The sequence below is a fragment of the Arvicanthis niloticus genome, unplaced genomic scaffold, assembly GCF_011762505.2.
Source record: "Arvicanthis niloticus isolate mArvNil1 unplaced genomic scaffold, mArvNil1.pat.X pat_scaffold_636_arrow_ctg1, whole genome shotgun sequence".
In the NCBI taxonomy this organism is placed as follows: domain Eukaryota; kingdom Metazoa; phylum Chordata; class Mammalia; order Rodentia; family Muridae; genus Arvicanthis; species Arvicanthis niloticus.
The window spans coordinates 1-64,090 of NW_023046252.1; the positions used below are offsets into that span (position 1 = coordinate 1).

The following is a 64,090-nucleotide window of genomic DNA, read 5'->3' on the forward strand; positions in this document are numbered from 1 at the left end:
AGACCAAGGTTGACCGGCAGGAAAACAGCCAACCTAGGAAGGCTCTTACCTGGCTTGTAGTACAGCTCTCTGGATCCTCTTCCCTTGCCTGGGCTTTTCTAGTTATTGTCTTCTTTGGTTTGGCAAAACTGAGGACAAAACTTCCCCACTGAGTTCTGTAAAAGAGACACAAGAAACAGAGCAGCTGTGAAAGAAAGGGGTCTCAGAAAGAGCAGTCCTAGGGATGGAACTGCCCCTGCATGCTAGGAAGCATTTTCCCACTCAGGTACAGACCGGCCTTATTTTTGCTTTTTCTTCAGACTAGGTCTATCTATGTAGCTGGCTGTCTTGGAGCTCACTACATAGTCCAGGCTGCCTCTACCTCCTGAGTTCTGGGACTAAAGGTATATGTCACCATGTCCAGCTCTTCCTTACTTTAAGGTTTCTCCCCATACCCCTGGATTTCTAGTTCTGAGATGAGATTTCATATAGATTAGGCTGGCCTTGATCTTGATATATAGCTGAAGGTGACTTTGAATTCCTTCAATTCCTGATCCTCCCATACTCTCCAACCTTACTTACCCTGTTTACTTACATTTATTTATTTATCTATTTATTTATTTATTTATTTATTTTATTGTTTTTTTGAGACAAAGGTTTCTCTGGGTAGCACTGACTGGCCTAGAATTAGCAGTTCTATAGACCAAGTTGTCCTTGAACTCACAGAGATCCTCCTGCCACTGTCTGCCGAGTGCTGGATTAAAGGTATATACTACTACTGCCTAGCTCCTTACCCTGTTTCTTGAGACAATGTCTTATTCTGTGGCCAAGACTAGTCTAGAATTCATTATGTAGTCCAGGCTGGCCTTGAACTCAGAGAGTCACCTGCCTCTGTTTCTTAAATTCTTGTAGTCTCACAAACACAGTTGTCTTCTATCCCTTTATGTCCCTGCAGCCCTGTGGGCAGTGAGGTGCCACTGGCCATGAACAGGATATAGAACTTAAAACAGGAGGCTCACCTGGGAAGGAGGCAGGGGGACCAGCTCTCTTGGTGATCCTGGGAGGTCAGAAGCAGCTCCTGTGTCCTCCACTGGGCAGCTGGGTGGAAAGAAGCCAAGGAGGACTCAAGTCCTTCCAGATGTCATTACATACTGTACATACTGAGACAAAGCAGGTCAGCAGTGCCGCTCTAGCAGTGGAGCCTAGTATGCAAGGCTAGGAGTTCTAGTCCCAGCACGCGCGCGTGCGCGCCACACACACACACACACACACACACACACAAAGGTAAGGAAAGGAGGGACGGTAGGAGGAAAAAGAAAATCCTAACCAGGCATGGTGGTGTATACTTGTAATCCCATACTCAGAAGGCAGAGGCAGGCAGATCTCTGTGAGTTCAAAGCCTGCCTAGTCTATATAGCAAGTTCCAGGCCAGCCAGGATTATGTTGTAAGACTGTGTCTCAAAGTAAATAAAATATCTTTTAGGTGCTGGGGTAATCCAGGAGAACACTGTCATGAGGGCTGGATTCCATCCCAGTCCTGAAAGTTGTACACTGCAGTCATTTGGGTAGCTTCTGGACACTGGCAAGCTTCCGCCCACATTTTAAGTTGTTGGTGTTTTATATTGGTTTTCTTTTCTGTGACATTTTCTGTATGTGTGGTATTTCTTAGTGAAACTTATATTAAAAAAAAAAAAATAGCTCAAGGATCCTGCCCCCAACTCCTCTGGTCTTTGTAGATGGTAGGCCACACAGCAGTGCCATCTCTACTGGCTAGCTAGAAATGAACAGAGGATTCCATTTCTGTGCCTTTTGGGGAGGAAGGATTAGGTGACATGTGGCTCACACAAGTCTGAGGAATCAACATTTGTGGCTTCACAGTGCCACTGTTAGCAAGATTGTTACGACCTGAAATTAGACAGACATACATACAGAGCAGCTGTGGTGGGTGAGCACACTCGGTTTTTTAATTCATTAAATGTGATCACCTCGGTTACAATGTCATCCCCAAAGATGTCAGCCACCAGTCATTGTTTCTCCTAGTTCCATTTTCCTTCCTTCCTTTTGGAGATAAGGTCTTACTGTGTAACCCAGCTGACCTCAAACTAACAGAAATCTACCTGCTCTAAGGCATATGTCACTATGACTGGCCAGTTTTTCTTATACATGTGTGTACATACATGTGGGTGCATGCATGTAGAATCCAAAGGACAACCTAAGGTGTCATCCTCAAAACACTGAGACAGTCTCTCACTGGCCTAGAGCTCACCGATTAGGCTAGACTGGATGGCCAATGAGCCCCATGGAACCACATCTCCTAGCTCCCCAGCCCTGGGACTACAAGAGGACACTACCACACTGAGACTTTTCACACAGGTTCTGCAGATAGAACTCAGGTCTTTGTGCTTGTGAAACAAGTTCCTTACCACCTGAGCTATCTATCTTCCCAACTTCTTTTAGTAGTGTGGTTGAGACTGAGACTGAATTGATGTTATCTGTGACCTTTCTCCAGGAAGAGAACCATGAGAAACAAGACCTGAGCCAGGGCCCCAGAAAGGGTTGTAGTAGTGGCTGGTCATCCTGGACCACTAGTCTTTTCCATGGGCTTGCTGTGAATGACTGAAGAGGGAGAATCCTGCTGGAGAGTTCTGAGCCACCTACCTGGAAGCTGTGGGTTGTGGTTCCCCACCACCTGGCTCTACAGAGGGAGCAGGTTCTGAGTTGTCTTCCAACTCTCTGGAGTGGAGTGAATGGACCATCGTGGAGCTCTGGGGGCTTCCATGGGAGTCTCTCAGCCGTGGTTTCTTAGAAGGTTTTGAGGGATGAAGGCTGTCCCCTAGTTTAGAGAGGGAAGTAAGGGCAGAGATGCAATCAAGCTCAGCATAGCTGCCAGCTTAGCACAACAGGACCACAGCTGGACTAGGTGAGTGGGTCTGTGATGAGGGCAAGGCCAGTTCTGATGCTCACCTAGTGATGGGAAAATGGGAGGGAGCCACACTCAAGATGCAGGGCCCATTTCCTTATGTGGCCCTACAATTAGATTCTTTTTCTTTTCTGTTGAGATGGGTGGGATCTTACCCTGTGGCTATGAACTTTCCATCCTGCTACCTCAGCTTCCAAAATACAGGAATGAACAGGTGACCTGAAGCTCACATGTGCTTCACCAACAGAACCAGTACCCTGGCTTGATCTATAGTTTGGCTATGACTGAGATAGAATAGTTTGCTTTTTTAATTTTATTTTATGTGAATGGGTATTTTATCTACATGTATGTCTGTGTCCATGTGTGGAACCTGCAGGGGCCAGAAGAGAGCATCAGATCCTCTGACACTGGAATTACAGACACTTGTGAACCCTATATGGGAGATGGAATTGAACCCAGGTGTGTACACACACACACACACACACAATTGAACAGGTGTGTACACACACACACACACAACACAACACACACACACACACACACACAGAAGAGCAGAGCATCCTCCAGCTCCTGAGATTAAATCTTGAAGCAGTTTGGCTCCAAGTCACATGGGACAAGTGGGACCAAGCCATCTTTCCCCTGGGAGAAGTGTGGCAAGTCTCAGATCAAATGGTGGTGCCATGTATGAGGTCCCCATAAGCCTCCACTTCCTACCATGGCTTTCCTTTTCACATGACAGTGGTTCTGCTGGCATCAGTTTCTGAGCATCAGTCATCTCTTGTCTCCCTACAACTGAGCTACATGTGAACAGAGTTCATTCTTTTCTTGCTTCCTCTGCTTTGCCTAGAGAAATGTACAGAACAGCACTGATGCTCAGTACTCCAAAGAGATAGCTAAATACACACGGAAGCCAGGTGTGGTGCACATTCCCTTAGTCCCACACTTGGGGAGACTGAGGTAGAAAGAATTTCAAGTTTGAGGCTATCTGGATCAAATGAGACCCCTGTTTCAAGAAACTAAGCTTCTAGAACATATCCTCACCAGGCATAGACAATGAAACCTGGAGTCCACAAGCTGCCCTGGACAACTGCAGAATATCTCTTGGAAAAAGTAGGGCCACAGGTACAGGAGGCCTCTTGGTCCCTTATGTCTTGTCATGCTCTTCTATGTCACTCAGGGCAACAAGGGATGTCCTTTACTGTCCTTGGCAGCCTAAAACTTATGAAGTATTTTCTTCCTTCACTTTAAGGAGTGATCCCCTTGCCTGGCCTTTCAAAGTAGCATATGCCACCACACCCTGTATTATGCATGCTATGTGTAGGCATGAATAAAATTCTCCCTGCCAGTACTGGAGAAAGAACGTAGAGAACATCACACAGACTCACAGACTATGTATGTGTGTATATATGTGTATGCAGGGCCTCACATAAGCTAAGTAGGCAAGAGGTCTACCAAGGAACTACTACTTTTTAAATTTTTTAAAATGATTTTTTTAAAGATTTATTTGTTTTATGTATGCGAGTACACTGTAGCTGTCTTCAGACACACCAGGAAGAGGGCATCAGATCCCATTACAGATGGTTGTGAGCCACCATGTGGTTGCTAGGAATTAAACTCGGGACCTCTGAAAGAGCAGTCAGTGCTCTTAACCAAGGAGCTATTTCTCCAGCCCCTTTTTAAATTTCTGAGGTAGGATCTTACACAAGTTGCCTAGGCTGACCTCGAACTCTGTAGCCCAGGCAAGATCTAGCTGTCAGTTTTTTTTCTTTAGACTTCTCACTTAGAGAGTGCAGCCCTGTGCCACCAGCCCTGGCTTGAATATCCATTTTCTGAAGGAAGGATACTTACTTACACAGAAACCATCAATCATGACCGAGCTCTCAGATCTAGCCCCCATTCTAAGCCTGTGTTCAAAGAACACAGCAAGTGTACATTCTATTAAGTCACACGCGCACACTCCTAAGATCTGGTGTTTTATAAGGAGATTAGAGGCAAAATGCTTCCATGATGCCACTCTTCTTCATTTCCTCAGACAAGGTCTGTTTCTGTAGTCCAGGCTGGCCCTGAGCTGGTGCTCTTCTTACTTCAGTTTTCCCAGTGCAGGGATGATAAGGGCACCATCACACTAAAACCTGTGGTGCCATTTTCCAGGCAAGAAAGCTGTGGCCATGAACCAAGAACAAAATTTGGTTCAGCTCCAGTGCTTACGCGTTTGAGAGTCTTTTGTCCATTCACAGAGTGCCTACTATATGTTGGGGCTTCTTCTAGGCAAGCAGAACAAAACAGAAGAACAACCCACAATATGAATGTAAGAGCCATCCTGATGGTGGTGGCACACGCCTTTAATCCCAGCACTTGGGAGGCAGAGGCAGGTGGATTTCTGAGTTCGAGGCCAGCCTGGTCTACAGAGTGAGTTCCAGGACAGCCAGGGCTACACGGAGAAACCCTGTCTCGGAAAAAAAAAAAAAAAAAAAAAAAAAAAACCAAACAAACAAACAAACAAAAAAGATGAATGTAAGAGCCAGGGACTGTGGCGTCCACCTGAGACCCGGCTCTGGAGAAAGGCAGATCCCTGGAGCATGTTGGCCCAACTGGTGAGCTCCAGGCCAGTGAGAGAGCCTGACTCAGAAAATAAAGTGGAGATGACTGAAGACGACACCTGACATGGACTTCTGGCCTCTGTATGCACAGGCACCCACAAATGCACATACACTACACCTACATGCACAGACATCAACACAGAACCATCCAACACTGCTAGGATGGAACTAAAGACCCGGGCCGTGTCAAGAAGGGCTGTGTTGCTAAGCTATGCCCCAACCTTCCAGCGTTTTCTTTTCTGCTCCTCTGTTGCTGTGCACCCGCTGAGCAGTCTCCATGACACACACTGACCTAAACCCTGTGGGTGCCCAGGGCTACTGGTGTCTCCCATCTTCTGCTCACACTCTCGCCAGGCCCTCCTCCCATAGGTGCCTGCTCTAAACAGCACTGTGGCCCAGGACATTCTCCAGGATGTTTGTGCTTCCACCTCTCACTCTGCCACAAAAGGCAAAAATAAATAGCTTTGCTTGGCTGGTTGGTTGCCTGAGATTGATCCCAAACACCGGCTTGCTTGGCTGATTCAATGGACATTTGTACCAAAATAAAAGGCGAAGCATCAGCAGCCGTGAACAGTACTGTCTATGATCAGTCTCCCAGAGGACTGATTCAAATGAAATACGGCAGAACCTCATGTTCCACACCAAAACAAAGGCCTGTTTTCACCTGCCAGAACCGTCTTCCTACTTGTGCACCCCATATGGGGAGACCACAGAAAGAAGTCCCTAGGGCTATGCAGTCCAAGGCCAAGAGAGGTAACCTGCCATGGTCCTCAGAACATGGTCCCAGCTATCCTCAGTTTCTCCTTGAAAGTGAGAGAAATCCCTGTGCCTCTAAGTAGCCTGGGCGCTCTGCACAGAACAAGTATGAGCTGTTGATCACTTCTGTCTCACTGAGGGAAAAGGAGTATGATTCCTACTTCCTCCTTCATGGTCAGGGTGGGGACATACCCTTAATACCACCAGAGGTAGGAGAGTCCTGCATATTGAGCACCAGTGAGCTACACAGTAAGATCTTGTCTCACGAATGAATGAATGAATGAATGAATGAATGAATAGTTCAGCCACCCCCAGGAAGGACAGCGCTTTTAAGTTTCAAGTTCCTTACCGTGTTACAGGAAAGCTGCAGTGCCTCATGTAACACTGGGTGTTTCAAGCTACTGCGGTCAGCAGGCCTGCAGTTGTAGCACAAACCCTCGTCTGACTGGACTACATAAAAGTGACGATAATAAACAAACCAGACCGACCAACCTACAAACAGCATAGGGTGCTGGTCTACAACTCTTCTGCTCTTTTCAAAGGGGGGCCTGGGTTGGGTTCCCAGCACCCATGTCAACTGCCTGTAATTCCAACTCCAGGGGATTCATTCTCTTTTGTATGCATGCTTTAAGTTTTGGTTTTTACCTAGGAAGCTTTCTTTTCTTTCTTTTGGGGGAGTGGGCAACAGGCACTTATGCAGCTAAGCTGGCCAGACTCACTGTGTAGCTGAGGATGATCTTGACCTTCTGACCCTTCTGCCTCCAGGTCCCCAGCGCTGAGGTCACAGCTGCCCACTGCCCCTCCTTGTTTATGTGGTACTGGAGCTAGAATACAGAGCTTCATGGGTTACACAAGCATTCTACCAAGTGAGCTGGGCTTGTTATTATTTTCAAATGATTTTTTTTTTTTTTTTTTTTTTGGTTTTTCGAGACAGGGTTTCTCTGTGTAGCCCTGGCTGTCCTGAACTCACTCTGTAGACCAGGCTGGCCTCGAACTCAGAAATCTGCCTGCCTCTGCCTCCCAAGTGCTGGGATTAAAGGCGTGTGCCACCACTGCCCGGCTCAAATGAAATTTTTATTATTATTTGATACCAAGGCCTTTCTTACATATACCAGACAAATGTTCCACCATTCAGCGATACTCCTGGGTTCTCAAGGGAAAAATTTTTACATTGTTTGTCAATCAGTGAGCCCATTGTGATATACTGGGAACTCCAAAACAGAACTGAAGCTGGGTGGAGGTGGTGATGGTGGTGCAAGCCTTTAATCCCAGTACTCAAGAGGCAGAGGCAGGTGGATCTCTGTGAGTTCTAAGTCAGCCTGGTCTACAGAGCAAGTTCCAGGACAACCAGGGCTACACAGTGAAATTCTGTATCAAAAACCAACCAACCAACCAACTAACAACAACAAACCAGAATTGGTAAATCAGGATTAGAGGTGTGTCCTTTTGGAGGTTTCAAAAGCCCATGTCAGGCTAGTCTCCATGTCTTTCTCTTCTCCCCTGCTCCCTGACACCTTCTCTGGGCCTGCTGCCTGTGGATAAGATGTAAGTTCTCAGCTACTGCTCAATGCCACAATGCCTTACTGTTGCTGTGCTCCCATCACGATGGACATGGACTCACTCTTTGGAACTGTGAGCTGGCCCCCAGTTACATGCTTCCTAAATTGCTTTGGCCATGGTGACCCCTCACAGCAATGGAACAGTGACTAAGACAGTTCCTTCTCCACCCACCTAGAGCTTGCCAAGTAAGCTAGGCTAGCTGACCATCAAGTTCCAAGGATCTACCTGTCTCTGCTCCTCCACCAATGCTGAGATTACAAGCATGTGTCACCACATCTTGCTTTTACATGAGCTGTGGGAACTGAACTCATGTCTTCATGGTCACAAGGTTACTTTATCAACTGAGCAATCCCTCATTCCCTAAAAAGTGAGTTCTATTTTATTGTTTGATTTAAAATGTTAATGTTTTATATTATGTCATAAATGTCATGGCACTTAATTATGGTGAATCCATTTACTAATTTTTTTAATGCGTAACCGATTATTAATTATAATAGAAGACATGAGAAGGGGTACAACCTCTCAAAATCCCCATGTCCTAGGCCACTCGGGCATCAAGGTCTCACTGAACCTTTGCTAAACCAGCTGGTGTGAGAAATGGTGGCCTCTCAAGGGAGCAGGGAAAGGAGACAGAGCCTGGGCTCCCTAAATTCACTCAGAATCCAGGGAGAGGAACAGAGGAGGAGTGCAAGTTCAGGGCGGCCGGGGGGGGGGGGCAGTAATGGGAAAACCACAGCACAACCAAGAAATGGTGAACCCCAAGTTTTTTAGTTTTAAGGGGGAAAATGCATCTTTCTCCAATAACCACATACACTATCGCCAAACAAAATCTCGGGCACACAAATTTTACCCATGTATATACACAGGTGATAAACAGCTTAGGACGTCAGGAACTAGGTGCATCCCCTGCCTCATGATAGGGCACAGAGATAATGGAGTGAGGTAGTAGCTGCTTGGTGGCAGTCTAGGTAGAGGGGACCTACAGACAGTAGTGGATTTTATTATTGTTTAGGTAGAGCAAGGTCAACAGGTCATGAGATAGCTACCCTTGGAGACACTATCAGTCATAGTTCACATGGGCAGGGAGCTACAGTGACACCCATGAACACACCAGAGTCAGTCAGAAGACAGACCAAGCGGTGCCTTTATCTGGCTTTTGTGCTAGGGGTAAATCACAGCGGTAGAGCACTTGCCTCAGAGCATGAGGACCTGGCTTCATCCCAGCGCTGCAGAACATAAAATAAACCAAGGTAGGCACATTTGCCTACTTGCAATTGCACTCACTTTTGCCTACTTGCACATTTGCCTACTTGCAATTGCACTCACTTACTTAATCGGGAACTGAGGTACAGACTGTTATCCACAATTATAGTGAACAGAGTCACATACCAAAATAATATGGCATTAGCCCTCAGCAGGAATCATCTCTGAGGTGGTTACATTTCTGAAAGCTAAAGTGGGAAAACCTTTTTGTCCCCTAGCCTTGGGACCAGAGGCTAGGGGAAATACTAGAAAGTTCATTTTTTTTCTGTAACCTTTCTCCATAATTTGTTATTCTTACTAGCCTGTACTAAAGTTTCACTATCTCTGAAGGTGCTCAAGGCTGTCCTATTAGTGCTTTGATGAGAAGCAGCAATTAAGAAGTGCTATGGAGAGCTAGGTGTGGCGGTGGTATTGTGGTCTCAGCTACTTAGACAGTTAAGGTAAGAGAGTCACCTGAGCCCAGGAGGAATTCAGGGTCAGTCTGAGCAAGATAATGTGTGGGAGGGAGTACATGTGTGCAGGCCAGAACACGATGCCCTACGTCCTTCTTCAGGAGCCTTCCACCTTGTGGAGTGTGTGTGTGTGTGTTTGTGTGTGTGTGTTCACCTGCATGTGTATGCCAGTGCTTTTGCCTGAGCCTAAGTGAACATGTGGAGTCAGAGGTCAATATTAGGCATCTTTCTTTATCTGTATCTTCTAAAAAAAATTTTGTTTGTATGGGTACTTTGCCTGCATGTATGTGTGTGCAGCATACGCTCACCCATTAGAGGCCAGAAGAGGGTGTGGAGCTGGAATTACAAAATGGTTGTGAGCTTCCATGTGGGTTCTAGGACATGAACTTGGGTCCTTTGAAAAAGCAGTTATTAATCTTAACCCCTAAACCATCTCTTCAGCCCTACATCTTGTTGAGATAAGATCTCTCACTGAACCTGGAGGTCCCTGTTGTGTTTAGATTAGCTGTCTCCACTCCCCATATCTCCAGTGCTGAGGTGCTGACAGGCACCACCACACCCAGCTTGTATGTGACTACTGGGAGTCCAAACTCAAGTTCTCATTTCACATAGCAAGCACTGAACTCACCCAGACATTTCCCCAGCCCCCTCCTTGTTTTATGAGGGTCTCTCACTGACCTGAATCTTGCCAAGTAGGCTAGACTTGTTTACCAGCAAGTCATTGGGATTACAAACAAGGGCCAACCATGCCTGGCATTTTAAACATGGTTCTGGCATTGGGGCTTGGGTCCTCATACATATTTGGAAAACACTTTACTGTCACCTCTGCAGCCCCATATGGAGATCCTATTTACAAAACAAACACCCGGGCTTGGTGCCACAGGCCTATCACCCTGGAACTTGGAAAGCTGAGGCAGGAGGATCACAAACTCAAAGGCAGCCTGGGGTACATTATGTCTTAGTTAGGATTTCTATTGTTGGGATAAAAACCTATAAAGCTATGAACAAAAGCAAGTCAAGGAAGAGTTATTCCACTTACACTTTTACATCATAGTTCATCATCAGAGAAAGTCAGGGCAGGAACTTCAGGAACTCTTAGTACTGGCTAGGGAAGAATGCTGCTTGCTGGTTTTTGCCCCACAGCTAACTGCTTTCTAATATAATTTAGGACTACTTGCCTCCAGACGGCATGCCCACAAGGAGCTGGACCCACCCACATCAGTCATTAATCAAGAAAATGTACTACAGACTTGCCTACAGGCAAATCTTTTGGATGCATTTTCCCAATTGGGAGTCCTTTTTCCCAAATGGAAACTGACATAAAACTAGTCAGCATACATGGCAAGAATCCCCTCCCCAACATAAAAAACAAAACAATGTCAACTTGGGTCAGAGGTGTAGTTTCATGGTAGAGTGTTTTATCGTGCAGGAAGCCCTGTGTTCCATGCCCAGTATCTCAAATAATTAAATATTTAAAAAGCCAAGTTGAGGCCAGGTGGTGATGAATCACACCTTTAATCCCAGCACTCTGGAGGCAGAGGCAGGTGTATCTCTGTGAGTTTGGGGCCTGATCTACAGGGCTAGTTCTAGGACAGCCGGGGCTATACAGAAACCCTGCCTGGATATAAATAAGTAAATGAATGAATGAGTGAATGAATGAATGAATAAATAAATAAATAAATAGCCAATTTGAATAAACCAAATACCTGAGTTCCGCTGCTTCTTCTTATTCATTTTATCTTTCCCTGAGAAGTCTGAAAACAACAAACAAACTCTCCAGTTGATGCCCGCACTGTATGTCCCCTGTACCCAGTGGTCTCCCTCCTCCACTGGGCCCATCTGGCAGCCTGATGAGGGGAGTCAGCTGGTCTCCAGCAGGACACTGGGTGGGACACCAGGTCATAGCCATCTTGGGACCATGGCCAGGTAGACGTGCACACCCTTTCCCTGTGTGAAGGATCGATCTTGCCCTCATGGTCTCTGCTCTAGTCTCTGGGTTGGAGACAACTGTTTCTCCCCCACCCCCGCATAAAGCTTAATTATCTGGGACGTGGGGTACTTGGGAGCTTTTGAGAGGTCTCTGGAGACCCACCAAAGTCACGGAAGGCTTTAGGAGGGCTACCTCGCGTCAGGAGTGGCTTCCGGCCAGTGTCTTCAGACTGTGGGACCCAAGGCAAGCCAGAACCAACCTGGGCTACAGTAGTAATGAAAGTTGCTCTGTCTTTAGTCGGGACGAGGTCAACTTGGATCTGATGGGGAATAAGTCGCCTAAGTCACTGGCGTGATGTTTTGAGAAAATGCCCACATAGGCAGTCACGGGGACCACGCGGCTAACTGGCGGTGGCGGTGGGAGACAGGAAGGCCTGACACTGTGGAGTCGACTCCTGGAGACTCGCGCCACAGAGGGACAACAAGAACACCCACAACCGAACTCACTCCACCACAAAGCCTGTCAGAATGAGGTGCGGCTGTGAGGAGCCACGGCCCTCAGGACGTCACGCTGCCGCGCCCTCACACCTGCAGCCCGCCGTCTCTTTCCTACGCACGCGCAGTACCGACTCCGCGCCTTACGCATGCTCCATCTTCCCTCCGCGCCACTTCACGCCAGGCGCGTGCGCAATCACGCAGTGGCTGCCGGGAATTGTAGTTTACTTACAGAGAGCCCGAGAATCCAGTGACCGCGCTCCCGAAGGCCAAGGCGGAAGCTGGGCAGCCCAAACTCGAGAATCCCGGGGGCCGGGCGCAGAGGTGGGACTCGGGGCTCAGGAAGAGCGCGAGCTCTAAGACCCGACTTCGGTGAAGCGGCAAGGCAAGGCAAAGGTGCGGGGGCTGGTAGTCCGGGCTTCGAGCCTGGAAGATGCACAAGAGGAATGGACCCCAGGCACCCCCGGGCCGAGGTGCTGTCACCGCCCGCCAGGTGAGTGTGTGCCCCTCTGCCACCTAGGGGTACCTGCCCACCCTTCCTCAGAGTCTCTCCCCACCTTTCCTCACACTCGCTGAGAGTGCCCCACCCCCAGAAAAGCCTGGTCTTCGCCACCAGGTGAACCCTGGTCGTCGCCCCGCCCCCGAGGTGAGGCTCGCTCCAGAGGAGTATGGCCTACTGGTCTGGGCCATCCAGCTTCTGGCTTCCCACCTCGGTTTCGGGGAACACCTGTTGCTGCAGCACTTCCAACCAGGAAGGGAAAGCAATCAGACCGGCTTTTCAGGCCTTTGCATCAACTGAGTCAGGCCACACGCTACATCCATTGTACAGATGAAGACACTGAGGATCAGGGAGGTGAAAACATCTAACCAAGGTCATAAGAATGAACAACCTGGCCAGACAGAAATGTCAATCCAGAGGTGTACAGGAAAACCTACAGGACTGTGGCCCAGCGCCATACTCCCAGATTAAGAGCCTGTGGAAGCTTGATTTGTCCTATCTTTGAACCAGGGATCCCAGGGCCTAGCGCTATGCTCAGGTTCCCTCCTGACTTTGGTACATTTGACTGAATATATTTGTAGCTCTGAGCCTCAGTTTTCCCACCTGTGGAATGGAAGCCTGAAGAGTCCTTACAAGACAGTTGTAAAGGCTGACTGAGATTATTTATGGAAAATGCTGGAACATAATGCTTAATCATTATTCCCAGTAGGTAAAGCCACGCATAATTACTAAGCCTTGGCCGATTTGGACCTACAGAAAGGGTAATTTCATGTAACTCATCATATTCTGTTGGTCATTAGCCAAAACAGAAGGGCAGGTCTACAGAAAAGACCCAGTTTCGGCTTTGCCGTCAGCATCATGACTTTCATTTTTAAATTTTTTTCCTTGCCATGCTGGGGATGGAACCCATGGCTTTGCACATGCCAGGGTTAGGGTTAGCACTTTAACACTGAGTGCACCTTCCATTCCTACACTGGTGCGTTCTTGGCAGGTTCTCTGCTGCTGAGGAGCCATGTGCTCAAAGGACAGTGTTGTCTGCCTCAGCCTCCTGGCCTTACTCTGAGAGATTTGGTCCCAGCAATCCGTATGGACTCTCTGGATCTGTCCTGACCACCCGGGGCTGAGTGGTACATGGAAGGTCTAATTGGACCATGTTTGTTCCCATAGCTTGGTCTGCTGGTTGACTTCTCCCCGGACGGCCTGATGATCCCAGAGGATGGGGTAAATGATGAGGAACTGGAGGCCGAATTCCTGGCTTTGGTGGGGGGTCAGCCCCAGGCCCTAGAGAAGCTGAAAGGCAAAGGTAAGAAATGCACAGCAGCATACTGGGGAAGGACTCTGAAACTTTCGCTGTGAGCAGTTCTTGGCTGGGTTGGACATGGGGCAAGAAAACAAAAGACCTACCTTCCTGGAGTCTAGGCTCTGGGTGACAGTGTTAGGGGCAGCTGCGGGTGGAGCTGTCTTTTCCAATCTGTCTCACATTTGGGGGGCAGGGTGTGCGTGCGTGCGTGTATGCTACATGTTTGCAGACACACATGGAAGCCAGCAGAGTATGTCAGATTCCCCAGAGCTGAAGTTCCAAGTAGTAACTTCATGTGGGTGCTGAGAACCAAGCTCAGGTCCTCTATAAGAGCAGTGTGTCCTCTTAACGATCAAGCCGTCTTCCCGGCTCCTTGGTTTTGCGCTTTATGTGAGTGACTTTTACTAGTCACAGAACTAGTTCTCTGCCCTAAGCAGAGAAATGCTTGGTATTTGAAAGCATAGATGGTAAGTGCATGGAAAGTAGCCTGTGTTAGGTCTGTTGGTCACCAGTTCATTGTGCACTAATAAACATACAGTAAATCTTTAGGTAGAAGCACACAGAAGGCAAGGTTGTAGGTTATTAGTTAATAAAACCATGACCAGAGAACCAGCAAGATGGCTCAGTGGCCAAAGAAGTCTGTGCCGAGCTGTCCTGGCCAGCAGGGCATTAAACAGGGGTGGGGGTGGGGAATCACCTGAAAGAGAAGATGGGGGACAGGCACACAAAGAGTCACGGCTTGTCTATAGGCTGATCAAACCATAATTTTTACTTTTTCACACGGGTTATATACACAAAAAGGCAGGATGTGGGGAAGGGGATGACACAGGAACGTAAGTGTTCAGGGGGAGTACAAATATTTTCCAGAACAGGGTATCAGCTAGGTGAAGCTTCAGGGGACAGGTCACTATGACTCCGCCTATGATTCACTTGTCCTTATCTAGGTTGGTACTATTCCACAAAGGTTACCTATCTACAGGGTCTATGACAACTTAGGCTTGGCAACTTTTCACCAAAGTTGCTTGTTTACAATATCTGTTTCAGTGTTTTTCCACAGAGACCCAAAGTCTGCTAAGACTTTGTATTAGCAGGCGTGTATGTCAGGCCTATGGCTGATTCTAGGCCTTTGGTGTATAAGCAGGGCTGCCCCTGACACAGCCTGACTACCCTGGGTTCAATCCCTGAGGTTCGCTTCATGAGACCTGTGTGGTTGAAGGAGAACTGACCCTAGAAAGTTGTCCTCTGACCTCTCTCTACAAGTGTGCTGTAGCACACAAATGTTCACCTATGCATGTGCACATACACAAATACTAAGTAAATGAAAAATACGGCCTTGGTTGTATTTCCCAGTTTTGACGATTCACCTCATATAGAACTTCACAGAATACCGTTTCCTTAAACACACACACACCGTGCCAACACGATGCCATGAACACAGACCCCTCTTGATTCATGCTTTGATTTTCTGTTTTCACCTACTCAGATCCAGTGTGGCGGTAATGAAATGGTGAACTTCCAGAGTCACTGATAAGCCAGATTTCACAATGTTCTGAGTGCCAGGATAGCCCTCCTACCCACTACAGCATGAGTCATCTTCCTGTCCAGAGTATCCATGCTGTATCTGCACACTAGAGCACACTGCTGTCGTCTGGCTTATCTGATGAAGCAGTACTGTAGCCTTTATTTTACGTGGTTATGGCCCCAGGCACAAGAGTGTGGACACAAAGAAGGTGCTGGGGCACAAGCCTGAGGAGGAAGGTGCTGTTATCTGTGGACGAGGCAGGGACAGCTGTATGCTTTGCTGCTCCAAGAATTTAGTTCACCTTTAGTTCTACCTGGGAGGAAGTGTTAAGTTATCTCTATCCTGAAGCCAAGGAGCTGGAGTAACTTGCTCAAGGTCATACAGTGAGACCGTTGCAGAGCTGAGGTTCCAGCGTGTGACGTGTGGCAGCAGAGCTGAGCCTAGATAAGGAAGAAATGTGTGCTCGGAGGGCGGGTTGGCAGATGGAGGATGGAAGATGATATCAGGAGAAAAGGGCTTCAGGACAGTGGGGTGCCACGGTGCTCAGGGAAGGGGATCTGTTCTCTTGCTTGCTATGCTGTTCTTTGGGGCCCTGGGAGGATCCTGCTCTAGCTGGAGCTTCTTTCTGCCTCCAGGTCCCCTGCCAATGGAAGCCATTGAGAAGATGGCCCGGCTCTGCATGAGAGACCTAGATGAGGACGAGGAGGGGACAGACGAGGATGATGTGGAGGCTGACGAGGACCTGCTGGTGAGCACAGGGCCAGGACAGGCTGTACCATGCCAGTGCCCTGTCCAGCAGCCTAAGCAGCCTCGACTTCCTACCCTGGCCATGTATCCCTGCAGGCAGAGCTAAATGAGGTCCTTGGAGAAGAAAAGAAGGCTGTGGAGCCCCTGACGCCTGTGGCCCAGGTATACCTTCCATAAGCCACTCGTACACACACAACCAGAGTTCAAGGGCCACCCTTCCCCTGTTCTACACGTGACCTTTGGCACAAGTGACATATTACCTCTGGACTGTGATATCTCTATCTTGTTGGGTGGGAAAGATTGGTCCAAGGGAAACCTGTCTTCATACTCTGAAGGGTTGGCTAGGGCAGCCTAAGTGGGTTCAACACCCAGATTGTCCCCCAACCCTCCTGTAGCCGAAGCCTTCAGGCCCCAACCCAGGAATAGAGGCCACACTGCAGGAGAGGCTAGCCCTCTACCAGTCTGCAGTGGAGAGTGCCAGGCAAGCTGGGGACAGTGCCAAGATGCGACGCTATGACCGGGGCCTCAAGGTAAGCAGGAAAAGGGCAGGGTGCTGGGACCCTCCCTGGACCCCAGGAGCACCCCAGGAGCACGGAGCACCGAGCTCACATGTGATCTCAGACTCACGTCACATCCTCTTTCAGACGCTGGAAAACCTGCTGGTCTCTGCAAAGAAAGGCAACACCATCAATGAAGCAGACATTCCACCACCTGTAGCCTCAGGGAAGGGACCAGCAGCAGTGCACAGCCATACCCTCACTGCTTCCCACCTGGCTCCTGTAAGCTCGCCAGCCCCAGAGTCCAGCATCACATTGGAGGCCCCATCTACCACTACACCAAACTCTGCTAAACCCCAGCTACCCCCAGGTAAATGGTGGATGATACAGGGTCTACGTGGGCTCTTCAGAGACCTTAAAATATGGGCTGTGCATACAATGGACTACTATTTAGCCATAAAAAGGAATTAACTTTTTATCATGTGCTCTAGCATGGAAGAACCATGAGGACATGATGTTTTTTTGGTTTGTTTGTTTGTTTTGTTTTTGTTTTTTTGTTTTTGTTTTTTGAGACCAAGTTTCTCTGTGAATAGCTCAGTTTGTCCTGGAAGTTACTCTGTAGACTAGGCTTGCCTCAGACTCACAGAGCTCCACCTGTCTCTGCCTACTGAGTGCTGGGATTAAAGGTGTGTGCCAGCACTGCCCGACTTTTTTATTTTTGTTTTTTTGTTGCTTGTTTTTATGAGGACATGATGTCCAGTGAAGAAGCTATAAGAAAGAGACACTAATTCCAGTCTTAGGAGGGAGGGTCCCAGGGCTGTCAGATCCATGAGGATAGAAAGTAGAATGGCAGGTGGCCTGCTGGGGAGATGACAGGATGTGAGCATTTAATAGAGGTGAAGTTTTAATCTGGGGAACTAAATTATCAGTGGTGAGGGAGGCGTCCCTGAGGCACGTAAAGGTGGACAGAGAGAGAGCCAGCTGCACAGAACCGTCAGTCATGTGACCTCCACATGCACAATAATAACAAAATTGTTTAAACCTTTTTTGAGACAGGGTCTCACTATGCAGCCCTGGCTGTTCTAGACTGCACTGTGTAGACCAGGCTGGCTGTGCATTCAGAGATCTCCCTGACTCCGAGAACTCAGAGTAAAGATAGGTCCTACCATCCCCACCCAACAGAAAACAACAGAAAAAAAAAAAGAAAAAGAAAAACACTGTTAAGTAAGTTTTATGTGTTTTACTGTAAATTACAAAATAAGAAATAGGGTTGGACATGCTGGCACGTGCCTTTAATCCCAGGACTTGGAAGGCAGAGCACTTTTGAGTTTCCAGGCCAGCCTGGTCTATATAGCAAACCAGGCCATATAATAAAATCGTGTCTCAAAAAAAAAGGAAGACAGAAAGAAGTACGGAGCCGGAGCTGGCTGGGGTTCTCAGCACTAGCTGCCCTTACAGAGGATACAGGCTTGATTTCCAGCACTCAGGTCAGGGTCAAAACCATCTGGAATTCCAGGCCCCCGGGGCACCAGGCACACAGTGCTGATCTATAGACACACCCACAGGTAAGTCATTCAGACACATAAAAATAGATAAATCTCTTTAGGGATTTGAAAATAAGAAGTAAATGTTGGGGCTAGAGAGTTGCTAGCAGTTACGAGCATTTATTACTCTTGAAGAGGACCCAGGTTAGGTTCCCAACTCCCACATGGTGGCTTGATTCCAGTGTCAAAGGAACTGATACCCTCTCTGGCCTCCAAGGCCACCAGGCAAGCAAAACACTCATGCACAATAAATCCAAAAATGTTTATTAAAGTAAATGTTGATGAGTTTCCAGTCATTTTTGAGTGGGTTTTTTTTTGTTTTGTTTTTGTTTTTCGAGACAAGGTTTCTCTGTGTAGCCCTGGCTGTCCTGGAACTCACTCTGTAGACCAGGATGGCCTCGAACTCAGAAATCCGCCTGCCTCTGCCTCCCAAGTGCTGGGATTAAAGGCGTGCGCCACCACCGCCCGGCTGAGTGTATATTTTTTAATTGGGAGCGAGGACTTATGTGCCATGGCACATGTCACAGTCGGAGGGTAGCCCTTGGGAGTCAGTTCTCACAGTCTATGTGGGCCCCAGAAATCAAACTCCGGCCCCCAGTGGTAGCAGGAGCTGCCTGCTGTACCTTCTGGTCAGAAGGATGACGTCAGGGCGTTACCTGGTGGCCATGCAGTTGCCAGGCTTGTGTGAGGTTTTTGTTCCGTCAGCTCCCCAGCCACACCAGTGCTACAAAGGAGAAATGCTGACATTGGTTATCGCTGTGATGCTGACATTGGTTATCGTTGTGATGCTGACGTTGGTTATCGTTGTGATGCTGACGTTGGTTATCGCTGTGATGCTGACGTTGGTTATCGCTGTGATGCTGACGTTGTTATCTCTGTGATGCTCATGCTGTAAGGTGCTGTGACCGACAGCCTCAGCTCCTCTTTAAATTTAAGATGAAAGCTGATAGATTGCAAGGGTACAAGTCCCCACTGGGCTTTCACGAATCCTGAAAAGGGACACTGTAGCGTCCCCGAACCTCCAGGCCTAGGAAAATGTCCCTCGTGCCACTTGGCAGAAAACATGCCTTGGAGCCTCAGCTTCCCGTCTATAGAATGGGCTCAGAGCTTGGCTGTGAGAATCAAATGGGCATTTGTGGAGCAAGCTTAGCCCAGGCTTCCTGTGTGCTGCTCTTCTTCCTAGATCCCTGCAGCCCCCTAGCCCGGTTGCAGAGCCTTCAGCATGAATACAAACTGGCTGCCCTCCGTGCCAAGCATCAGGATGACACTGCTACAGCCACCAGGCACTTGAGAGTGGCTAAGGTGGGTCTCGGCCCACACAGGGCCTGCTGTCAGAGAGAACCAGAGGCGGAGTGCAGGCTCCCTTCCTAGCTCCTCTAGACAGACAGCTGCTCCTGTTAGAGCCTTGGCCGCCATCCTCTGCCTACTATCAGTATCTCAGTATGGTAGACCATGGGTTGGTAGCCCCAGGGAGGGGACAGTCTTCTGCCATAGAGCAGGGTATAGAACGCCTTCTGGGGTCCTGGGAGCCCCCCTCTACCCATCTCATTCTTTCTCCAGAGCTTTGACCCTGTCTTGGAGGCCCTGAGCCGTGGGGAACTGGTGGACCTGTCCCGCCTGCCCCCTCCACCTGGTAAGGACCTGACCCATGCCCTTCCTACTCCTACTGTTGACTTTGCTGCTGCCCAAGGTAATCAAGCCCCTCACTGAACTGTACTCTGTCTCCAGACCAGCTGTCCCCAGAGGCCCCCTTGCCAGCAGCCCAACCTCCAACTCCTGCCTCAACACTCACCAGGCCAGGTAGGCTGCTGAGATCCTCTGAGGTGGGCAGACTGGGCCAGTACCGCATTTCCCTCGCCCCTTAACATGTTTCTCACCTCTTCTGGCCCAGAGGTTCCCCAACCCCCAAAGAACCTCCTGGAGGCTTTGGAGCAGCGAATGGAGCGTTATCACGTGGCTGCAGCCCAGGCCAAGGCCAAGGGTGACCAGCGGAAGGCACGCATGCACGAGCGAATTGTCAAGGTGTGTAGGGGGCCAGAGAAATGCTCCCAGGAGCTCTCTCAGGGCCTCCTGACACCTCTGTGCCCTGCAGCAATACCAAGACGCCATTCGAGCCCACAAGGCAGGCCGAGCTGTGGATGTGGCAGAGCTGCCAGTGCCCCCAGGTAGGTTGTACCTCTAGGTAGGCCCCACCCCAAGTATGCTTCCCCAGGTAAGTTCTGTCCTAGGGCAGCCTCTCCATCCCCCTCCTTCCACCTCTTGGCCTTTTGTTGGTCTGTTCCCGCTTACGGGTCTCTCATGCAGCCATGTTTGTGCACTCAGGAACTTTGCAGACTTCTTAACCAGAATGGAGTGAGTCATGACAGCACTGTTTGCGTCAGAGATACTGGAAAGTTCTCAGTCAGGAGGTTGTTTGGAGCTTGTTCTGTCTTCTGACTGTCCCTTTCCCTCCCTCCTCCATTCTGTTCACTCCTGCCAGGGCCTCCATAGAATAGAAACCTCGAAGTTCTCAGCTGCCCACATTTCCCCTCTGTACTGGGGGCCCCTCTCCCAGCTGAGGCCCCCTCAGTCTGTCAGGATCTGCCCAAGCCCCAGGTGCACAAGAGAAGCCAGCACCATGGCAATGAGCAGCAGCCTGGCGGCGCTCTGCAGCTCCTGCTCTCAGATCAGCTCAGACTCAGGGTGGGCTGGAGGGTCCAGAGCAGTGGTACGGCACTCCCCTAGCATGCACAAAGCTAGGCTCCAGCTTTGGTGTACAGATAGCAGTAGGATGTCATGACACATACCTGTAATCCCAGAACTTGGGAGGCTGAGGCAGAGGGACAGCATGCTCAAGGCCAACCTGAGCTACATAGTGAAGCTGTTCAGAAAACCAACAAAAAGAAAGGCCTGGAAATCCTTCGTGGGCGGAGGGGTCAATGGCCTCCGACAGTGGGGGCACTGACCAGGCCACTCTGCCGCCCAGGCTTCCCCCCAATTCAAGGCTTGGAGTCTGCAGAGCCTTCTCAGCAGAGCCTGGTGGGAGTCCTGGAAACTGCCATGAAGCTTGCCAACCATGATGAAGGTTCAGATGACGAAGAGGAGGAGACTCCTAAGAAGGTGCAAGGGGGTCAGGGCTGAGGTGGGGAGGGACAATGGGAGAACGACCTGGGAAGCCTGGCCAAAGCAGGAGTGACCAGCCTCGTACCATTGGCCTGCCACCTCTTGGCTGTGGGGCTCTGGTCCAGCTTTGTTGCTCCCTGGGCCTTAGTCCTTTCATCTGCAGAATGGGCAGAGCACAGGCTAGCCTCCCTGTACAGAGCTCTTGCAGAGAAGAAGTGGAAACAGGACCATAGAATGTTTAGTGCTTAGGATGAGGTAGGCATACCTCATACCTGTGGTCTCAGCCCTGGGGAGGCGGAGGCAGAAAGACCTGGAGTTGAGTGTCAGCTTTCACTACATTGTGAGTTTGAGGCCAGCCTGAACACACAAGACCTGTTGAAGGCAGAGATAGGTTCTTGGTTTGGGGTTCTGACACCTGGGAATGAGTCATTGTTGGCACTGGGGACGATCTGACCTTTCTCTATACCTCTGCAGCAGAACACCCCTGCCGCCTCCACAACCCAGCTCAAGTCCTCGCCCTCCAGGGCGCCTCCATCAGGACCAGCCCCAGCAGGCAAAGCTGCCCCCAAGGGCACCTCCACCAGGGGTAAGTACCTTACTCGCCCTGGCTACGAAGGCCAACCTGACCCCAGTGGGTTGGGCAGCCCTACTGAGGCTTTTTCATCTTTAGCCCAGCAGCAGCTGGCCTTCCTAGAGGGCCGTAAGAAGCAGCTCCTGCAGGCCGCCCTGCGAGCCAAGCAAAAGAATGACGTAGAGGGCGCCAAGATGCATCTGCGCCAGGCCAAAGGGCTAGAGCCCATGCTAGAAGCCTCTCGCAATGGACTGCCTGTGGACATTGCCAAGGTGAGGCCTCTGTACCTATGCGTACTGCCCGTGGTCCCCTTAGCAGCCATGTGACCTAGAATGTATTGGCTATCATTTATACTAAGCTGCTGTGACAACTAGGCCCTTGGAAAGACAACAGCTGAAAGGAGATTGTTGCTTCTTGCATGTCAGGACAGCCCGGGCTCTACAACACGGTGCCTGTGGGGCCCGCGATCCTTCCATGTTTGAGCTTTTCATCTTCTTAGGGTCTTGTCCTGGTCCACATGATCTAAATGGATCACTGACCCATTGCCTCACACCCATGGAAAGGGTGAAGCAAAAAGGACAGAGTGGCTTAAAGGAGTCATTGTAGGACCTGGGAACACCCTGACCTCTCTCTGTTCTTCTAAAGCAAACACTCCTGTCTCCAGAACCCATCCTTTTGCTTGACTCTCATTGGCTAAAGCTAGCCATGTGGCTAGCTGCAGAGTGTTCTGGGGCGGCAGTTTCTTGTGGGACCGATGCTGTGTGCCATCACTAGAGAAGAGACTCGAGTCTCTGGAAACAGTTAACAGAGTGTGCCACTTTGGGTAGGACTGTTCACTCCAAGCATTATTTTTGTCTTTGGAGACACAAAGTCATTCCCACCTCAAAGTCAAGCAGGATCATGGGACCCCTTGTATAACAGCAACATGACAGAAAATCTGTGTGGAGCACATACTGGGTCCTGGGGACATAATGTTGAGCAAAATAAAACAAATACCCCCACCTCTACAGGGCACACATTCTAGCTAGGGAGACCACAGTGACACGCTGGTAAATCCAGAAATTTGCTGTGGCCCATGGTCTTGATCTGCCTCCCTCCTTCTTTCCCTCTGTCCTTAGACACCCAGCCATGTCTAGCCGCAGGGCCTTTGCATACTCTTCTCCCCCTGGAGTGCTCCCCCAGTGCTCATTGGGATCACTCCCTCTTAAATCTGTACACAGGCAAGCCTTGGCTTCACTGTATCCCTGCTAGCCTCCGACTTTCAGTTCTGCTCTCTCTTATGTGCTGACATCACCATTGTATGCCACAGTGCTTGGCTGTCTGTTTGCTGCTGCATCTCCAGTCCCCAGCCACAGAGCAGGGCCTACACACATGTACAGGGCAGCACAGACAGGGGCTGGGGTGCCCAAAAGATGGTTTTGTTGTGTCGGTGTGAATTGAGGGGAGACCCCACACAGGAGATAGAGTAATGGGCAGGGACGATGACAGCCCCAGAGGAGCTGTTCTGGTGGGCCTGTAGGCCTGTGCCTACCAGCCTCATCCTCCACAGGTGCCACCTGCTCCTGTCAACAAGGACGATTTTGTGCTGGTGCAGCGGCCTGGCCCGGGCTTGTCTCAGGAGGCTGTGCGTCGCTATGGGGAGCTTACCAAGCTTCTGAGACAGCAACATGAAGTAAGGCCTCACCAATGACCCTGTCCCTGTCCCCTGTGCTGGCCTCCTGGCCTCTCTCTCACCCTCCACTTCTCTCCCTGCAGATGTGTCTAAACCACTCCACACAGTTCACCCACCTGGGCAACATTGCTGAAACCATTAAGTAAGTGCTGCCTCGCTGGGACCTGCACTGCCAGTCCCACTGGCCAGGGTCCTGAGCAGTGCCTTCTCAACAGGTTCGAGAAGCTGGCAGAAGACTGTAAGCGGAGCATGGACACCTTAAAACAAGCCTTCGCCCGTAGTCTGCCCACACCTGCAGCCCGCTTTGAGCAACGGACCTTCAGTGTCATCAAGTAGGACCCAAGCCCCTGGCTGGGGTGATGCTGGGAGGGAGTGACGCCCTGGAAGCTGTGGCAGGACTTGATTGTGACCAAGAGTGAATGGCTGGTGGGAACACAGGCATCTAAAGGCTCTAGGCGGGCACGAGCCGCTGTAGTGGCTAGGGCCCTTGCTGGCACTTGACAGATACCCAGAAAATAATAGTAAATGAAAGGAAGATGCTGTGGGCGGCTCAGCTGCTAGAATCCATGCCCACCAGTGCATGAGGTCCTGGGTCCCAGGACTTCATAAACCAGATCCCAGCCCCGAGGAAGTGGAGGCAGGAGGATCAGAAATTCAAGGCCAGCCTTCATACATGAGTTTGAGGCCAGCCCATGCTACATGAGACTTTGCCTCAAAAGTAAAGGATCCTCTAGCAACCAGAGTCCTGGCTGACACTTAGTAGGACTCCAAGAATATAGTGTAAAGAGCAAATGCTGCCAAGTACACAGTAGATTCTCAAAACTGGCAAGTAAGGGCCAGGGAAGTAAGTCAGCAAGGAAAGGGACATGTGTGTTCACGTACACACGGTACACACAGAAGCAGATAGAAGTAGGTACCATGTAAACATGTGAACACTGAACAGGGAGCCCAGTGGTCAGGCAAGGGAATGCCTGACTCTGCAGCCTGATGGTGAGATCTGGAGGGTCCCTACTCACTGAGGGAAGTGACAACTCCAGGCTGGGGCTGAGGTGCCTGCCTCTGTTTCCCCCTACTGAAAGGATCTTCCCAGACTTGAGCAACAACGACATGCTCCTGTTTATCGTGAAGGGCATCAACTTGCCCACACCCACAGGTGAGGAGGCAGCCCTGAAGAAAGGGTGGGCTGGTCTCTCTACCTAGGTCTGACCCTTGTCTACCCACAGGGCTGTCCCCCAGTGACTTGGATGCCTTCGTCCGCTTCGACTTCCCTTACCCTAATGTGGTAGGTACAGTCTTTAAGTGGGTGTGGACCAAGAAGCCAGGCAAGTGGAAGCCCACATCTGGCCTGTGTCCTGATCACTCCCGCCTCCTCCCTGATACAGGAAGAAGCTCAGAAAGACAAGACCAGTGTGATCAAAAACACAGACTCCCCTGGTGAGTCACCTTGTCTTCTGCAGAAGATAACCCAAAACTAGGGCCACAGTGGGAATCTACCTCAGAGGTATTCACTAGCATGCACAAGCCCTGGACTCCCAACCCCAGGCCCTCAAAAAAAAAAAAAAAGGACTGAGAGGAGAAGATGGGTCAGTGGGGTGAAGCAACTGCAGGGCAAGCAGAAGGGCGTGAATTTGAATCCCCGGATCTGACTTAGAACCAGCGCAGCAACATGGCTCTACAGTCCCATACTCCTGCAGTAAGGAGGAGACAGGAGAGCTTGTGGGCCACGTGAGGTGCATGGCAACCAGTGAGACCTTGTCTCAAACAAGGTGGAAAGTGGAGACTGACACCCGAGGTTGTGCTGTAACCCCCCTCATGAACATACATACAGAGCTTGCACACACAAAGTAAAAGCCAGTGCACACTCCTGCTCCCAGCTGCTTCCCTTCTTCCCTCCTTTCCTGCGTAGAGTTCAAGGAGCAGTTCAAACTCTGCATCAACCGTGGCCACCGTGGCTTCCGAAGGGCCATCCAGACCAAGGGCATCAAGTTCGAAGTGCTGCACAAGGGGTGAGCCAGGGATCATCACAGGTTCTGGGCTCCAGGGGAGTGGAGCAGTATGCTACCCATCACACCTTCCTCCACACAGGGGGCTCTTCAAGACGGACAGGGTGCTAGGTACAGCCCAGCTGAAGCTGGATATGTTAGAAACAGCTTGTGAAGTCCATGAGATCCTGGAGGTAAGCTGGCAAGCAAACTTTGAGTACTCTGGTGTGTTACTGGAGTCATCCCTGGCATCCCTCAGGGCCCCTGTTGAGGATGCCACCCTTGCCCATACCTACTCTCATTCCTACCTAGGTTTTGGATGGCCGCCGGCCCACAGGGGGGAGGCTTGAGGTGATGGTTCGCATCCGGGAGCCACTGACAGCCCAGCAGTTGGAGACTACAACTGAGAGGTGGCTGGTCATTGATCACATCCCAACAGCTGTGCCCACTGTGAGTCCCTGCCTCTCAGTCACCTCTGGGAGTAGGACTAGGGTCAGGGACTCGGTACTCATTGGACTGACTCTACCAAAACAGGTCACTGGGCCCAAAGCAAAGGTTCCTCTCATACCTGCGTCTTCAAGGGAAGCAGGCAACAGGTAAGTCTGGGCTGTGCCACACGGATGTCTGAGTTTCTTGTGTAGCCCCCATCACGTACCCCGGACCATCGCCCACCTGACTCAGAGCCGTGCTTGACACCCTTCTCTTGGGGGATTCAGTTTACAAGCCTCCATTTGATCTTTAAGACCTTTTGTGATCTGACCATTGTCAACATATCCAGCCTCCTGTCTTCACTCTTATCCTTTCTTCTGTCTCTGTCCCTCACTGATGTCCCCTGCCTCCCCTTACTGAGTGCCGGGTTGACAGGCAGACCCCAGAACCTCGGATATCAGGTCTACCCTTCCTGGTCTCCGGATGTCTTGAGGCCTGAGTTTCCCATGGCCCCACCCACCCTGTGCCTCTGCCCACTGACCCCTCCTTTGGATCCCCACCACTTCCTCTGTAGCCCCTCATCCCCTCTCTGCCCTGCAGATCAGCGCGGCCCCTGCATAGCCTTAGTGTGCTGGCCTTTGACCAAGAGCGGCTAGAAAGGAAGGTAGGTGCCTGCCCTGCTGGGCTCAGTGGGGTGGGCTGTAGGGTTGGGCTCCAGATTGGCTCACAGCCCCCTTTGTACCCTCCAGATCCTGGCCCTGAGGCAGGCACGCCGGCCTGTGCCTCCAGAAGTGGCCCAGCAGTACCAGGACGTAGTACAGCGTAGCCAGTGGCAGAGGGCACAGCTTGAGCAGGGTGGTGCTGCCTTCCGCAGGGGTAGGGGCAGAAATGGGGCTGGGAAGGGGGGGTGTATCTGGTGAGGGAGGGACTGTAAAAGTGTGTGTCTGGAGAGGGAGGGTCAAGAAGGGGCTGAAGAGAGGCCTGTCTGGTAAGAGGTGTGTACAGTGGGCAGGGAACGGAGAATCCCCATTGTATGGGTGATAGTAGTGGCCAAGCAGCTGCCTGGCCCTGACCCCCACTTCCACTTCTCAAGAGTACGCAAGCCATCTGGAGCGCCAGCTGCACTTCTACACAGAGGCTGCCCGGCGCCTTGGCTATGATGGAAGCAGGGTAAGCTGGACCTGTGTGGTGGTTACTGAGTTAGAGGGTCAGGGTCATCCTAGACTGTCAACCAATCACCTCTTCCCCTAGGAGGCTGCGAAGGAGGCATTGTACCGTCGGAACCTGGTGGAGAGCGAGGTAAGTGGCTACAGAGGTGGGGGTCATATGCGGGGGTTGGTTCCCTGACCCCTCGTGTCTCCCCAGCTGCAGCGGCTCCGCAGGTGAGGCCCATCCTGGACTACAGACCCCACAGCCCAGCGCCAGGCCAAGCTCCAGGCCCTGAACAGACAAGCAGACAATCAGCGGACAGTTGGTTCTGGACTCACCCTGTCCAGGCCCCCAGCCCCAGGGGCATTGGGACAGCACTGTCACCCCAGCCTGGCTGGTTGGGCCTTGGAGAGTCCTGTTGCACATCCAGGCACATCTGGAGCAAGGAGGGTAGCTGGGACAAGCCCAGAGGGCCTTGCAAGCACTTTACTTCCTGCCTCTCCCATTGTTAACCCCACAGCCCTCTCCAAAGATACCTCTGAGGCTGTCCAGCTCAGCTGACTCCCTAGGGACTGTGCTGACCCAGCTGCTCCTCCCTCCCAGGGCCATCACAGAATGAACAGCCAAGGCCACACCTGCCTCAGCTTTTGTCTTTTTTTCCTTGGTGTGCTCCCTACTCCACCCTCCCAGTGGCTGGCTTAGGCCTCCCCACTCAGTCCAGTTCCCTGGAAAGGCTTGGGTGAGCCCATGGCTTGGGCCTTTCGGGCATACACAGTAAGGCTGGGCCCTGCAGGACACTACTTGGTGGCCCAGGTGTCTGCTTCAGGTCTCCCACACCGTTCACAGCCCATAGGACCAAACTGACTTCCTATCACAGAGCTTTCTCTCTCCACTTAGCAATGTGGGGAAGAGATGGGTCGGTCCCCTGTGAACATAAGAGGTACCTGCTTTATTCCCCATCACCATCTGTGGTGGAGGGTGTAGTCTGTACTCAGAATGTTCTGTCAGCACGCTTCCTGCTTTAGCCCCAACCCTCTCCCATAGGAGACACCTGCTCCTACTGTGTTGGCCAGCTCTGAGCAGGACAGGCTCAGCCTCTAAAGCCCCAACTGAGAACTTTTTTAGTCCACAGTCCATCAGAACTCAGGCCAGAGCCAATTTGCAACCCTGCCCCCAACCCCCAAGGGCTCAGGGCTCCTTGCCCTTGTGTGGCAGCTGGACTAGGACCTGCTCCGGGTTTTCTGCAGTGTCTACCACACGTAGGTATGCAAGCCCCTGGAAGGCCTCGGCTGCGATGCTTGTCACATGAAGCCTGTTAGCCCTGTGCAGCAGAGAGGTGGGGACATTAGGGCAGTGACAGGAGAGCTACTGTCATCATCCCCACTCCCCTGCCCCTCACCTGAGAAAGAGGGCACGCAGGTGGGGGGTGCTGAGGAAGGCCTCTGGGCCCACATGACTGATACGGTTAGCCTGCAGGTGTAGCTCCTCCAGGGCCTCAGGCAGATCAGGGGGCACAAAAGATAGCTCATTGTGGCTCAAGTCCAGTACCTGACAGACACACAACAGGATGGCAGGCTCAGGGCCTGAGAACTAAGAGCTTCCGGCCCCTCTCCTCCGGTCTTCTGCCTCTTCCCTGCCTGGCGCTGGCCTCTAAATCCTTGTTCAACAGTGGTTACCAAATCCCTTCACTCCACAGAGATCAGCCAAGCCTTCTGTTTTACAATGGGCGGGGTGTAGAGGCAGAAGCCTGCCTGCCTGCCTGAGCAAGACAAGGACGTGAAGGTGGTCCCTCACATCCTCACTCACACCCTTCGGTTTTTTCTTTTCTTCCATTCCCTCTGCCACCTTTTTTTCTTTCCATAGCCTCAGCTGGCTTCAAATTCAAGCTTTCTCCCTCAGCCTCCCTATGCTGTGCAGCCAGCCCTGTTCCCACACCTGGCTCTGGTCCTCACCAGCTACCACACTGTTATCTTCTGTGGTCACCCAGATGGCCTCTAACTAGGATGTTTGGGGTCAGAGAGGGATAAAGCCCTGTCTCTGTCTCGTGCCCAGCTGGGTTGCCAGAACCCAGAGGCCACAGTCGCTGGGTAGAACGGAGAAGTGCTCAGAATTCAGCTGGGGACTTAACAGCCACAACCTGCACAGGGTCTGTTCCAACCATCTCAGGCTGCCCGCTCGGGACTCTCTGGCATGCCTTGGCTCAGAGCTGGGCCAACGGTGGGATGGAGAAGACCATTTTGTAGTTAGACCCCTGACCTGCAGTGCCTGCAGCTCGTGCCAGGTGCCAGGCTCAATGTCGCCCACGCGGAGCCGGTTGTGCGCCAAACTCAGCTCCCGCAACTTATTCAGGCCGGCGAGCTGCTCTGGCTCCAGGGTCCGCAGTTGATTGCGTTGTAGTCTCAGCGAGCGCAAACTGGTGGGCAGGCCGTTGGGCAGCCGGGTCAACTGGTTACCGGCCAGGTCCAAGCTGCGCAAGGCGCGCAGGCGGCGGAAGGCGCCGGGATGCAAGTGTGCGCTGGTCAGGCGATTGTAGGCCAGGTTGAGCTCGGCCAAGGCTCGCGCGGAGACCAGATCCCGTGCACCCAAGGTGGCCACGCGGTTGTGAGGCATCACCAGGGCCTGCAAGCGGCGGGGCAATGCGGGAGGCACATGCTCCAGCCTGTTGCCATAGAGGTGCAACGTGTGCAGGGCTCGCAGTGGCCTCAGCGTCCCTGCAGGCAGCGCCGAGGCCCCCAGCTTATTGTGCTGCAGCAGCAGGTAGCGCAGACCCCTTGCTCTATGCAGCCTTACAGCGTCCACATGCTGGATGCAGTTGCGACCCAGGTGTAATATGGTCAGAGTTCCCGGCAGACCCTCGGGTACTGTGGCCAGCTGGTTGTGAGACAGGTCCAGGTACTCAAGGCTGCTCAGCTTGCTGATGGGAGAGAGGAGTGACGGAATGGTCACTTCAAGAAGGAGATCCCGTAAATCTTACCAGGAAGTAAAAGAAATGGTTTTAGGACTCCTTTAAACTGGAAATTTCACATTGAAAGTGATGTAGCAACAAAGCTGGGTTGATATGATATAGAAGAAATATATATATGGCAGCTCAGAATGGCCATAGGTATAACTATGGAATCCCAGAATTCATGAGGGGAGCTAAGAAGATTGTGAGTTCCATGCCAGCTAGAATCTTTAAAAAAAAAAAAAAAAAAAAATTAGGGTCAGGCTGGAGAGATGGCTCAGCAGTCTAGAGCACTGGCCCAGGGTTCACTTCCCAGGACCCACATGGCTGCTGTCAAGTAGGAGGTCACTGGTCGCTGTCCTCTTACAGCCTTCCTGTTCCTTCAGGTACTGCACACATGATACACAGACATCCATCAGGCGCAAACATTCATAAACATAAGTAAATTAAGCTGAGAGTTGTGGCTTACATCCTCAGCCCCAGCAATCAAGAGGCAGAGGCAGGCAGAGCTGAACGAGTTGGAGGCCAGTCTGGTCTACATAAATCCCAGGGCACCCATGGCTACATAGAGAGACCCTGTCATAGAAACGAAACAAAAAACTGGGGGGCCGGGGAAGGGGAAAGGCTGCACACCTTTAATCCCATCACTCTGAAGGGAGATCACTCTGAAGAGAGGCAGAGGCAGACCCATCTCTGAGTTTGAGCCCAGCCTGGTCTGCAGAGTGAGTTCTAGGACAACCAAGGCTATACAGAGAAATCCTTTCTTGATAAACCATAACAAACAAATCAAAACCCATAAGCACTGAGGTTCAGCTCAGAGCTCCTGCTTACCTGTCGAGAATGCTGTAGGGAGAAACTGGGGTGTGGCCAGATGGTAAACTTGTTTTGTTTCCTGGCATATGTGAAAACCTGGACTTTATCTCTCTACCACAAAACCCCTAACTATTGGGTAATAGAACCTCAAGAAAATGTAGCAGGGGACAAGGACACCTGTCAAACATGGCAGCATATTATAACACCTTTTATGACAGGCAGGGCAGCTGGATGTGCACCAGGTACTCACTAAATGAAGTGCTAGATTGGGAATCCTATAGGAGGGGAGGGGATACCCAGCACAGGGCTGCAGAGTGCCTACCTGAAGGTAGCTGCATCCAGGCCACTGTCTGTCAGCTGATTGTGCTGGAGATACAGCTCACGGAGTTGGGTCTGGAGACTCAGTGCTCCTCTGGGCACCTTGGAGATTAGATTGTTCTGCAGAAGGGAGTCGAGAAAGAGATAGAGGGTCATGGACAGCCAGGGAAGCCACAGAAGGCTCTGGAGCAAGAGCGTGGCTGGGAGCTTGCCTTGCCTGTGCAAAGGAGTGGAAGTTTTTGTCTGTTTGTTTGTTTGTTTGTTTGATGATTTTCCTAACATCTAGAATTCTGGGAAGCAGTTGAAAGGATGGAAAAAGGGTCTGGAGAGATGGCTTGTCCAGAGATCATCTGACAGTTGATCCTGAGTTCAATTCTCAGCAACCACATGGTGGCTCACAACCATCTATAACGTGATCTGATGCCCTCTTCTGGCTTGCAGGTGCACATGCAGATAGAGCACTCATACATAAAATAATAAATCTAAGGAAGAAAGGAAAAGGAGCAGGTGGAGAAGTCCCACAGGCTACAGGTAAGAGACCTAGGACCAGGCATGTGTGTGCTGTTATAGATAGGAAACCTACCTGCAGGTGAAGCCGCTCCAGGGAGGCTGGCAAGCTGGGTGGTAGGGAGCTGAGCTGGTTGCTGGAAAGACTCAAGGTAGTAATAGCCTCTGACCCATGGAAAGAGTTAGGTGGTAACCCGGTGTTCTTCAGTCTGTTGTTGTGGAGGTACACAGACCTGAGGAGAGCTGGGCTGCAGCCGCCAGCCTACGCATGTGCACACCACCCTCCCCCATGCTGTTGCCCCTCAACTCCAGCTGGGGTCACCAACAGCTCCTGTCTGAGAGTAAAAGTCGTGTGGGTGTATTTGTGTGTGTATGTGCATGTGTGAGTGCATGCATACATGTGCGCATGCGTGAGTGTGTGTGTGTGTGTGTGTGTGTGTGTGTGTGTGTGTGTGTGTGTTTAACTCCCCATGCAGAGCTGAAGACCCTTTGACCTCATTTTAGGGACATAGTCTCACAAACTGAGCTAATGCCTCAGACCTCCAAAAACTGACCTGAGCTCTCTTTGACACCGCCCCTCCCAGCACAGGGCAAGCCCCAGGATCTCCAGAACAGAGCCCAGCCTTTTCTTACTCCCGACCCCCACTGCACAGTTATGCCTCAGACCCGCCAAAACCAGGCTGCGCCCCGGTTTTCCTTTTGCAGGGTCATGTACATGCTGCCCTGGACAGGCCTGTTTCCCCTTGGCCTCTGGGAGCAGGATCCTGGAATCAAAGGCTGGGGGCGGAGTCAGGGCTAAAACTACCGGAGTGCAGGCTTCTCCCCAAAGGTGAGAGGAAAGATCTCCACCACTTCATTGGCAGCCAGATCGGCGACACGCAGGGAGCGTGGCAGGAACTGGGGCGCGACAGAAAGCTGCAAGGTCAACAGCGTCTGGTCCTGGTGCCCGGTTTCCTGTCTCCCCACCCCCACCCCCACCCCCAGGTCGCTCGCTCGCCGGGTGACCCCAACCAGGCTGTGACCCCTTAGGGATACAGGCTCACCTTGTTGTGGGCCACATAGAAGTTCTCTAGCTGGGTGAGAGACTCAAAGGCCTCATCAGGCAGGCCTGGGTGGGAGCACAGGGGCAAAGGATGAGGGGACCAGCGTTCTAGCAACCCCATTCTTAAGGCTAGGGACTAGCATAGATTCCTAGGCTCTACCCCAACCCCCACATCCTGTCCTTACTCAAAAGCCACAGCCACCACCATCCCCCACCCCTCGAAATTCCACCGTGCTCAGCAGTTGTGGAAACCCCCAAGAGCTGGCCACAACTGGCAAACAGCGGATGTGGAGAGGGGTTGGGACCTGGTTGTTCCTAGCTTGAGGCCCTCACCCTCGGAGGAGATGAAGTTGCTATGCAGGTCCAGGGTGCGCAAGCCACTGAGCCGAGATAGCTCATTGTAGGGCAGCTCCTGAAGGTGGTTGTTCTGTGGGGTAAAGACATTCACACCAAGGCCTGTCTCTTGCTCCTCAACTTGTAACCTGGAGGTGTAGCCCAGTGGCAGAGTACTTGCTTGGCATCCACAAGGCAAGCCCTGGGTTCATCCTTACTATCTCCAGAGAGAAGAGGAAGAGGAGGAGAAAAGAAAACATTCCATTCCTTGACCCCAAACAACCTTGAGACTTGGCGAGGCACGGGGCCCTTTACTGCACCACCCAACAAACCACAGGATTACCCTGCGCCTGAAGCCACACGGGCTGCTGATCTTGAACCTGGTCTCTGACACTCCTCTAGCCTTTCCTAACACCCCAACACAGGGCCTCACTGTGCAGTGAAGGATGGCCTCCAGCTTGCATCCTTAGAGCTGGGGCCACCACAACAGACTCTGATCTCAACCCCCAACACCCTTTTGTCCCAAACCATCCTAAAGTATTCCTGTGACCTCCAACATCACAACTATCGACCCAGAGCTTTGTAGCCTTGGCTGTATAGCTCTATAGACCAGGCTGGCTTTGAACTCACAGAGGTCTGCCTTCCTCTGCCTCCCAAGTGCTGGGATTAAAAGTGAGTGCCACCATCATGCAGGTGAACTCAGTGTTTTTGACGAAAACAACTTTACTCCTAAGATACTGAAACTCCATTCTCTGGGCACATAATGCTTCTACATCTGGCACTGGCCTGGCTTAGCAGACCCAGAGCAAGGCCAGGTTCAGCCCTGGCATGTGGACTGCCCACATGAATCCAGTGTGAGCCCTGTGCCTCCCTCTCAGATCCCTAGCCCTTACCTGCAAGGAGAGGTGCCTAGCAGCTCTGGGGACATTGTCTGGGAACACCCTCAGGTCCAGACCAGCACAGTCCACTGTGTCGTCTCGGGGACAGGAGCAGCGCCAAGGACAGGGCCTCGGCAGGGGCTGTGAGCTGTCACCCAAGTGTGGGAAGGCAGGGTCCTCCATGTGTGCTGCCGGCCACTTCAGCATCAGGAACAGCAGTAGCAGCTCTTGAGACCTCTGGAGTAAAGCGAGGGGTCAGAAAGTCACCTGGTGATGAGTTCCCTTCTGCAAGGCAGGCTTAGCCACTTAGCCAGTGGACAGAACCAGGCAGGGGATGGGCAGATCCACCCTCAGACCCTCCCTGCCCCTGCCCTCCTTACCATAGTCAGCCCTGCTGTGCCTCGCCAAGCATTCACTTCCTCCAATGTCTGCTGTGACTACAGCTGCCCTCCATCTCTCAGCATAGAGCGCGAACACACACACACACACACACACACACACAGAGACCTATACCACAGGGCCTGAGAAGATGACTGTCCCTTTCCCCTCCCTGAAGAGGGCAGGCCGAGGGCTGGATCGGGTGGCAAGGCCCATCTAGCCCATCCCTCCCTCGTTCCCTGCCTGCTCCAATCACCTCAGCTCCACTCTCAGAACCTCAGGCCGCCTGAACTGAGCCTCAGCCATGAGGAATGCTTGAGGAAAAGCTGAGATTCACCCTATCTGGTATTTGGTCTGACCACAGAGAGGAAGGGGGTGCCAATGGATGGGGCAGCCATTAGAGTTGCCAAGGAGATGAAGGCAGCCAGGAGGGATCAAGGGAGGATTGGACTTCTGTTCTCATGCCTGGCTCGCAGCCACTGCCCACTCCCCAAATAGTCAGGACTCCAGAAAAGAAATTAATGTAAGGGAGGCTGAAGCTGGTGGCTGTCCATGTGACTGGGTGCCTGCCTGTCTGAACCTGGACTATATACCTCAGCTTCCCTTTTAGTAACTGGTCATGGTTGTCTCACCTTCCAGGAACCCTGTAGAGTTCAATATGCTAATGTAACTAAGAGAACAGCATGTTGTAGGCACAGGCCTAAAATCCCAGGGCTTAGGGAGACTCAGGCGGGAGGATACCGATGAGGAGGTACTGGCTGCATTAGAGCCTGCCTCAAAAACAAGGGATGTGTCAAATGTATATGAAAGAGGCCTTTTCCTCAAAGAGGAAACACCGGGGGAGGGGGGCAGGAGAGGTGCTTCAGAGGGTAAGAGCAGATGGCTGCTGTCCCAAAGGATATGAGTTCGGTTCCCAGTGCTCACGGAACTGGAGCTCCTGGGGATCCAAGCAGGTAGTCCTAGCCTATAAGAAAGATAGCCACGCTGGAGGGGGAGCCAGTCAGCCAGCAGGCAGCCTTCCTCTACAGTGCCTACTAAAGCTCCTGATTCCGTTCCTGACCCAACCTCCCTCAGCAGCGAATTGTGAGCAGCAATGAAGTGAACCTTATTCTACCTTAGAGACAGAAAAGAAACCAGAACTCCCAAGAAGTTCTAAAGGAGACTTGGACGTTGGAGGGCTCGGAGGGAGGGCTCGGCGGTTAAGAGCAGCCGTGAGGACCAGGGTTCAATTCCAGCACCCATGTGACAGCTCACATCTGTCTATAACTCCAATTCCAGTGGATCTGACACCTTCACACAGACATAACTGCAGTCAAAACACCAAGGAACATAAGATAAAAATAAATTATGAAAAAAACTTAGAAGTCGAATCAGGGGTGATGGGATGCACCCTTAATGCTAAGCACTCAGAAGGCAAAGGCAGTGGATCTTTGAGTTCAAGACCACCCCTATTTCTACCGTCTTGTGCTGGGCTCACAGGTATCCTTGAGAATAGAAGGCTCCCCACATTTCTGATCACAAGACACATTCCAGAGAATAGTTGTCAGCATGGCCCAAATACATGTGGATCCAGTCAGAGATTACAGTACTGTACAGTATGACAGGCCACACTTTCTGTCCTCTGAATCACTAACCAGACATGGAAAACAGGCCCAGGGCACAAGCGAAAGGCACATGGAATTAGAAATTATAATTCCTCTCCACACCCAGCTTGTATACCAGTAATCTGCTTGTTCTCTCTCTCTCTCTCTCTCTCTCTCTCTCTCTCTCTCTTTCTTTCTTTCTTCTTTCTCTCTTTCTTTCTTCCTTTCTTTGAGACAAGGTCTAGAGTAATCCAGTGTCTCAGTTAAGGTTTCTGTTGCTGTGATAAACACCATGATCAAAAGCAAGCTGGGGAGAAAAGGGTTTTTTCCGCCTCACAACTCTTAGATTATATTCTAGCACTGAAAGAATTCAGGGCAGGAACTCAAGGCAGAAACCTGGCGGCAGGAAGTGATGAAGGATCTGTGGAGGAGTGCAGAATGCTACTTCCTGCCTTGACTCTCATGGCTTGCTTAGTCTGTTTTCTTATACAACCCACAACCAACTGTTCAGAGTCGGAGCTGCCTAACCCTCCAGACCGATCTGACAGGTGTGTTCTCAATTAAGAGTCCCCTTTCTTGAATAACTCTAGCTTCTGTAATGAAACTAAGCAGCACACCCAGGCTAGCCTGGAACTCAGTATGTAGCTCAGGATGGACTGCTGGGATTCTAGGTGTACACTATCATACCTGGCTAACAGCGCTGGCCAGCCACAACTTTAGACTTTCCATTTTTAGATTTTATTTTAATGTGTATGAGCGTTTTCCCTACACGACTTGTAGGTAGCTTGCCATCAAAGCAGTTTTTTTTGTTTGTTTGTTTTGTTTTTTGTTTTTTGTTTTTCCCCAGTCAGTGTGGCTGTTCTGAGTCTTCTGATCAGGACATACTGTTAGTATTCTGTCTAAACTCCACCTCCACAGTTACCTGGCAACTGCCAGGTAGGCCTGATCCACTATAAAAGGGGCTGCTTGCCCCCTCCTCAGTCTCTTACTCTTACTCTTATTCTCTTACTCTCTCTCTCTTACCCTCTTGCCTCTCTGTCCCCTCCCCCCTTCCTCTCTCTCCACGTGGTCATGGCCGGCCTCCACTTCTCTTCTCTCTTATCCTTCCACCTTCCTCTCCCCACCTTTGCCCTATCTCCTGAATAAACCTCCCCCCTCTTGGAACCGTATGGTCTGGAGTGGTCTGTTCTGAACTGCGGTCAGACTTTTCTTAAAACAACTAACACATACTGCTTGTATATAGCCTTGGGGAAGGAGGGGCTTGCCCATCTGTTAGTGCAAGCTACATGAGACCCTAACTCAGAAAAACAAAAAACAAAGAACAAATCAGAGCTAGGTGGTGGTGGCACAGGCCTTTAATCCCAGAAGCATTCTGGAGGCAGATGTAGGCAGAGCTCTGAGTTCAAGGCCAGCCTGGTCTACACAGTAAGTTCCAGGATAGCCAGGGTTACACAGAGAAAACATGTCTGAAAAACAAACAAAATAAAACAAAGCCCCCCCCCAAACAATAACAACAACAGCAGCAACAACAAATCAGGCTGGCAAGGGGTTTAGTAGGTCAAGGCATTTATTGTCAAGCCTGACAATTTGAGTTCAATCCCTTGTCCCCGACAGCCAATTCCTCCAAGGTGGTCTTGGGCCTCTACATGGGGACATGGAACATACACACCCATACTTATATACAAATAATAACAACAACAACAAACCTATGCTCTGTGGATTTTTTGAGGTTAATTTTTATTGTTTTTAATTGTGTAAATTAAATGTGCACGTGTCCACGTGCCCATAGGGACTCTGGCCCAAAGTTTGGAGTTACAGGCTGTTCTGAGCCACCTTGACATGGTTGTTGGGGATTGAACTGCAGTCTTTTGGGGGGAGCAATGCATGATGCTAACCACTGAGCTGCCTCTCCAGCTCTGTGTGCTGTGTGATTTACACAAGAAAGGGAAGAGAAGCCTGGGGAAAGAGGGGTGAACTTTGGCAAAGGGCGAGGGTCATCTCGCTGCAGAAGGCAGGTGTGAGGGATGTGGGGAAGGCAGATACAGGGGTGGGTGGCTTGCAGGCCCACCTCTGGCATCACAGAGGACAGTCAGACGACTCCTAGGAAAGACCAGAAGCAAAATGTTACAAAGCACACAGACGTTAACTAGCACACACTCTGGATTGGCATGCTGACTCAGTGGGTCAAGACCATGGCCTGAGGACCAGAGTTCAGTCCTTGGGGGTCTACGTGATGGAAGAAGAGAAGTGACTTACAAATTGCCCTCTGAGCACACACATGCCTCCTGGCACATGCACACTTACACAAACACACAGAAAAAACATGTAATAAAACCTTCTTCTTGCATATGGTCTGGGGGCAGGAGAAATGACTCAGCAGTTTTGAGCACCTGCTGCTTTCCCGGAGGTGTCCCGTGCAGCAGCTCACTGTGATCTAATGCCTTCTGACCTCCACAGGTACCAGGCACATACATATGCACACAAAACACTCATACACAAAAATAAATAAATCTTGCTGCTGCTGGTGGTTATGTTTCAAGGCAGGGTGCCTCTGTGTGGCCCTGGCTCTCCTGGAACTTGTTCTGTAGACCAGGCTGGCCTCGAACTCAGAGACCCTCTGCCTCTGCCTCCTGGGTGCTAGAACTTAAGGCTTGTGCAAACACATTTGACTCGAAATAAATAAATCCTAAAAAGTTTCTAGAAGTTTGATCTATCATAGGGTTGGGTTCAGCAAAGAGCCTACTCACCATGTGTGTGGTTAAGGTCCATCCCCTGAACCACAAAATAAAGTATGCCTTTTTTCAATAATTTATTTATTTTTAGTCACTTTACATCAGGATGAAAACCCCCCTCCCTTCTCTCCTCCCAGTACCACCCTTATAAAGTGTATGACTGCCATACACTGGGCTTTCGGTTTGTTGATCAAATGGATTGATTGCCTGGTTGATTGAGACAGGCTCTCACTATATAGTCCATTCTGGCTTGGAACTCCTGATTCTCCTGCCCCAGCCCGCTGAGGATGGATGGTACAGGTAGGAGCCACCACAATAGAGTCTTGCTGAGTTTTAAATGATGTTTTTCAATGAGAAAAACTGAGGACCTGGGAGAACAGGATTCCAGGCAGATTAGGCCCAGCGAGGATCTGAGGATCCGCCTTCAGGCTCACAGACATAATGTCCTATTGTGCCAGAAAGGTTAAATGAATTCCTCAGGGTTCCGGTTCTTACAGGAACTGTCTTAAATCCATTTCATCCTGTATCGGTGAATTTTAGCTAACAGCTTTGGTGGCTCCTAGCAGGCTGAAAACCACCTCTCCAGAAGCAATCTGGATTCTCGAATGAAAGACACACACACACACACACACACACCAGTTAATTTTAATATGCTTTGACTAGCTCAAAGGCTGGCAGGCAGGCTAGCATACATTTCCCTCCAGTACTCCTGGCTCAACACCTTTTAAATCTGTGTTTTATCTTTGTTGTCCCATTACCTTCTGGCAGCCCCTCCCATAGGGCTGCTTTTACTTTCCACCTACATTTTGGATGAATATTCTTCTGCAGTTCGAAATCTGATCCCTCTTCCTCTGAGACATCTCTCTTTTTCCTTCCTTTCTCCCTGTTCTTAGTCCTCACAAATCTAAAGGTCCTGCCTCAGTCTACCTGCCCAGTCATTGGCCATTGGCTCTTATTGATGGATCAAAAACCAATTGCAGACAAGACTCTTCACCGTATGGACATGCAGATTCCTGATTTTGGGGGGCCGGATTAATTCAAAGCATTAGAACCCATCCCCAACATCATTGCTATACCAGAACACCAGAGGCTGGGTAATTTCTAGAGATAAGAGGTTCTGGATGCCAAAATTCTAAGGTCAGGCAGTTCATCTGCTAAGCATTAAGTGAGGGCCCTGTGCCACATCGAGTACTAGTGGCCACAAGAGAAAAGGAGGCTGGGTATCCAAGGCAGCTCATCAATCAGTTCTTGTGAGTAAAACACTCCTGGCAATCGGGGAATGGAAGTTTAAATGTCTCAATGCCTACTTTTAATGATGGTTCTTAAATGCTTTAACCCCCCCCCTTCTAGCCCACCGCCCACCTGAGGTAGTAGAAAAGAAAAGTTATCATGCTATGGGGAAGTGGACCTGTTTAAAAATGGTTCTTTGGAGCAAATCCCATCTGAGTTGTCAGGAAAGCAGCGGTTCAGTTCACAGGTCAGCAGCAGCGGCAGCAGCTCAATCACTTCATGGATACACTAGCAGTCCAGTTCAGTAGAGTCAGGATAGCAGCAGTGGTGGCAGGACCTAGCAGAGACAGGCAGGCCTCAGTCAAATCTACACCAGTCAGCAGGAGGGACCAGGACCACCAGGAATAACAGGAGAAGTTCCCGGCTGTGCCTCTCTCAGCGAAGCTGACATCAGCAGACACAAGAGCAAGAAGCATTGCACAGCTTGCTCTACAAGCAAGCCCCTCTCACATTCCACTGAGTCCTGTTTATACAACCTCCAAACATCATGTGTCCTCCACGGGTCTTGCCTCACCACTCATCTTGCCTTCACATGTAAATCTGTCTTAGTAAAACTCCACATGGGTCTGTACCAGCTGACAACACTGCCAGTCAGCTGCAGTCCTTGGAAGCGGCAGGAAGCCGCAGCACACCACCAGAAGGTTTTTGGTGCATTTCTCTCTGTGGAGTCATGGAGCTCAACCATGCAATGTAAGACAGTTGAGTTGTTAGTGAAGAATCCTTCATCATGTGTCCTTTCACATGCTTGCTTTAGCAAAACATCACCTGTGTCCACTTCAGGAAAACATTCCTTCACGTGTCTGCCCCAGCAAAACCCCATCTGACACAACTGACTTTCCAAAGAACCCTTAAGTTTCCACTTCAACCCTATCTCCTAAAAGCTTCTTAAAGTTCCCAACAACTCTCAATGCTGCTCCTGGAGACCAACTATGCATGTGTACACACATGTGTATACATGTGAGTAGGTATGTGTGTAGTTTAAATGAGAATGGTCCCCACAGGCTCATATTTTTGAATATTTGGTCCCCAGTTGATGGAACTGTTTGAGAAGGATTAGGAGGTGTGGCTTTGTTGGAGGAGGTGTGTCACTGGGGTGGGCTTTGAGATTCCCAAATACTCAGTGCTCTCTGCCTCCTGTTTGTGTATCAAGATGTAAACTCTCAGCTGCTGCTCCAGTGCCTGCCACCATGTCTTTGCCCTGCTGTCATAGACTCTAATACACTGACACCATAAGCACAATCTGTTTTATGAGTTGCCTTGGTCATAGTGTCTTTTCACAGTACAAAACTGAGATAATGTGTGTGTAGGAATACGTGTGTGTGTGTGTGTGTGGTATATGTGTATTCATATATGGAAATGTGTATGTGTGATAGTAAGCATATGTGTATTCCTGTGTGTGTAAATACACATGTGTGTATATGTATGTGGTTATGCATATGGATATTCATGTGTATGTGTGTGTGTGTGTGTTTGCATGTGTTTGCATGTGTATAGGAATATGCAAGAATAGGATGTAGGAATCCAGTGAAGCAGTGAGTAAATGTGTTTTGTTTGGAAAAGAGTACAGCCATGTCAAGCACCTCATTGTCTCAGAGCCTTGAGAATGGCAAAGTCTTTCCCGGGGAAAGATGAGAGAAATGGCAAAGCCTTCCTCCAGTCTGAGTGCAGATGTTGACAGTGTATGCAGAAAATGCCCACTGTGGTTTTCTCACCCAGTCTCTCCTTGAAGACTTGCTCCTACCAGGATTAGCTAGATCAGCCTCCTTGTTCAGCTGTATATAAGAACCCCATCTTGTTTATCTGCATGCAATAAACATGCTGAGTTCCAAGGTATTACAGCTTCTCCATCTGAGAATCATGCAAGACATGTGTGTGTACATGTACATGCATGTACATATGTATATCTGCGTATTTATGTATGTGTGCATCATTATGCATGTATGTGGGTATATGTGTGGGGACATACATGCACATATGAACGTGTATGAGTGTGTGAATGTGGAGTGTATGAATGTGTATGGGAATGCATGAGGGGTAAGCATGTCTGTACACGTGCATGTGGAGGCTAAATGCCAACCTCAGCTGTCATTTCTTAGGAGACAAGGTCTTATCATTGGCCTGGAGCTTATTGAGTAAGCCAGGCTGGCCAACCAGTGAGCACCAGGGATCCACCTGCCTCTGCCTCCCTTGAGCTAGGCTGACAAATTTGGACCCACACACCCGGCTTTTTACGTGGTTTGAAGGCTGAACACAGGTTTTCCTGTTTGTGTTGCATGGGCTTTGACTACAGAGCCACTCCCAGACAGACATTGAGCCACAAGTTCAAAAACCCACAAAAGCAAAACTCGAGGGTTTGGGAGTCACGCGTGAAGTCAGGAGAACACATTGGATACACCTCCAACATCCCAATGGTGCGGCACACTTTAATGAGACACCGAGGGTGTATCTTTTTGGGAATTAGGATACATTTTTATTTGGATAGTCTCAAGCAGATGCTACTGTAACTGGCAAGGAACACACCTGAGGGAAGGCTGATCACATGAAGCATTAGTAAGGAGGTGCATTGTGGGGAATCAAGCCATGCTGTTTTACAAACATGGTGGGGAGGGGGGTTGCACAGTCCCTGGAGTGCACAGCAGGGCTCCATTCCAGGGCACTGTATGGATGGATTAGGACCTGATACCCAAAGATGAGGTGTGCTCAATACACTGTCAACTCAATTAGCTTCAATTTATGATAGATTTGTCTGGACGCAATCCTAAAGTAAGGGAAACCACTGAGTGTGTGTGCAGGTGCATGCATTTTGCAGGCACCTGTGTGTGTGCGTGCTTGTGTGCATGCACGTGTGCGTGTGTGTGCGCATGTGTGCCTCTGTGTGTGCATGTGCCTGCACGTGTGTGTGTGTGTGTGTGTGTGTGTGTGTGTGTGTGTGTGTGTGTGTGGTGTTGGTAGTGGTGTTGGTTCTGGAGAGTCCTCCAGTCTGATGCACTCCAGGCGAGTGCTTCTGCCACTGAGATACATGTAATTTTAATTTTTAAAAAATCTGTTTTTAATGATGGTTTTAAAATGCTTTAATTGGCTGGGCGGTGGTGGCACATTCCTTTAATCCCAGCACTTGGGAGGCAGAGGCAGGTGGATTTCTGAGTTGGAGGCCAGCCTGGTCTACAGAGTGAGTTCCAGGACAGCCAGGGCTATACAGAGAAACTCTGTTTGAACGTTCACCACCCGCCCCCCCCAAAAAAAGGTAGTGACAGCTTGATCTGTTAGTAAACACTTGATGAATATACCTGCAGTCTAGTTTGGTAGAGTTGGGAACAGCCAGGCTTCATCTGAAACATCACGAGTCAGCAGCAATGACCAGGACTGTCAGGGATGCCAGGAGAGGTTTTATGTCCTACCTCTTTCAGCATTGTGCAGTTAGCTCTGCAAACAAGCCCCTCTTACAGTCTGTTGAGTCTTTTTGATACTTTCTCTAAACATCACATGTCTCCTATGGGTGTCATCCTACCATGGGTCTTATGTGAGTCTGTCTCAGTTGACATCATTCTGCCAATAGGCCTAAGTCCTCAGACGCCGCAAGAAGCCACCAGTACACCAGCAGAGGTTTTTTGTTGCGTATCTCTCTATGGAGTCCCAATAAAAAGAGTTCAACTATGTGTTGGTAAGGCGGATCAATACATGAGTACTGTTAGTGACGAATCTTCCATCTCGTGTTCCTTCATGTGCTTGCTTTAGTAGCACATCCTTTCACCTGTGTCTGCCTCATCGAAACGTTCCTTCACGTGTCTGCTTTAGCAAAACACCATCTGACATAGCTTACTTTCCAAAAAAAAAAAAAAAAAAACCCTTATGTTTCCACCTCAGATACACCTTAGCCCAGTTGGCTGGTTTACACTGCATTTGGGTTATTATGTATCCATGGTCCCGGGTGTATAAACAAGCAGGCTGAGCCAGCCAGGGGGCAGCTTCTGCACCAGTTCTTCCCTCTCTGACTAACTTCCCTCAGTGATAGGCTGTGACCTGAGAGTTGTAAGATGAAATAAACCCTTTGCTCCCCAAGTTGCTTTTGGTCATGGTGTTTATCACAGCAACAGAAACTGGAAGACAAGACTAGTCAGGGATACAGGTAGCAACTTGTACTTACACCTAGCACTGAGCGCTATGGCAATCTTGTGAGACTAAGTAAGCCCTTAGCTGGCAGGATCTGGTGCGGACTCCAGACAGATTGGGTTAAACTGTAGGTTATGGATGTGAACTTGGATTATAAGGAACCTAATACCTTAGTGTGTGCTCTGCATGGGATACAGCTAGAATTTATACTTCAAGATCTCGTGTGCTAAAATTCCTTTTTTGAGATGTTAGTCAAATGGTGGTAGCACACACCTTTAATCTCAGCACCTGGAAGGCAGAGGGAGGTGGATCTCTGTGAGTTCGAGGCCAGCCTGGTCTACAGAGTGAGTTCCAGGATGGCCATGGCTACACAGAGAAACCCTGTCTCCAAATAAAGAGAAAAAGAAAAGAAAAGGAAAGGAAAGGAAAGGAAAGAAAAGAAGCCAGCTGCTCTAGCACTCCAGCTGCGGTGTGTGTTCTATCAGTAAACTGGCATATGCTGCCTGAGTTCACAGAGACACTGGCTCTGTTCCCCAAGCTGCCACTCCTAACTCAGACCCAAACATTTCTGTTAAGTACCTTCAAAAGCCTCTTGTCTGGGAACAGACTGCCCTCTTCCCCAACTCTGCAACTGCAGGGAGAGAACACCAAGACAGGCAGAGTGGAAACACTATGTCCTTGAGATAGGTCAGAAGGTGAAGCCGATTCTAACAGCGGTCACTATATAAAACTGCTTGGGGGGGTGGGGGGGGTGGGAGGAGCTGCCAGCTATGGAGAGAAAGTTCGAGGAGAAGCCCCATCCACCCCTCTGAATTAGCATAGGGTCAAAAGTGCCATTAGATTTCCTTAGAGACACTCAGTTCCCAGCATAATGTCACTGCTACCTGAAACAAAACGACCAGAGAAATAGCTGAGACAACGGGTCCTCGCCCTCAGCCACCTGCCTCCAAAGCTTACATCTTAAAAGCTTACATGAAGGTGTATAACAAATGTCCTTAAAAACAAAAAGCCATGTATAATTCCATAAAATCTCGCTTGCTTGCTTGCTCCAACTTGTGGTTTTAGAGAATAAATTGAGATAGTCAATTAGACCCAGAATGAGGCCTTTTAGGGATGATGCTGGCTTTGGTTCACCGATGGCATCTTTTCTCTTCAATTCTCACTGATGTCAGGATGCTTGTTCCAGGAAGATTCCTATACCACATCCATCCACTCATCCATCAAACCATACACCCATCCCTCCACTCACCAAAGCATCCATTCATCCATCCACCTACCAATCTATCATCTGTGTATCTATTATCAGACTAACACCATTATTTATTATTTCACTATGACTTAGTAAACTTTTTTTTTTGTTTGTTTGTTTTTTGTTTTTTTTTTTTTTTTTTTTTTTTTTTTGGTTGTTTTGAGACAGGGTTTCTCAGTGTAGCCTTGGCTGACCTGGAACTCACTCTGTTCCAGGCTGGCCTCGAACTCAGAAATCCACCTGCCTCTGCCTCCCAAGTGCTGGGATTAAAGGCGTGCGCCACCACTGCCTGGCATGACTTAGTAAACTTATACAAAGGCCATAGCCAGATGCCTTTGGATGACAGAACTGCCAGCTAAGCCAGCCTCTGGGTTGTTTTTCTTTTATTACATATATATCAGTGTGCAATATAGTGTGTGCACGTGTATGTGTGTGTGCATGTGTGTGCCACAGTGGGCTTGTGAAGCTTGGAGGGAAACTTGTAGAAGTCGGTTCTGACCACATGGATTCAAGAGGTTGAATGCTTTTCTTTTTCTTTTTTTCTTTTCTTTTCTCTTCTCTCTTCCCTTCCCTTCCCTCCTCTCTCTCTCTCTCTCTCTCTCTCTCTCTCTCTCTCTCTTTCTTCCTCCCTCCCTCCCTCCTTCCCTTCCTTCCTTCCTTCCTTCCTTCCTTTCTTTTTGAGACAGGGTTTCTCTATGTAGTCCTGATTGTCCTTGAACTCACTATGTAGACCAGGCTAGCCTCAAACTCACAGAGCTCTTTCTGTCTCTACCTCCTGAGTGCTGGGATTAAAGGCAAGCACCACCATGTCCAACAGTCCTCAAGTTTTTATTTGGAAACCAGTTTACCTTTATCTAAGATTTGCAAAGATGTAGAGGGGCATTCTTTCGCTGAATGTAGTGGGTATGTATCATCTGTAGTCCCAGAACCTGGAAGGCTGATCATTGAGAGTTTGAGTCAAGAGAGAGAGAGAGAGAGAGAGAGAGAGAGAGAGAGAGAGAGAAGTCTCCCCTCCTCTGTGTGTGTGTTATGGATATGTTCACATGTGGACAATGTAGAGAGAATATTTTGTGTATTGTATGGATTCATCATCTGTCAGTTAAAAAGCCTATGGCCTATGGCTTAGGCAGGAAATAGAAGGTGGAACATCCAGGAGACAGAGAGAATTCTGGAATAGAGCCAGGTGTAAGATCTGCCCAGGGAAGATGTGAAGAGATGGCCACACAGTACCTGAGCACAGGTAACCAGCCACGTGGCAGAATGTGGGTTAAAACAATTGGGTTATCTAAGATATAATCTACTCAGGGAAGAGCCTAGCTCTATGACCAAGTTATTTGTAAATATATTTTGAGTTTGAGTCTTATTTCTGAGAGCATAGGGCTGGGAGGAAGAACCGGGCCAAACATCTACAGGAGGATGCTGGGTGTCATTCTCCACAGTGCACTTCCTTATTATCTGAGACAAGGTCACCGGGCAGTGGTGGCGCACGCCTTTAATCCCAGCACTTGGGAGGCAGAGGCAGGCGGATTTCTGAGTTCGAGGCCAGCCTGGTCTACAGAGTGAGTTCCAGGACAGCCAGGACTACACAGAGAAACCCTGTCTCGAAAAACCAAAAAAAAAAAAAAAAAAAAAAAAAGAGAGAGAGAGAGAGAGAGAGAGAGAGTCTCACTGAACCAAAAATTAGCCAGTCCAGTGGACTCCCAGGATCTGCTTGTCATTGACCCCAACACTAGTGTTATAGGCATGTACGGCCATTCCTGGCTTTTACATAGGTGCTGAGGAACCAAACCCAGGTCCCCATGCCTTTGCAGCAAGCTCTCTTATCCACTGAGCCACTGGAGAGAGTTGTTATATATACCCATCACTGTTCCTGACAGTTCACTGTTAGTGTTCAGCAACTACAGGCCCAGATACCAATGTGAGACAGACTGTTTAGTATCTCAGGAGGCTGTTTGTGGGGAGCCTGCCTGACAGGTTAGTTCTGGCAGCAGCAAGCTCAGCTGGAAGCTGGGTGTGGTATAACACCCTTGCAGTCTAGACACTTTGGAAGGTGAAGCAGGAGGATCAGAAGTTCAAGACCAGCCTTGGTTTCACAGTGAGTTGGAGGTCAGCCTGAGATATATAAGACTGTCTCGAAACACAGAAATGAATGAACAAACAGACAGACAAATAAACAAACAAACACATATCAAGCAGTTCATGGAGGCCAATGCCTATAATCCCAGCACTTGGAAGTAGAACAAAGAATCAGAAATTCACCATCAAGAGCTCCAAACAAAAACAACTAAACCTACAGAGACTAACTGGCCCCCTGACAAGAGTATCTGTGACCTTTATTGGCAGCAGAATGAAGAACTGAGGAAGGCAAGAAGGCAATTCAGCACACAACTCAGTAGCCAGTGTTGGTTCAAACCCGGGGGTCTGACCCCAGTGGCTTATCTTAGGCATATTTAAGCACAGCACCATCTGGTGAAAACTATTCTTGTGATAATTAACTCAATCCGAATGTACAACAAAATATCCCTAAATCTTTTTGAGAAACAAAGTAGCCTAAATACAGATCAGAGGAGACTACATCAAAATTCTTTGTAAAATGTGACACCTCCTATAAGATAGTCTATAGGGTAACTGAACAAAACACATGTTTACAAGAAGGGTCTAGAAAAGGGTCTAGCGCTGGAGAGTCTCTGGCCATCACACAGATTGTGCTCAGGTCACCAGGCCAGAAAGCACATCTCCTCCAGCCTTTGGGATAGAAGACAGGTTTTTCATTCCTTCCCTTGAAGAAATAACCCTGTGTGCTTAACCTTGCAGATTCTTCTAGTGCACGTCTGTGAGCACAGAGATGTCTTTGCCCCCTGTAGACCCCCATCATGTGGGTTAGAAAGATGGTGTGTAAATGGATCAGGGGAAAAGTGACTTCTTCCCAGATGGAACGCAGGTGGCTATCTTAAGCTAAAATAAAGGACCCAGGATCATCCCTGAAGCTAGGACTCATACGCTGCTAATAGCTGTAGAATGTGGCCTGTGGGGAGCAATGTAGAAAAGGCCTACAAGCATTACTTTCCAGCAGATACGGGGGGGGGGGTTATAACTCAAGCTGGCCGCTATTACGTCAGGTCTGCACAGTCGCCAGCTTCCCCTATCGGCACCTTGTACAACCATGGACCTTTACCGATTCCGGAGAATCATGGCAACCTTGGGACCACATTCACCAAGTGACAGACTGTGGACTGTGTTTCAGTTTCACCAGTTTTCTCTCTGATGTCCTTTCTCTGGCCCAGGATCCTATCCAGAACAGGGTCCTGTTTGCTTGGTGACAGTCTACATAGTTTTATTCAGCTTCATATCCTTGACACCCTGGAAGTCCGATATTCATATCTTTTTTTTTTTTTTTTTTTGGTTTTTCGAGACAGGGTTTCTCTATGTAGTTCTGGCTGTCCTGGAACTCACTCTGTAGAACAGGCTGGCCTCGAATTCAGAAATCCGCCTGCCTCTGACTCCCAAGTGCTGGGATTAAAGGCGGTAATGGGCTAAATTGGTTTGTGTTCCCGGTGGGTCGCACTCCCAGTCACCCACCAGAGCCCTCTGACTTTAGGAGCCGAGTTGCATTGAGACATTAGAACCAATCCCTAATACATATTTGTATGGGCAGGCATACCCTAAGATGGAGCATGTACAGAGCTCCTATGGAGACCAGAAGACAACTTCTGGGAGTCAGTTCTACTGCGTGTGACTTAAGAGATTAAACCCAGGTCATTATGGTCAGCAGCAGGCACCTTTATTCACTGAGCCTACTCAACTTTGGGTATGTTGCACAGGTGGGCCTTTGCCTCTCCAGCACTGGAAGTGTAAACCACTCCAGACTTTTCTGAACATGGGCTCTGGGGAAGCAAGCTCAGGTTTTCATTTTCCCAAGGTATGCAGCCTCCTGATTGAGGTATCACCACAGACATGGTTTGTTTGTTTTTTTTTTTTTGGTTTTTCGAGACAGGGTTTCTCTGTGTAGTCCTGGCTGTCCTGGAACTCACTCTGTAGACCAGGCTGGCCTCGAACTCAGAAATCCACCTGCCTCTGCCTCCCAAGTGCTGGGATTAAAGGCGTGCGCCACCACTGCCCAGCTGGTTTGTTTTGTTTTGTTTTTTGTTTGGTTGGTTTTCCTCTTCCTTCTCCTTCTCCTCCTCTTCCTCCTCCTCCTCCTCCTCTTCCTCCTCCTCTTCCTTCTCCTCCTCTTCTTCCTCTCCTCCCCCTCTTCCTTCTCTCTTCCTCTTCTTCCCCTCCTCCTCCTCCTCTTCCTCCTCTTCTTCCTTCTCCTCCTCTTCTTCCTCTCCTCCTCCTCTTCCTCTCCTCCTCCTCCCCTCTTCCTCCTCTCTTCCTCCTCTTCTTCCTCTCCTCCTCCTCTTCTTCCTTCTCCTCTTCTTCCTCTCCTCCTCCTCTTCCTCTCCTCTTCTTCCCTCTCTTCCTCTCCTCTTCCCCCTCTTCTTCCTCCTCTTCCTCTTCTCTTGAGACAGGGTCTATCTCTGTAGCCCTGGCTGTCCTGGAACTCCATTTGTAGATCAGGCTGGCCTCAAACTCAGAGATTTGCTTGCCTCTGCCTCCCGAGTACTGGGATTAAAGGTGTGCATCACCATTCCCCTGCTTGGTTTCTTTTTTAAAATAAGGACACTGAGCTATTTTAAATCACATCTATGTGTGTGTGTGTGTGTGGGGGGGGGGGGCTGGTATGTGCTTGTGAGTGCAGGTGCCCACTGAGGCCAGAAGAGGGCACTAGATCTCCCAAACCCTCCTACCCCATTTGAAGTTACAGGCAGCAGATACTGGGAGTAGAACATGAATATGAGCAGCAAACACTCTTAAGCACTGAGCCACCTCCCAGCTCCTGTTTTAGCCTCTTAAATTCTGGGATTATAGGCCTATGACACCATATTTAGACTCTGCTCAGTTTTGATCTATTATCTTTTATAGAATGTTCTTGAATAAGGTAAAAATGTTTGGTGTGTTCTCTGGGTTAGATTATAGAATTTAGGGACAATATCAGAGGAGTACATTATTCTTAGAAACCAAGCTTGTTTCTGTCATTCTAGCACTGGAGAGGCTAAGGCAGGAGGATCCAGAGTTGAAGGCCAGCCTTACACAGAAAGACCCTTTCTAAAAAAAATTAAAGAAGGGGCCTGGATATGGTGGTGAATATCTTTAATCCCAGCACTTGGGAGACAGGGGCTGGTGAGTCTCTATAAATTCAAATCAACCTGGTCTACATAGAAAGTTCCAGAGCAGCAAGGCTACATAGTAAGATCTTAAAAACAAAACAAAACAAAACAAAACATACAGGGGGTGCTTGTCATACAAGCCTGACAAGTGAACTCAATACCGGGAATCAGCTGGGCATGGTGGTGACCATCTTTATTCCTAGCACTCATGAGGCAGAGGCAGGCAGATCTTTGGGTTTGAGCCCAATTTAGTCTACATGGTGAATTCTAGGACAGCCAGAGTTATATAGAGAGAACCTGTTTCAAAAATAAAAATAAAATAAATAAAATAAAAGACCTAGGAATGACCCAGTCATGAATGCTGCTCGCTGACTCCCAGAAGCATGCTATAATGCATGTGCACGTGCACACACACACATGCACGAACATACCGCACGCACGAACACACACACACACACACACACACACAAACAGTAACATAGAAACTAAAAAGAAAGAAAAAAAACCAAAAAGGTGTTTTTCCTCAGACCCATCATGTGTCATGTGATCAACACGGCTCACAGCTGATGGCCTTGCCCAGTGACTTTTGGTTAAGGAGCAATCTGCCAGGTCAAGTTTCTATTATCCTCCACTTACTTCCTATTTTGTTTGGTATTGATTGATTGATACAGTCTCACTATGTAATCCTGGTAGGCCTGGGACTCTCAATGTAGACCAGCGTGGCCTAGAACTCACAGACCATCTGTCTCTGCCCCTCCCTAGTACTGGAGTTAAAGGTAGGCAGCACTACGCATGCCCAGGTCCCCTGCGTTCTATAAAGACACTAATCTAAATCCCCATACCAGGGAGGAAGTAACCCCTCTCCTGGAGGAAGGAGTGTCTGTAGTGGAAAGTTCCAAGGATGAATGAAGAGGCAGCAAAACAGATTTCTCCCTGAAGTCTCAATCCCAACTTCAGCATCCTTGGGTGGATCTTGCTTCTTAGCAGAAATCACAAACTCTAGGCTCAGTGAAAGACTCAGGAGGTGGTGGCTTTCTCTGAGTTTGAGGCCAGCCTGGTCTACATAGCAAGCTCCAGGTCAGCCAAGGCTATACAGTGAGGCCCTGTCTAAGAAACCAAAACCAAAACCAAAACCAAAACCAACCAACCAACCAAACAGCTAAACAAAAAACTCACCCCAAAATTAAGGTGGAAAATGGTAGAGCATTGAGCATTGTTGACCTTCGGTCTTTTCATACACTCTCATGGACAAAGCTCATCTGCACTCTGTGAACACACACACACACACACACACACACACACACACACACACACACACACTGGCCCCACTAGGCTATGGCTGGGCTGAGCCTGGGTCTGCACATGCAGGGTTATATTGGCTCTTCACCTTGGAAGGCTGCTAGTGAACACTCTGGTCTTTGCATAAAGATGAAATCACCTAGTGCCAGTATTTCAGCACATGTCCCCACCACCAATCCACACACCCCTGAGGTTAGTAGCAGTTTTGAACCTCTCCAGAAACCTTTGTCTTTGCTGGAGTATTCCTCCTCCTCCCCTTCACAAGGCCGTTTTCCAGCCAACTGCCTTTCCACCCATACCTGGAATTCAAGGACAGGTCCTCATTTCCTTGTTTATGTCCTGTCCTATTAGCTGGGTTCTCAATAAACCCAATGGAGCATGCTGCTTCTCCTGTGACTGTAGAAAGAGCAGCCTCAGTACACAAATGCCATGTCTTCAGGAGCGCTCATGCCTGTTCCACGTGTAAAATAAAGGACCATTGCAGAGATTGAGTGAATGCAGGCAAAACTGGTGCGTGAAGCTGAGATGCCCAGTAATATTCATTACCATCATTAATTAGTATAATAGACTTAACAGGCCTTCCACAAGGAGGTGCTAACTCAGAACCACTCCTGACCGTTTTTTTTTTTAAAACAGCATGATATTTGATCAGTGCTATTATCATTGTCATCGTCGTCTGGAAGATGTTTTATTTTGTTGTTTGTTTTTGTTTTTTTCTGACACAAGAAAGAGTCTCACTGTATAACCCTGGCTGTCCTAGAACTCACTCTGTAGACCAAGCTGGCTTCAAACTCAAGAGATCCACTTGCCTCTGTCTCGAGTGCTGGAAAGGCGTGAACCACCACGCCTGGCCTGGAAGATGTTTTAAAACGAGCCATTTTTTTTTTTTCCCCACCGCCTTTTCCTGGTCTCCTCCCTAGCTGCCCAGGGATGCTCCTCAAGCCTCGGCCCTCCCAGCCTGAGCCAGAGCCAGGGCTGAAGATTCTGGCCCTTGTGGACCACAGGTTCCCATCGCCCCGCCCACAGGCGGCTGGACGGCCAGTGGTCTCCACGGAAACCCACTCAGGGGCGTGTCCATGTTAAGCCTGACAGAAATCTTCGCCTATTCAGTTGAAGTTTTTTGGCCGAGGAGCGCCAGAGTGATTTCTGAGTGGATTATCTTTAATGAAGGGCGGGAATAAGGCGAGAGCTGTTACCATCTTTACCAATTAAAAGCCGAGATAGCTTTGATGGACAAGCGTAGCGGGAAGAGACCAGGAATGCCGGTTGTCACCCAACCGGCCGGCCGCAGTGAGGAGAAAAGGCCAATCAGAAAGTGGCAGGGGCGGGGCTAGGGGACCGGTTGCTCCGGAAGTGGAGGGAGGGGGTGAAAATGGCGCCCAGCTCGAAATCGGAGCGGAACAGCGGGGCCGGGAGCGCCGGCGGCGGCCCTGGGGGGACCGGGGGGAAGCGGGCGGTGGGGCGGCGGCGGGAACACGTTCTCAAGCAGCTGGAGCGAGTCAAGGTGAGGCCTGGAGCCTGAGGCGAGCGCGCCCGGTTGTGAGGAGGAGGGGAGGCGGCCGAGGGAGGGCGGCGCGGCGAGGTGGGGGGCGGGGCCGGGAGGGGGCTGGGCGGGCCGGGCAGTGGGGATGGGGATGGGTTTGGCGGTGTTGAGGCTGGTGCTGAGGCGCGGGCTGGGCTGGCGAAGGTTGGTGCCTTGTGTGGTGTGGAGCCAGCTAGGCGGGTCACCTGCAGGGGGCCTTGGATGAAAGCTGCTGGGCGAGATCATTAAGAAGGGGCTTGGGTGGAGGAGGCCGGGGAGAATCAGAGAGGAAGAACGGCGATGGAGGCGGATGGGCGCGTTACCGTAGAGGCTGTCCGAGGAATCTGGAGGAAGGGGAGACCTTGGTTTAGACCGATTTTTCAAAGCGCTGCCCCTTTTTGGAGCTTCCCCCCCTGAAGAGGAGCTGCTACCGGCACTGGGCATCCTCTGATGTTCCCTGTCTGTCCCAGCCTCGACCATCTCTGTCTCTAGTTCGTGAACCTAGGTCTGTCTCAGTCATTGAATAGAGGAATGTTTCCAGAGAGAGCCAGGTCTTCTCAAAGTAGACGTCCCTTAGTCAGGGCTCTGTCTCCATTGTCAGAGAACACCTGGAGGGACAGGAATGTGGATAATGTCAGGTGGGCAGCAGTGGAGCAGGATTGTCAATGTGCACGGGAAGTTGGGACCTAGGTGAGGGCAAAACCTGCCTTTTAACTGGTGCTCCCGAGGCACGGCTGTGGCTCTGCCCTTAGCCTAGACACTCCCTGGGCAAGGGTTATATCCTCTCAGGAAGGCTTGTCTGACAGAGCCATTCCCTTCATGGGTTGAGATGAACTGGGGGCAAGGTGCCAGCTCTTCCCACTAAATGGCTATCTCTTGAAGGCGGGCCAAAATAGCTCCCTAGTGGTCAGCTTTATGCCTGTTTTTCCTCAGATCCTTCCTTGGTGATGTTTTAGGGTGTGACAGTTGGTTGGCAGGTAGCAGTTAATTAAGAAAGGGATTTTCTTAATAATGGATTGGAGCATTGGGAATCCTGGGAGCTTTAGGCTCTGGGGCCAGTGATGTGGCTCCAGAGGTACAGGCACTTCCTACCAAACCTAATAACATGTGTGATTCCCAGGACCCACGTAGTGAGAGGGCATGCAGACTCCTGTAAATTGCCCTCACCTCTACTGTGGGTTGTAGTCTGCATACTAACTACATTGTAAAAAGAGAAATGGGTCCCCTGGTGGGCTCATTGGGAGCAGGCACATAAATACTTGGTCCCCACGTCCTAGTCCTGTCTCATGGGTCAGCTTTTAGGAAGGAGTCAGTTGTCCTAGTGAGGGGATCCTTCCAGAGGGAGATGTAGGGCCTATAGACTGGGAGGACTCTGGATCCAAACAGGGCTATGGCTGGGATGTAACATGGTTTCCTTGGTGGGGCAGGGACAGGGGTGCTTTTGTAAGGTTACTTGGCTTCAGTGTCTCCATCTGCCCCAGCAGTGGGCCTCTGCCCCTGGTAAGGAGGCTGGAAGGCCACTTGGCTAAAGAGCCTTGGCTGTCTCTTCCCCAGATCAGTGGGCAGCTCTCACCTCGTCTTTTCCGGAAGCTGCCCCCTAGGGTCTGCGTGTCCCTCAAGAACATCGTAGATGAGGATTTTCTCTATGCAGGGTGAGGCTGAGGCCAGGCTGGGTGGCGGCAGGTGGGGCTGTGAGCTGGTCCTCATCTGACCCCTGCCTTTCTGCCCCACAGCCATATCTTCCTGGGATTTTCCAAGTGTGGCCGCTATGTCCTCTCCTACACCAGCAGCAGTGGGGATGACGACTTCTCCTTCTACATTTATCACCTCTACTGGTGGGAGTTCAACGTTCACAGCAAGCTCAAGCTGGTAGGACCAGGCCTTCTCTGTCAGCAGGCCTGCACTGGGCTGACCCTTCAGACAGCAGGGACTCAGCCTGTGTCCTGTGTAAAATGGCAGTGATGTACCAGTGGGGTGACCCATGTAGAGTTACTGATTTGTTGGGTCAAACTGGTGATTTCGTTTGGCTTAGGTGTCATATATAGCCCATTTGACACCGTTGCCCTGGGCCAGGATGCAGCCAGGTTTCTTAGATTCGCACAGGTTGTCACAGTGGCTTTAGCATTTATCCTTGACCCCTGCCTCGTGATGGGACTACTTCAGTTTTTGTTCTTATGAACTCTGTTACCCAGAGGGAGCAGGGAGGTAATATATCCAGTCAGGTGCCCTCCAGCTTGCAGGGCTCTCTTTGGCTCAGGCCTACCTGGGCCACTTGCAGTGGAGCTCTTTTCTAGGTTGGTTCTTGGTTCTAGCCCTTCCTTGCTCTGGTCCGGCCCTACTTAGCTTCCCGCTGACCGAGCATGCCGCTTAGGTCCGGCAGGTGCGGCTCTTCCAGGATGAGGAGATCTACAGTGACCTGTACCTGACTGTGTGTGAGTGGCCTAGCGACGCTTCCAAGGTCATCGTGTTTGGTTTCAAGTGAGACTGGGGGCAGGTAGGGTGGCTGTGGGCAGGCGGGGTGGGCTTGTAACCCCTCCACGGGCCTGAGGCTGAGGGTGTGCTACCCCTAGCACCCGCTCAGCCAACGGGATGCTCATGAACATGATGATGATGAGCGATGAGAACCATCGTGACATCTACATCAGCACAGTGGCTGTGCCACCTCGGGGCCGCTGTGCTGCCTGCCAGGACGCCAGTCGTGCTCACCCAGGTGAGCCACTTGGGGCCTTAGAGGGCGACGTGGTCTACTGCTAGGACATGAAGTGAGCTATAGTGTGTCTTGCTGCAGGGGACCCAAGCGCACAGTGCCTGCGGCACGGCTTCATGCTGCACACCAAATACCAGGTGGTGTACCCCTTCCCCACCTTCCAGCCTGCCTTCCAACTCAAGAAGGACCAGGTGGTGCTGCTCAACACCAGCTACTCTCTGGTGGCCTGTGCTGTCTCCGTCCACGTGGCAGGTAGGCCCATTTCTATTCAGAACTCAGACCAGGCAGCCTGGCTGAGGGGTCAGATCTCTCACGGTTAGCTGGGAGGAGGGAAGGCTGGGCTGGCATGTTCAGTGAGTGCCTTATAGCTACGTGACATCAAGCTAGGAGCTGTTTTAGCAGTAGTGGGGCTGAGGGTCGTACCCTGGGCAGGAAGAGTGCCGGGGCTGCTCTGCACAGTGACCTGCTGAGCACAGGTAGGACTGTTTCTGCCCAGCATGTCAAGAAAGAGGACGATGCGCCGGGCGGTGGTGGCGCACGCCTTTAATCGCAGCACTTGGGAGGCAGAGGCAGGCGGATTTCTGAGTTCGAGGCCAGCCTGGTCTACAGAGTGAGTTCCAGGACAGCCAGGGCTACACAGAGAAACCCTGTCTCGAAAAACCACAAAAAAAAAAAAAAAAAAAAAAAAAAAAAAGAGGACGATGCAATGAAGTACAGTTAATAGGTTCGCGGTCAGGGGCATGTCTTAGGCAGGGCATCTTTGTGTAAAAATGAGAGACCATGTCCATACAGCGTTGATGGAGTGACAGTGGGCAGTGCTGGGATCCCTTTATTGATGGTGTGAACAATGGGCAGTGCCGGGATCCCTCTATTGATGGTGTGAATAGTGGGCAGTGCCGGGATCCCTCTATTGATGGAGTGAACAGTGGGTGGTGCCGGGATCCCTCTATTGATGGAGTGACAGTGGGCAGTGCTGGGATCCCTCTATTGATAGTGTGAACAGTGGGTGGTGCCAGGATCCCTCAATTGATGGAGTGAACAGTGGGCAGTGCCAGGATCCCTCAATTGATGGAGTGAACAGTGGGTGGTGCCGGGATCCCTCTATTGATGGTGTGAATAGTGGCCGGTGCCGGGATCCTTCTATTGATGGAGTGACAGTGGGCAGTGCCAGGATCCGTCTATTGATGGAGTGACAGTGGGCAGTGCCAGGATCTATTGATGGTGTGAACAGTGGTCAGTGCCGGGATCCCTCTATTGATGGAGTGACAGTGGGCAGTGCCAGGATCCCTCAATTGATGGAGTGAACAGTGGGTGGTGCCGGGATCCCTCTATTGATGGTGTGAATAGTGGCCGGTGCCGGGATCCCTCTATTGATGGAGTGACAGTGGGCAGTGCTAGGATTCCCTCTGTTGATGGAGTGACAGTGGGCAGTGCCAGGATCCCTCAATTGATGGAGTGAACAGTGGGCAGTGCCAGGATCTCTCTATTGATGGAGTGACAGTGGGCAGTGCCGGGATCCTTCTATTGATGGTGTGAATAGTGGGCGGTGCCGGGATCCTTCTATTGATGGAGTGACAGTGGGCAGTGCCGGGATCCTTCTATTGATGGAGTGACAGTGGGCGGTGCTGGGATCCCTCTATTGATGGAGTGAATAGTGGGTGGTATCGGGATCCCTCTATTGATGGAGTGACGTGGGCAGTGCTAGGATCCCTCTATTGATGGTGTGAATAGTGGGTGGTGTCAGGATCCCTCTATTGATGGTGTGAACAGTGGGTGGTGCTGGGATCCCTCTATTGATGGTGTGAATAGTGGGCAGTGCCGGGATCCTTCTATTGATGGAGTGACAGTGGGCAGTGCCAGGATCCGTCTATTGATGGAGTGACAGTGGGCGGTGCCAGGATCTGTCTTGATGGTGTGAACAGTGGGCAGTGCCAGGATCTATTGATGGTGTGAACAGTGGGCAGTGCCAGGATCTATTGATGGTGTGAACAGTGGGCAGTGCTGGGATCCCTCTATTGATGGAGTGACAGTGGGCAGTGCTGGGATCCCTCTATTGATGGTGTGAACAGTGGGTGGTGCCGGGATCCCTCTATTGGTGGAGTGAACAGTGGGCAGTGCCAGGATCCCTCTATTGATGGTATGAACAGTGGGCGGTGATGGGATCCCTCTATTGATGGAGTGACAGTGGTCAGTGCCAGGATCCTTCTATTGATGGAGTGACAGTGGGTGGTGCCAGGATCCCTCCATAGTCAGTGTCACCCTTCCAACACTAGAGCACAGTTAGTACATACTTGGCTGTTACGTATCCTTTGTGTCAGGGAATACTAGCAACAAATCTCATGGTATCTCCTTTGTTAGATGATGTCTGTGAAGCCCTACCTAGCCTAGAACTCACAGGCCTCTGCCTCTTTTTTTTTTTTTTTCCAAATGGGGAGGAGGTTTATTCAGATCGGGCAAAGGTGGGGAGAAGAAGGTGGAAGGATAAGAGGGAAGAGAAATAGAGGCCAGCCATGACCACGTGGAGAGAGAGGAGGGGGGAGGGGACAGAGAGGCAAGAGGGTAAGAGAGAGGGTAAGAGAGAGGCCTCTGCCTCTTGAGTGCTAGAGTTAAAGGTGTATATCAACCATACCTGACTTTCATGGTGTATTTTTGTTTTAATTTTTAAATTACGTTTTATTTTATATTACTTTTTTGTATGTTTTGTATGTTTATCAGTTCATGCATGTATTCATGTGCATGTACCAGGGAAGTCTGGATAACTTTCAGAAGTTCATTCTATCATGCAGATTCCAGGAATTTTGAACTCAGGCCTAAACATCTAGTGGCAAGCACTTTTTCCTGCTAAGCCATTTCTGTGTCTTGATAGAGTGACACGTGAGGACGTAGGGTCATGCCAGTGTCTGTCAGGAAGAGAGTGAGTCTGAGCCTGTAGCTCTGCCCTGCTGGCCCCCTCCTCCAGAAGCCTGGAGTCTACAGCTGCGAGGTCAGGTCCATAGCAGATTGTCAGGTGCCTCTGCTGCTCTTCCCTGAGGTAGAAGAGGACTGTCCGGTGGAACAGCAGAGAAAGGCCATGACATACATGTTACACTGGACACAGACAGAAAAGAGCTATAGCTGTATACTACTTTGGGCATATAATGTTTTGATTTGGGGAGTGCTCAAGACTAGTCCCATTAAAGTGGCTGCCCTGGGGCAGGAGAAGGAAGAGGCAGGGCCAAGTTCATGTGACCAAGCTGACCATTAAGGACGGGAACTTCATCCTCAGACTCAGCTTTGAGTTTTCCCCAGCCCTCCCTGGACACCTGTGTCACTATGGAAGAGGATAGCTAAGCTTTATTAAGGCTGTGCCACCTGCTGACCATGAACCTTGCACACGGGGCCCGAGCAAGGACTGAGGAGTCTTGGCCTGGGGACCTATATTGGCTTTGTCCCTAGCCTGGTGTCCAGCTTGTCACAGAAGTTTATGCTAAGCAGGTTTCAACTTAACCTCTCTCCTGAGTGTCCCACCGTGGGCCCTTGGACAAAAACCTCTTCTGAGGGGGGTAGTGCTCCTTATAGAGAGGGGTGTGGCACTCCTTGGTGGCTTGTTAGGTTCCTCTGCTAAATCCTACTTCCTCCAGTAAATGTGGCCTGTCTGCTTGTGCTGGTCTGGTCCAGTTATGAGAACTCAGCTCTTACCTGTTCTCGCTGCAGACAGGGGCTCCAAGGGCAAAGCTTGTGCATCTCATTGGCTGTCCTTTCTGAGGAGCATGATAAATGTCCAAACTGAGCTTTGAGCACTAGCCTGGGTTCTGCTCCCAGCATACTTCTAATCTTGAATGAATGCATGTCTGTATAGGTCTGATCTTTGTGTTCAGACTATATGTGTTTTCTAAACTTACATCCTTCTAAGGGCTTCAGCCTGACTTGAGCACAGAAATGGCTCCTGGGGGGTCCCTTTAGGTGGCTTTCTGATCCAGGCTTTGAACTGTGGTGACATAGCCCACTTTCGTGCTTTTTTGCAGGTGACAGCAGTTTCTGCCAAATCCTGTATGACCACACAGCTTTGCCCCCAGCCCCACCCAGCTCTCCAGGACCTTGGAGCCCTGAGACAGTTCCCTCTTTCTCCGGCCTTGGTGTTGAGGTGGTCCCAGCCCTGCCTTCTGGAGCCCCTGAGCCCTCACCAGCCATTGCCAAGGCCAAGGAGTTTGTGGCTGACATCTTTCGCAGGGCCAAAGAGGCCAAGGGTAGTAGTACCTTGGAGGAAGCTCGGCTGCCCTCTGACTTGGGGCCCTCAAACAGCCGCTGCCGCCCACCTTTAGAGCCGCAAGTCCCAAGTAGGGACACGGTCCCCGGGGAAAGCCCTCCTGCTGCAGAGACCACGGTTCCCGAGCCTGGCTACGTCAATTACACCAAGCTGCACTATGTGTTACAGTCTGGGGAAGGGACAGAGCCTGAGGATGGTGAGGGGCCTTCCTGGGACAGGATCTGGGATGGGGCAGTCCCAAGAGGACCGCTGGCCTGCTCCTACCTTCTGCCTGCCTCCCCAGAGTTTGAGGATGACAAGATCTCCCTGCCCTTTGTGGTGACTGATCTCCGTGGCCGCAACTTACGGCCCATGCGAGAGCGGACAGACATGCAGGTGGGTAGCCTGTTGCAAGCGTAGGTGACCAGGATCTCAGGTGGGTTGGTGCTACCCCTAGCTTTCTGTCATCTATCCCCAGGGCCAGTACCTGACAGTGGAGCAGCTTACCCTGGACTTTGAGTATGTCATCAATGAGGTCATCCGCCATGATGCCACCTGGGGTCACCAGTTCTGCTCTTTCAGTGACTATGATATAGTCATCTTGGAGGTGAGGGTGGGCACAGCAGGAGGCAGGAGTGTTCCCACTCTAGGATCTCTGTCTGTAACCATCACTTCTTGCTCCCAGGTCTGCCCAGAAACTAATCAGGTCCTGATCAACATTGGTTTGCTGCTCTTGGCCTTCCCAGCGCCCACTGAAGAGGGCCAGCTTCGGTGAGTGGCAGGGCCTTTGGCCAACCCTTATGTGGGGCACACAGACCCGCTGTGCAGGATGTACAGGGTGGACAGACAGAACCTGGAGAGCCTGTGCAAGAGACTCACCAGCCCACCCTGTTGTCTTCCACCATCACAGACCCAAGACCTATCACACCAGTCTCAAGGTGGCCTGGGACCTCAACACGGGCATCTTTGAGACCAGTCAGCGTGGGCGATCTAACTGAGGTCAAAGGGACAGACCAGGTGAGGCGAGGCAGGACTGTGAGTTGCCAGGGAACCCTGGTGGTTGGCAGGAAAGTCCCTCTTCACTCACTCACCTGGTCCCCAGTGGCAGTGTCTGGAAGCTCCTACCGAAAGAGTTGTGTGGACATGGTCATGAAATGGCTGGTGCCCGAGAGCAGTGGCCGCTATGGAACAGAATGACCAATGAGCACTGCACAAAGGTAGGAAGTGCCCTAGCGGGCAGGACACCCGATCTTACCCCTGGATCCCTGGCATGCTGGATGTAAGGAGTGTCCTGGGATGTGATTGGCATCCAGCTATGGCTGGAGAAGCGGGTGGGAATCATTGGTGAACTGTCTCTGGAACCTTTGGGTCTTGTTAGGCCATTGAGTTAGCTACCGTATTGGACAAGTGGATCATGGCTCTGCGTGCCGTATCCTTCTCTGCAGGGTGCTCACTGAAGGTTCTGGCAGACAGTGAGCGCTACACGTGGATCGTGCTGTGAGGGCTGGACTGCTCTGGACCCTGACTCCAACTACCTCCATGGCCCACAGAGGACCACCTTCCTGGGCTGGCCTAAGAGGGCCACAACCGGCACTAGTGTTAGGTTGCGGGATGGGACTGGTGCAGCAGCCTCTGGGTGGCCCGAGAGTCTGGATGTGTCTTTATTTATGCCTATTTAAGTTGGGAAAGGGCAGAGAGAGGAGTCCCTTAGGCCTGGCCTGCCCCAGCAAAGCCCAGTCCTGTTTCCTGTGCTCTGGCCCTTCTCCTTGGCTGCAAGTGTAGCCCTTTAGGGAGGCCAGTGGTTCTAGCCTCTCTCACTGAGGGTGGGAACCCCGTGGCCACCTCGCCTTGTTCTTCATGTACTAAATGCTTTATTTCTGACCTGGCTGGTGTCCCTTTCTATCCTCAGCACACCACTCCACACACACTCCCATCTAACCCTGCTCTCGGCATCAGTAGACAAAGATCACAGCAGTATTTATTGTTTTAAGAAAGACTACAAAAAGGTAGAAAACAGCACACTAAACTACCACGCGCGTGGATACTTTGACCACTGGGAAGGGAGGCCCATGGGGAGTGTGCAGGACCACCCCAAAAGCTGTAGCACGCGGGGCACACAAAATAGTGACTTCTATACAATAGGCCAGATTTTCTTTTCTCCATAAACATCTATCACAGATTGAAGACACTGAGAAAACGGGAACGGATAAGGCCATGATGGTTGGAAAAAAACCCAACAAGTTACTGACTCCGCTCAAGCGGCACTCACTAATCACAATAGTTACGGGGGTCGGGGGGCACTGCACGGAGGAGAAGCATCTCTGGGAGCAGGTTTCGGTCACAAGCTGATGGGGTGGAAGGCGCAGGGCGAGGCCTTGGGTCTGGAGCACCTGGCCCTGCAGCCAGCCGGATGCTCCTCTTTGGAAGCTGGAGGCCGGGGCCCTTCACGATATGCCCCTCTCTGGGCTGCGGGCCAGGAGAACCCAGCTCTGGAGAAGGTGCAACACCCACAGCTTTAATTGCACTTATACAAGAAAGGGGAGCAGTGGGGTACTGCTGCTGACAGTAGGGGTCCCAAGGTGCTACCCACCTGCGCCTGCCCAGACAGGCTGTGCAGAGCCAGCCAGAGAGCAGAATAAGTTAACAGTTCCGCAGGGGAGGAGCTGGCCTGCTGCCCTCTGGGTTGGTAATGGGGGTGGGGAGGGGGGGACAGGGCTGTGAGCTGGGCGAGGGGAAAAGGGACACCTAGGCAGGTTCCTTAAGGCACGTCTTTTGTGTCAGGGTTTGCAGCTTCGGGTCTGCCCAGCCCCGCCCGTGATTGTACCAGCCTCATATGAGGGGAGATTCTCCTAGCCTTCCCTGTCAGGGGACCCTCTCCAGCTCTGGCATGTGCTGGAAGGGTGACAGTGAAGCCACAAAAACAGGACTGGACCCTGGCTTGGAGGGGCAGCAGTGGCAGTTGGGCGAGTGGAGGGGTGCAGGGGAGTCTCAGGCTTAACTGGAGGGCAGGGCCTGCACAAAGAGGCCTCGAGTGTCAGTCCGCGCCAGTTTCGCCGGTGGCTCCAGAGTTTCTGGGCCTAGTGCGGGAGATTCACTGCCAGCTGCCAGCGAGATGTCCTGTGGCAGCTCATCCTCACTCTCCTCTTCCTCCTCTTCTTCCTCATCTGGGGCACAACCACCAGACCCAGCTCAGCGACAGACTGAAATTTCCAGGGACACTTGGCCTCCCCCATCATCTGCCCCCACCCTGGAACCCAGATCCGAGGTGGGGACATGCATTGCTACCTTTGTCAGGGTCCAAGGGATTCAGTGAGGTGGCCAGGTTTGCAAACTGGAAGAAGAGAAAGGAAAAAGTCAGGGTTCGACTCCCTGGCAACTGCCCATGCCCTAGTACCTTGCCATGCACACCTCTCCCATGACTGCGATTGGAGTCTCGCCCTTGGCCTGGGCCACTCTGTGCTCGATCAGGTAGTACATGTACTCGTCATAGAGCAGCCGGATGAGGTGGAAGGAGCCGAAGCTGGCAGCACTGCGCAGGTCAGGTCCCGGATTACCATGGAGCTGGGGGCAGTGACCAAGAGACTGTCAAGACGTCGGGGCTATTCACCCTACTCTGCAGCTGGCAGGCTTTCCCTAGCCTCTACCCACCACTTCTTGCAGGCGCACCTTTGAAGGAAGGTCTTCTCTATCACACACTGGAATGCCCCTGGTCTCATCCCTCCCAGCCACACCCCGGGCTTCACAGGCGCGCACCTGTAGAAGGACCACTTGAGGAGGAAGAGCTTGGCCTGCTTTGGGGAAGCCGGAACTGCCCTGGTAGGGCTTGAGCACCTGGCTCACGACGCCATCCAGCCAGGCTGCCCATTGTTCCAGTGAGTTCTGCTGCTGCAGCGTCACCTTGAAGTCCTGCTCCAACGCTGCACCACACGGTCCTCGCAGCGACACACCCTGAGGCCTGCTCCTGGGCCAGCAGGCAGCCGCT

At 50.6% G+C, this 64,090-nt stretch overlaps 4 protein-coding genes and 1 long non-coding RNA gene across 13 annotated transcripts; 2 read left to right on the forward strand and 3 right to left on the reverse strand.

Annotated features, from left to right (window-relative positions):
* Positions 1-801: 801 nt before the first annotated feature.
* Positions 802-12,162, reverse strand: LOC117702276 (uncharacterized). 4 transcript variants are annotated; one of them, XR_013070362.1, is made up of 5 exons: positions 11,653-12,162; positions 11,237-11,284; positions 6,975-7,079; positions 2,638-2,812; positions 802-1,077 (listed from the first exon to the last, which is right to left on the reverse strand). It is a non-coding gene; the product is annotated as an uncharacterized LOC117702276 (long non-coding RNA). The 4 variants fall into 4 exon arrangements; XR_013070363.1 differs by having other exon boundaries at positions 803-1,077; positions 11,720-12,161; XR_013070364.1 differs by lacking the exon at positions 11,237-11,284 and having other exon boundaries at positions 803-1,077; positions 11,653-12,160.
* Positions 12,163-12,177: 15 nt separating this feature from the next.
* Positions 12,178-27,600, forward strand: LOC117702275 (coiled-coil and C2 domain-containing protein 1A). 2 transcript variants are annotated; one of them, XM_034493507.2, is made up of 29 exons: positions 12,178-12,447; positions 13,621-13,756; positions 15,911-16,023; positions 16,119-16,184; positions 16,418-16,552; positions 16,667-16,889; positions 19,247-19,365; positions 19,624-19,696; positions 19,792-19,863; positions 19,955-20,085; positions 20,156-20,228; positions 21,029-21,162; positions 21,640-21,751; positions 21,836-22,008; positions 23,286-23,408; positions 23,492-23,550; positions 23,624-23,740; positions 24,488-24,561; positions 24,632-24,690; positions 24,791-24,842; positions 25,315-25,414; positions 25,494-25,584; positions 25,703-25,840; positions 25,925-25,986; positions 26,420-26,483; positions 26,569-26,695; positions 26,913-26,989; positions 27,071-27,118; positions 27,185-27,600. In XM_034493507.2, exons 1-29 carry the CDS (start codon positions 12,388-12,390, stop codon positions 27,203-27,205), a joined length of 2,832 nt encoding a protein of 943 aa, XP_034349398.1. In that variant the 5' UTR covers positions 12,178-12,387; the 3' UTR covers positions 27,206-27,600. The 2 variants fall into 2 exon arrangements, with proteins under 2 accessions (XP_034349398.1, XP_034349399.1); XM_034493508.2 differs by having other exon boundaries at positions 21,643-21,751; positions 27,185-27,403.
* Positions 27,601-27,896: 296 nt separating this feature from the next.
* On the reverse strand, positions 27,897-34,443 carry LOC117702271 (podocan-like protein 1). 5 transcript variants are annotated; one of them, XM_076706417.1, is made up of 10 exons: positions 34,184-34,443; positions 33,819-34,040; positions 32,926-33,019; positions 32,594-32,658; positions 32,356-32,447; positions 31,627-31,759; positions 31,048-31,163; positions 29,225-29,882; positions 28,368-28,516; positions 27,897-28,289 (listed from the first exon to the last, which is right to left on the reverse strand). In XM_076706417.1, exons 1-10 carry the CDS (start codon positions 34,184-34,186, stop codon positions 28,157-28,159), a joined length of 1,665 nt encoding a protein of 554 aa, XP_076562532.1. In that variant the 5' UTR covers positions 34,187-34,443; the 3' UTR covers positions 27,897-28,156. The 5 variants fall into 5 exon arrangements, with proteins under 5 accessions (XP_076562532.1, XP_034349394.1, XP_034349395.1 ...); XM_034493503.2 differs by having other exon boundaries at positions 31,627-31,783; XM_034493504.2 differs by having other exon boundaries at positions 32,356-32,465.
* An 18,558-nt stretch (positions 34,444-53,001) lies between these two features.
* On the forward strand, positions 53,002-61,671 carry LOC117702272 (DDB1- and CUL4-associated factor 15-like). The gene is given in 15 exon segments (XM_076706416.1): positions 53,002-53,158; positions 54,731-54,828; positions 54,910-55,045; positions 55,548-55,654; positions 55,747-55,886; positions 55,965-56,135; positions 59,888-60,325; positions 60,413-60,504; positions 60,587-60,715; positions 60,794-60,879; positions 61,211-61,223; positions 61,225-61,291; positions 61,294-61,311; positions 61,314-61,325; positions 61,554-61,671. Coding segments are annotated over 15 exon segments (1,695 nt in total). The 5' UTR covers positions 53,002-53,026; the 3' UTR covers positions 61,610-61,671.
* Positions 61,672-63,076: 1,405 nt separating this feature from the next.
* On the reverse strand, positions 63,077-64,025 carry LOC117702273 (MHC class II regulatory factor RFX1-like; the record flags this gene model as incomplete). The annotated part of the gene is made up of 4 exons (XM_034493506.2): positions 63,077-63,272; positions 63,394-63,439; positions 63,517-63,669; positions 63,757-64,025. Coding segments are annotated over 4 exons (638 nt in total), but the record flags the coding sequence as incomplete, so codon positions are not given.
* Between the last annotated feature and the right edge of the window lie 65 nt (positions 64,026-64,090).

Bases quoted from the DNA above. Each gene is read 5' to 3' on its own strand.
- LOC117702275 (XM_034493507.2), top strand. From the start codon at position 12,388: ATGCACAAGAGGAATGGACCCCAGGCACCCCCGGGCCGAGGTGCTGTC. The intron at 12,448-13,620 runs GTGAGTGTGTGC...TTGTTCCCATAG, and splicing joins GTGCTGTCACCGCCCGCCAG to CTTGGTCTGCTGGTTGACTT. The intron at 24,843-25,314 runs GTGAGTCACCTT...TTTCCTGCGTAG, and splicing joins CAAAAACACAGACTCCCCTG to AGTTCAAGGAGCAGTTCAAA.
- LOC117702271 (XM_034493502.2), bottom strand. The intron at 32,466-32,593 runs GTGAGCCTGTAT...TTGACCTTGCAG, and splicing joins TCTATGTGGCCCACAACAAG to CTTTCTGTCGCGCCCCAGTT. The intron at 28,517-29,224 runs GTCAGGGGTCTA...TGTGTCTGTCAG, and splicing joins ACGAGCTGCAGGCACTGCAG to GTACTGGACTTGAGCCACAA.